Genomic DNA, 72,089 nt, shown 5'->3' with positions numbered 1-72,089 from the left:
CTGCCCCTTGGTGACATTATCTGAAAACACAGTGTTAGTTATCACATGTATGCTGATAACACCCAGCTCCACTTCACCATCAGCTCTCACAACCCCTCCACTGTCATTAAATGATCAGACATCTTATCTGACATCCAGTACTGGATAAGCAGAAAATTCCCCCAACTAAATATTCAGAAGACCAAAGACCACACTACAAATTCCATTCCCGGTCACTGACTCTATCCGTCTCCCTGGTCACTGTCTGAGACTGAAACAAACTCTCATAAACTCGGCACCTCACTTCACCCTGAAATGAGCTTCTGACCACATACCAGTTCCTTCACCAAGATCACCTATTTCCCGCCTGTAACATTGCACATTTTATTTTAATGTGAGTGTTGCTGGCTAGGCCAGCATTTATTGTCCATCCCTAATTGCCCTTGAGGCTCACATGTAGGCCAGACCAGGTAAGGACGGCAGATTTCCTTCCCTAAAGGGAATTAGTGAACCAGATGTGTTTTTACAATAATTGAAAATGGTTTCATGGTCATCATTAGACTTTTTTAAAAATTGAATTCAATATCCACCATCTGCTGTGGTGGGATTCGAACCCAGCATCCCCAGGACATTACCCTGGGTCGCTGGATTACCAATTTGGTTAATTACCAATAATTACCAACACCACTATGCCACAACCTTCCCATGTCTCCATGCCTCAACTCACCTGTACCTGAAACCTTCATCCACTGCTCAAACCCTCATCCATGCTTTTGTTACCTCTAGATTTGACCATTCAAACACACTCCCGGCCAACCTCCCATTTTTCACCCTCCAGAGAGTGAAGCTCATCCAAAACTCTGCTTCCTAGATCTGAGTTCACTCCAAATGGCGGTCACCCATCACCCCTGTGCACGTTAACCTATACCGACTCCTGGTCTCAATTATAAAATTCTCACCCTTGTTTTCAAATCCCTTCATGACCTCACCTCTCCCTATCTCTGGAATCTCCTCCAGCCCGACAATGCTCTGAGAAACCTGAGCTCCACTAATTTCAGGACATCCCTGATTTTAATCACTCCATCATTGGTGGCTGTGCCTTCAGCTCCTGGGCCCAAAGATCTGGAATTCCCTCCCGAAACCCCTCTGCCTGTATCTTGCTTTCCTCCTTCCCCTACCTGGATCCCATTCCCTCCATTTGTTTCCCCCTTCCTCTCCCCCGGGTTCCTCCTCTCTCACCCTCTGGCTTTACGCAGTCCAGTTGCTGTTTTAATTGACATCAGTGAAATGTAGTTTCTGTATTTCCCACAGCAGTGACTACGCTTTAAAAGGAATTCATTGTCTCTAAAGCTCTTTGGGATGTTCTGAGTTTGTGAAGGAAAATACATACATGCAATATTTTGCATTTTTCATAGAAACATAGAAAGGAGTCACAGAAAACACTGAAGAGGCCACTCAGCCCATTTTGTATGTGATGGCCGCACCCTCTGAAACCCGTCTACAGCCCTGCACCACTGAACGAGCCCCAACCCCCCTCCCATCAACACTGCACCCTCGTCTCCTCCTCCTGATCTCCTTCCCCACCCACTGAAACTCTTCCCCACCAGGTAAAACCCTTTCCCCAGCCTCTGACCCACTGGGAAAGGATCATCTTTGTAATCTGAGGGCCGAGGATTCCAGTCCCTGTCTCGCTGCTGCTTCCAGCGAAACTTGGTCAATTCCCAGGAAGCCATGAAAAGTGAGCAATTCCCGCTGAATTCTCCTGCTCCCTCAATGGGAGTGAAGGAGATGCTCCTTCAATCTGCAACAATGTCCATCTTATTGAAATTTCAGCAGACAGGGTGATTTTTTTCCTGACTAACAAGGGAGTGAAATGTTATGGGGACAGGCGGAATGTGGAGTTGAGGCCGTGATCAGATCGATCATCATCTTATCAAATGGCAGAGCAGGCTCGAGGGCCTGATTGACCGACTCCTGCTCCGAATTCCTATCTTCATATGTTCGTACGTTCGAAAACATTCCTCTTCCCAACCCCTTCTCTGCCCCCTTAGCCACCAATCCTCCCTTTGAAACCCTTCCCCGTCCCATGAACCAATTCCCGACCCACTTTCCTCGTCCCCTTAAACCCCTTCCATAGCCTTCACTCCTTCTCCCACCTCTGATATTTGTGAGGTAGCTTGCTCTGTGGATGGTCAGAGTGCTGACACCCTAAGACCCCTATCTTCTCTCAGTCCCTTCTTTATTGGGTTATTCTGAACTTTCAGAGATTCTCTGCAGTGATCCCCACTTCCCATTCCTTGCAATTCCCACATCTTCTCCCAGCCTCATTCATCCCTAAACACCTTGTCCTGGGACACACTGATCCTAAAGAGAAACAAGACATGGATATGAAGCTGTGATCAAAGCAGTAAGTTTTATTTCAGAGCACAGCCCATTATTCAGACAGCAGTAACACAGGGTCAGGGCTCACTGGACTGAAACAATCAAACAGCCTGTTTCCCAGGAACGAAGATTTCATGCAGTAAGAACTTGGAGAGCTCGGGCTGCTTGGAATCCATCACCAGATCTTTCACTGTATTCGAACACAACATATTGACTGGTCAGGTTCTCTAAAGAGAAACTCCCCAGTTTCCTCACAGGCCTTTTGACGAGTTTCTCCTCCATTCACAAAGTAAGCCTGCCTGTACACTAAAATCCAAAATGAAGAATGAATTGAGTGATTGTTCTGTACACAGAGGGAGGGAGATCAATGTGAAAACATGAAGCTGACTCTATCAGTGTTACTGGAATGACTCTGGATCACACATCAACCTCACCTCTTTTATTTTCAATTAAAACCCACACATCCCTCCCTCCCCTCGACCTGTACAAGACTCACTCTCTGTCCTGAAGGGCAGTCCAAGGGATTTTTCTCAGATTGGACCCCACCAGATCCACAATCTCAGACCAGAGAGAGTGAAATGAAAGATCGGACATTTATATCAAACCTTTCCTGTCATGAGAAGAGTCCAAAGAGTTTCACAGACTGGCGATTGCTTTCGAAGTATTGACACTGTTTTATAGGAAACATTGCAGCCAATCAGCTTTCAGCAAATTCTCACAAAGAGTGAATGAGATTTGACGGGGTGAGGAGTTTCTGGTCATGTTGGTTGAGAGAGTAGTGATGTTCCAAGACACAGGGAGAACTGCCAGCTCTTCAAATAATGTACCAGATATAACCTTTGGCATTAACAAGTAGACAGGGTCTCAGTTTAACTTTTCATCCAAAACATGACACCTCCAACAGTGCAGCACTCCCCCAGTGCTGGTCTGGATCTACTGGAGTGGGACATCAACCCACAATTTGTTCACTCAACTCCCAACTGAGGCAGAGTGACAATGGATAAATTAACCACTTCTCTTATCGACACAATCTGTGTTCTCACACCCCAATCTGTGTGAAAGCTGCAGTATTAATCAATTTAAATAAACCTGTCTTAAACCCTCTTACTCTCACTCCTTGCCCTCATTATGAAAAGCTGACTCATGCCTGGGGATTGATCCCACAGACACCTCCAGTATCGCTCCGAATTCCTCATTCTTCACCTGTTAGACTGGACAGTGTGTGTGGAGGAAAGGGACTGAGGGAACTGCCGACTCTGTCCTCACACACAATCTGCACTCTCACACTGCAGCAGGTAGCAGCGATGGGGAGCAGCAACTGGGAGTTACTCCTCTGTGGTTCCTGGGTACTGAGGCCAATTACAGAGTCTCCCAACCGAGTAACTCATCCGGCTGTGATCCACCAACTCGGCACTGCCCTTTTCTTGCCGGTCTGTTTGGATCAGCCCTCAACACCCACCATCCCCTCCAGCCGCTCAGATAGTGACTAATCATTCAGGGAATTTACCTGTGCAACTGGTTTACATTAAATTCTTCAGTCTTTCATAAATAACAATTCAACCAATTATATTGTGATGTTCAAACAATTAAACTGTGAAATTCAAAGAGAATAATGTAGTTTGAAAAGAATCCTCTCTGAACACTGGCTGTGAAGGGATTGGGGAAATGTGCCGGTGTTTACTATCAGGATGGAGAAACCCATTCCCTGCAGTCGGACTTGGCTGAGTCAGGAGCAGAAATTGAATCAGCAGGAAGAGAGTTTTCATTATCTTCCATGGAGTTCCTCACAGTCAGTATCAGGATGCTGGAGTAGAAATGTTCTGTATCTAATCTCGGAGAGTTTGCTGTTTGTATAATCACACACACACACACACACACACACACTCACAGAGTGAGTCACTCACTGAATTTATGGGGAAAAGGTGTTGCCCTTCTTCCTCTATATTCATTTTCATGAGTGTAGCTTCAGGCAAGAGCTCACTGTGAGGTTAGCTTGCTGAATACCTGAAAGGGATGGAAAAGCAGTTTTGCATGGCTACTGTTCCAGCGAGCCTGCCCCTCTTAAAGGGGAACTGCACTAATTGTAAGGAAGCTGCTGCCAATTTGCAAAAATTGCCTGTAAAACAAAGCACTCGAAATGGAACGACACGGAAGAGAAAGGGATCCCTGGTTCTTGGATGCAGCTCTAAAGGCAACAGTCCAGGGTTTGGATGGAAGAGAGAGCCCACTTCTCTGCAGTGTATGGGGAAGTGTGGGGTGGGGGTGTTCTGTGCCAGAGGCCCTAAAGCAACACCATCAGACGGCAATTATGGTGGTCAGTTCCCAGAGTCTAGCCCCAATGAGCTGACAGCAGGGTCACCTGAAGCTCAATTCCCTCACTTTGGTCAGGAATGCTGATGTCATAGAGCACAGAAGAGTCCAAGCCAGCTCTGTGTAGGGCAATCCAGCCAGTCCCATTGACCTGCTCGATGACCATATCCCTGCATGTTTAATTCCCCCAAGTGTTCAAACAAGTTCCTTTTGAAACCATTGTTTATCTCTGCTTTTACTAACCTCGAAGGCAGTGACTTCCAGGTCATCACCACTTGCTGAGTCAAAAATAAAATGTGCTTCATTTCTCCCTCCCCCAAACTCTGCAACCCACCCCCCCTCCCCACCCCCGTCCTCAATGTCTCTTGACATAATCTGTAAATCTGTGTACCTGAGTTCTTGCATGATTTGCGGATGGGAACAGGTTTTCTTGTCTACCTTATCTGACACTGTCATAATCTTGTCCACTTCTATCAAACCTACTCTCGATCTCCCTTTCAGCAAGGAGAACAACCCCAGCTCCAACCTCCAGCTTTTCCAACCTAACCTTCCAGCTGAAATCCCTTATCCCTCGAACCATTCCGGGAAATCTCCTCTGAACCCTCTCGGGGACCCTCACTTCATTCCTAAAGCATGGTGACCAAAACTGGAAGCAATAGTCTAATTGTGGCCTAACCAGGGCTTTATAAATGTTCATCATAACTTCCCTGTTTTTGTACTCAATACCTCTATTTATGAAGCCCAAAATTCCAAATGTTTTGCTAATTATTCTCAAAATCTCCTGCCACCTTCAAAGACCCATGTACATAAACCCCCACATCCCTATGACCTTGCATACTATTTTGCACTGATTTCCTCCTCCATTCCTTCTTCCAAACTGCATCACCTCAAACTTCTCTGTATTAAATTCCATCTCCCACTTGCCTGCCCATTCTACTAGTCTATCTCTGTCCTGTTGTAGTCAATTGGTATCATCCTGACTGTTTGCCACATCTTCATGTGACATTCCCTACACACCACAGCAGCCACCTCTCACACTGCTTCATACACCACATTCCCATCACTCACCCATTTGCAATCCCGGGCATTCAGGACTTGGGTCTAACATTCAGATGCTCCGCCTCAAATACTCAGAAATGCTGCCAACCTCGCACACAGCTCTCACAGACTTCACACAACTCCACCTCCTCCAACTGTGATACCCACATCACTCAAACACAAATCACTCAAACACTCAGCACACTCACTGACATTCTCTATTTGGTCTTTCACAGGACAATGTGATCCATAATCACAGGGAGCGGAGCAGAATCAGAGGAGGACATGCACGCCTGCATCACCTGAGCCCTCTGGAGGAGGCAGTGATCTGTATCATGGAAACAGCTGTTACAGATGCCGCTGAATTGAATTACAGACAGCTGGTCTGGGTGCTCTGATGTATCCGAAGGGAAACTAGGTTTGAAATGCTAAGTACATAAATATGTCTGAAGTTTTAGAATGTGAGGTGTGAAGAACATTTGCATTTTTAGAGAAACCAAAGTCGTGAATTTCAAAGAGATTGTAAGATGCTACACTGAGCCAACAGAGGTTAAGCCAAACAGTGTGTTCATATTTCCCAAAGACTACTGATAATGGGAGTACTATGGAAGATTTATATTATGGAAAAAGTTGCAAAGACATATTGGAAAAATGGAATTTACGTTAAAATGCGAGAAACCTGTATAAAAGAGATGAGGTTATATGTAAGAAGAAGGCTTCTAAGGTCTAACAAGTGTGAAAAGCCTCCAGCCTCTATGCACCAAGGTGCTGTCTCCAGGAACTGAAGCTAAGAGAATCCATTTTAAATATTGCTGTCCAGGGTATTGTCTGCTTTGCCTGGGTCTGTTGAAATCTATGTTGTTTTACTGTTGCCTTACCGGAGGTGTAACTGTGAGCTAGATTAATTAGGGATTTGAGGAGTTATTATAGTCGTAATTTTTAGTCCTATGTATGTGCTTAAAATTGTTTATTTTATTAATAAATGTTTAAGTTAGGTTGGTAAAAACCCTCTAAGACTCAGTTGTCTTATTACTACTGAATTCAAGGCCCGCATCTCGAAATAAAAATACAAATTGCAAGAACAGCTGTGGCAGGGTTTCAAGTTTCTGAGATTTGAGCAGCTCAGCATTTACCATCACTGGGCCATAATACATGTAAAAATGCAGCAGCCACAGCAACTAGTACTCCATGGGAGCTCAGTTGGCTGGAAAGCTGGTGTGAAACAGATTGTTGTCAACAACACAGGATTCAATCCCCGCTCCAGCTGGGGTGGATTCAGGACCTGCCTCTTTACCTTTCCCATAATGGAGATTATGATGTTGTGGGTCAGTCTGCCTGTGGGCAGAGAGCTCAAGAAGAAGCATTGGCTGCACTGTATCTTTTTCATGCAATTTATTTCTCCTGAAGTCCACTGATCTCCATTTGAAATAATTCCCACTGCTGTTCTATCTCTTTGTCCAGTAATATTCTTTCCAGTTTATCTTTCCAAGTTGTATTCCCATCTGCTAATATTAAGCTTTTTCTATATATTACATTTCTGCCTTTCCTTACTAGAATCTTCTTCAATTATTGTATAAATTTTATTTGGCTGTGAGTATTATTGCCTCGATTTTCACTGAAACTTTAATGTTCTTATCTGTTCTGCTTCATGTTAAACTCCTAGATGCAGCAGTGATTCATCTCTTGTTGAGCTTCCGAGGTTCTGGGGAAGAAATGCAGCCTGAACGCAGGGTAACTACCCAATTCCAGTTTTCAACTTTCCCGACATCTTCCTGACAAAACACTTGCTTTGAAATCTCCCATGATTTTTATGCTCTGAATTTTACTCATTCCATAGCTTTGTTTAAATATTTCCCTCCAATGCCTTTCCAATATTATCTATCCTGTAGAATGGTATTTTTTGTGCTATTGAACCTGGATGGTCTTCACTCTTCCTTGTGCTTCACCCTGTGTACTGTATGGAGATAAGCTCCACAGATCAGGATCAACTCCCTGCCAGCTAGTCAAATGTTTCAGATGAGTTTGTAAACTGAATGAACTAATTCAGTTATAGAGATAGCCAGACAAAAATAAAGGGAAAAAAAAAACAAGGTTAATCAGACATACCAAGCAGAACACATCACAGGCATGTGGACATGAAGAAAACATCAGAAATCAGAGCAGGAGTAGGCTACTCCAGAGTTGGTGCTGCCACTCAGTATGATAATGGCCAACATTTTACCTTATCTCCACCTACCTGACCTACCCCCATATCCCTTTATCACCTTGGTATCCAAACATCTGTCAAATTATCTCTTGAATATACTCAATTCCTGGGATATGAAATGTCAAAGATTCACAACCTTTTCAGTGAAGAAATTTATCTTAATCTTAGTCCATAATGGCTGACCAACAATATAAGACTGTGTCCTGCGGTTTTACATTCCCCAGGCAGCACATGTACATCAGCTGGTGGCTATATCGCCTAGTGATGATGTCATGAATTCAACCTAGGAGATGGGGAGGCAGAAGGTGCAGCAAACATTGGAATCAAAAGCAAATGTTCCTCTGGATTTTAGCAAAATGTTGCAGTTCTTGAAGCCACTGACGGAGCCTGGAACATCCAGGCCAACTCATTAAAAACAGGGAATGGAGAAGCTGAGCTCATCACATATAATGTGCTTGGAGCACAGGGTGGGTTCATGTGGAAACTGACCAGATGCATGAGCAATTTTGACAATTTATAAGGTAGATATGGGAAGAGAGAGAGAGTGACAGAGAGAGGGGGTGGGGGAAGGAACAGAGTGAAATAAAACATGACAGAGCGAAGACAGAGGATTACAGAGTGTGAAGGAGAAAATAAATGTAACTGAGAGAGAGGAAGATAGATTCTTAGCAAGAGAAGATAGAATGAGACACAGTGAATGAGGTATGGAAAGACAGGAGGGAGAAAGGAGATAGTGGCAGAGAAGGCATAAGATGGAGAACGTGGAAGAGAGGAGAAAATGATAATCGAAGCAGAGAGAAGGGGGAGAGACCGAGGAAGTGAGATGGCTATAGAGAAAGGGGAGAGCGAGAGGTGCAGAAATAGTGATAGAATAAATTGGGACTGAAACAATCAGAAAGGGAGATACAGCAGCAGTAGAGATGAGGGGCCTCGCTCTAATGTTTGGGGAATACAGTCTTCAGGATTCACCCACCTGAAGAATTAGTTTCTCTCTATCCTATTTAATCCTATAATCAGCTCAAACATTTCCAAATATCATCTCTTAATCTGTTCTAGTTAAAGTGAGTACAAGACTAATCTACACAATCAATTCTCATTGTTTAATCCTTTGAGCTTCAGTATTAGTCTGGAGAAAGTGTGTCCTGCACCCCATCCTAAGCACCTTGAGGTGTGGGGTCCAGATCTGAATGCATCACTCCCGGGGGATCTTCCTTCTGTGTTTTAGCATACATGGATGTAATTCATCCAGTTCCAACGATTTACCATTTCCATGTTTCACTGCTCTCCCCTCCTTTCTTTGTTAGATGTCTTGAAATCTACTTGGAATGACATTAATCCACGTGGTCAGTTTACCTGGTTAAAAACTGAGGCCAAGTAGCAATCCAATATTTCTCCCTAAACTCTGTCATTACCTGAGCTTTTTTCTTGTGCATCCTTCTGAGACTCTTTCCATATTCTCATTTGCCCTTCGTTGTTTCTGTGTCCATCGGATATTTTCCTATTTGCTTTTATATTCCTTCATAACTTAATCCTGGAACATCTCTTTGACCAGCTGTCTAGCCTCTTGATTTGTCCATTTATCATCCTCTCCTTTATTCTCAACGTCCTTCAGCACAGGCCTTTTACTTTAATTTCAGTTTTGCCCTGATCCCTTTATTTATCCAGGGAATTTCACTGGGTTCCTGTTCTAGCAGAATGTATTTCTCCTGTTGTTGTTTGATCACTGCTGTTCTATCTCTTTGTTCATCAATATTCTGTTCAGGTTTATCTTCATAAGTTATATTCCCAACCCTCCGGAACTATTTTATTGTAATTTACTATTTTTGGCTTTTCTTCTTTACATTTTTCTCAATCGTTTACTCAAACCTGGTTGTTCTGTTCGATGATTGATTTGAACTGAGCTGAATTCTCATATCTGCTCTGGTTTATTCCTCAATGACCAGACCCATCACCACTGCCTTGCTGGACTTCCTATCTACTGGGTAAGTCCTGAACACACTGTAAATATTCCATTCCCTTTTCCCCTTTCCTCCCAGATTATTTTCTGTAGTTTCAATCTCACATGATTAATCACCTATAAATTTTATTCATTTCATAACTTTGTTTAGCTATTTTCCTCTAATGCCCTTCCATTAATTTGCTAAATGGCCTTTTTCATGTTCTTTAACAAGGCTGTGATTAGGCCTCCCCTGAGTGGTTTGTGAGCTATATGGAAATACACCCAGCACATCAGCAGCAATGGCTTGCCAATTATTCAAATATTTAAGGTCAATTTGCAAGTTGACCAAACAGCTTCAGTTACAGAGACGGTTGTCAAAGAAAAGGAAAACAAGTTTTCGAAATGCCCAGAACAAAGCACATTGCAGAGAGATGAGCATAAAAACATTGGAAATCGGAGCAGCGGTCAGCCACTCAGCCCTTCCCTGCTGTTCCCCCATTGAATACAGTACAGTGGATCCATTACCTTAACTCAATGAAGTGCACCTCCCCACTCTATCTCCAGGTCTCTTATTATCGAAACATCTTATTGATTTCAGTTTGAACACAGACAGTAGCTGAGCACCCCTAGCTCTCTGGGGTAGACAATTCCAAAGATCCAAAATACTTGGAGTGAAAAAAATGTCCAAAGTGTCTGAAACTTATTGTGTGAGTGTGTGTCCTAGTTTTGGACTCACCAGCCAGCTTTAGCGGGCAGATATATCACACGAAGTTGGATAGGAAATGTGTCGATAAAACGTTCGAGCAGAAGGACAGGATGGGGCTAATGGCTCAAACAAACATTCTTTATACAAACGCACAGAGTCTGAGGAACAAACTGAATGAATTGCAGACACAGATACAACTTGAAGGATATGATGTGGTTGCCTCTATAGAGACCAGGTTCCATGACCATCAGGACTGGGAACTAAATATGCCAGATAATTAGGTCTACAGGGAGATAGGGAAAATGGTAGAGGGAAAAGAGTAACCTTAACTGTTACGGATGAAATTAGTTCCACCATAAGAGAGGATATGTGCTGAGATCAGCAAGGAGTGGAAGCTTTATGGATTGAATTAAGAAATGGAACATTTTTAACACTTCAGTTGAAGTTGTGTATATGTCTCCTGGTAGTAGCCTGGAAGTGGCAGTTTGTATACATGCTGAGATTAGACAAGCATGTAGCAAAGGAAGAATGGTTTCATTGGGGGATTTTAACTTCCATGTATATTGGGATAAGAATAACAACACTTGTCAGAAATGTAGGGAGTTCCTGTAGTGTGTCTGGGATAGATTCCTGTCAGAGAAACAGCAAGAGTGGGTGATTATATTAGATCTAACAATGATGAATGGACCAGACTTAGGCAACAGCCTAAAGGGCTTCTTCGATACCCACATTCATAGGATGTGGGTATCGCCGGCTAGACCATCATTTGTTGTCCCTATCTAATTGCCCTTGAGAAGGTGATGGTGTGCTACCTTCATGAACTGCTGCAGCCTATATGGTGTAGGTACACGCACAGTGCTCCTAGGAAGGGAGTATATGGATTTTGACCCAGCGACGGTGAAGGAACAGTGATATAATTCCAAGTGAAGATGGTGTGTGGTTTGGAGGGGAACTTGCAGGTTGTGGTGTTACCATGAACTTGCTGCTCCTGTCCTTCTCGGTGGTAGAGTTGGTGGGTTTTTAAGTTGCTGGTGAAAGAGCCTTTTGGGTGTTTCTGCGGAGAATCTTGTAGATGGTACACTGCTGCCACTGGGGATGGTGGCGGAGAAAGTGAATGTTGAAAGCGGTGGATGGAGTGCCAATCAAGTGGGCTTTGTTTTGGATTATGTCGAGCTTTTTGAATGTTGATGCAGCTGCACTCATCCAGGAAAGTGGAGAGTATTTCATCACACAGCTGACTTGTGCCTTGTCGATGGTGGACAGGCTTTGGGGAGTCAGGAGGTGAGTTACCCGCCACAGAATTCCAAGTCTTTGACTTGCACTTGTCACCATATTATTTATGTGGCTCGTCCAATTCAGTTTCTAGTCAATGATAACCCCCCCAGGATGTTGATAGTCAGCAATTCAGCAAGCGTAATGTCATTGACTGTCATGGGGAGATGGTTAGATTCTCTCTTGTTGGAGATGGCCATTGTCTGGCACTTGTGTGGTGTGAATGTCACTTGCCACTTGTCAGCCCAAGCCTGAATCTTGCCCAAGCCTTGCTGCGTGTGGACATGGACTGTTTAGGTGTCTGAGGAGTCAGGAATGGTGCTGAACATTGTGAAATCAGCAGCGAATATCCCACTTCTGACCTTATCATAGAGGGAAGGTCATTTGTCGTTGATGAAGCAGCTGAAGATGGTTGGGCCTAGAACACTATCCTGTGGAACTGCAGCAACAATGTCCTGGGGATGAGATGTTCTCCGACAACCACAACCATCTTCTTTTATGCTGGGTATGGGATCAAACAGTGGACAGTTTTTTTACCTTGATTCCCATTGGCATCAGTTGTGATAGGGCTCCTTGATGTCACATTCGATCAACTGTAGCCTTGGTGTCAAGTGCAGTCACTGTCACCTCACCCCTGGCGTTCAGCTCTTTGTCCATGTTTGGACCAATGTTGTAATGAGGTCAGGAGCTGAGACACCCTAGCAGAACCCAAACTGAACAGATTAATGCCGTGCAAGTGCCACTTGATAGCACTGCCCATGACCCCTTCCATCTCTTTACTGATGATCGAGAATAGACTGAGGGGGTGATAATTGGCCGGATTGGATTTTTCCTGCTTTTTCTGGACCAGGACATAACCTGGGCAATTTTCTACACAGCTGGGTAGATGCCAGTGATGTAGTTGGAAGTGTCTTGTGTTTAGCATGTTCTTTGTAGGTGCCCAAGTCCCAGATGATATTTTCCAAGGAGACCTTGACAACCCTGTGAGTTTTCTCATATATGAGGCTGGAGATGTGTTCAACACCTTCACATTGAGTGAGGTGATGAATGGTGGGTTTAGTGATTCCCTGGATATTATCTCGGAGGACTTTCCAGTGCCTTTTAGCACCACCTTTGCCAAGACCTTTACCGCTTTTGCCTCGACCGGACATCACACTGGGAGACAAAGCCTTGTTATTACTGGAACAGTTTGGCTAAGGGTGCAGCCAATTCTGGAGCACAAGCCTTCAGTGCTATTGCCGGTGTGTTGTCAGGGCCAATAGACTTTGCAGTATCTAGTGCCTTCAGCTGTTTATTGATATCACCTGGAGTGAATCAGATTGGCTGAAGATTGGCTTCTGCGATGCTGAGGATCATAGGAGGAGGCTGAGATAAATCATCCACCAGGAACTTCTGGCTGTTGCAAATGCTTCAGCTTTATTTTCGCACTCGTGCTGGGTTCCCCCATCATTGGCGATGGGGATATTTGTGGAACCGGCTCCTCCTGAGAGTTTTTTATTTGCCAGCCAGCATTCATGCATCGACGTGTCAGGACTGCAGAGCTTACAGCTGATCCATTGGTTGTGGGATCGCTTAGCTCTCTCACTTGCTGCTAATGCTGCTGGGCATGCAAGTAGTCCTGTATTACAGCTTCACCAGATTAACACGTCATTTTTAGGTATGCCTGACGCTGCTCTGGGCATGGCCCCCCTGCACTCTTCATTGTTCCAGCATTGATCCCCTAACTTGATGATAATGGTATGGTGGAGGCTGTGCCAAGCCATGAGGTGATGGTTTGTGGTTGAGTACAATACTGCTGCTACTAATCGCCCACTACCCCTCAGCCCAGTTTTGAGGTGCTATATCTGTTCAAAATCTAGCCCATTTAGCACAGTTGCATTCTTCCTCCAAATGGTGTTCAACATGGAGGAGTACTGAGTCATCAGCTGAGGGGATGGGGTTGTTGTGGAGTGGTGGTGAGGGTGCCAGGTTCCACAAGTGGTAACCATCAGATGGTTTGCTTGCCCATGTTTTGCCTGATGCCAAGAGACTTCATGGGCTCCCGAGTCAAAGTTAAGGACTCCCAGGGCAACTCCCTACCACCTGTATAGCACAGAGGCACCACCACTGGTGACAGGACATACCCAGGGATGGTGATGACGGTGTCTGGGACATTGTCTGTAATGTATAATTCCATGAGCATGACAATATCAGGCTGTGCCTTGACTAGTCTGTGGGACATCTCTCCCAACTTTGGCACAAGCCCCCAGACGTTAGTAAGGAGGCCTTTGGAGGGTTTAGGCTGGGTATAATTTCCGGTACTTAGGTTCGATGCCGGGTGGTCCATCCAGTTTCATTCCTTTTTCTGCTTTTTAACAGTTTGATCAACTGAGTGGCTTGCTGGGAGTCAACAACATCGCTGTTGGTCTGCAGTCAGGTGTAGGCCAGGCCAGGCCCGGCAAATTTCCTTCCCTAATGGGTATGAGTGAACCAGATGGGTTTTTACAACAATCGATTCATGGTCACTCTACTTATTAAAAATCCCGATTTAATTAAATGAATTTAAATTCCACCAGCTGCCATGGGGGATATGAACCCATGCCCCCAGGGAATTAGACTGGGTCTCTGGATTACTAGCCCAGTGACATTACCACTATTCCACCACCTCACCATGAGAGTGCATGAGCACTTAGCCAGTGGTGATAATATGATTGAGTTCAACTCAATGCTTGAAAGGAAGAAGCATGAAACAGCTAGAAAGTTTCTCATTTTCAGTGAGGCTGAATTCAATGGGAATGAGACAGAGATTGTCCACAGTAAACTGGGCAAATTTGTTCATGAGGAAAAAGACAAATGGTGAGGAGGAACTGTTCTCAAATAGTTTAACATGGTGCAGAGCCAGCTTCTACCATTAACCTTTGAGAGATCTATTTGCCTAATGGACAAGGAAGGAGGCAAGAAACAACATGAAACTCTGCATACCTAACTACAAAGAAAGGAGAGATCCTGGTGAATTGGAAAGATACAAAGAGCAGGAAATGGGAACAAAGCAGATAACAAACTCCTAAAACGCAGTACAATAAAAATGTAATAGATTTCAAAATCAACACAAACTTTTACAATTATATTAGGAGAAGGAGAATGATCAGAGCATGTGGGCCAATTGAAAACTGTTAGCGGTGCTGTTGTCAATGAAAATAAGGAAGTTTCAGACATTGTTTCAGTATTTGCAATAGAGGAAGAGGTCAGCATTTCAGGTATTCCAAGGAATCTATTACTGAATCAGGAAGAAGGACTCAACAAAGTTCACATAAGCAAGATAATAGTAAAGAAGAAACTAATGGCACTAACGAGTGACAAAACTCCAAGAGGAGATTGTTTCATTGCAGGGAATTAAAGGAAGGAGTTGAGAACAGAAGTGTTCAAACTTCTCTCCACTTGGGGACCATTCCCTCAGATTGGAAAATATTGCCTGTCATTCCATCATTTAAGAAAGGTGTCAGAGGGAAACCAGGGAATTGTCGGCCAGTTCGACTAAGCCCTGTTGTCAGGAAATTCCGAGAAGTCACTATGAAGAATAGGGAGTCTGAACGCCTCGAAGTTTTTCAGCTGTTCAGAGAAAGCCAACATGGATTTGTAAAGGGGAGGTCATTCCTGATGAATAGGATTGATTTTTGGGAGAGGTTACTAAAGTAGTTGACAGTGGAATGTCTATGGATTTTATTAATAATGTCACGGATGCTTTAAAGGTGTTTCCCTGAAGTTGCCCATGAACAATATATTTGTATGTTGTGTATATTTCCTTACCCATGGAGTGAGAAATTCAACTGTAAATAAGCCAGCGAAAAAGCCTTTTTCCTTAAAAAAATAAATGATTAGTTTATTTTACTCTATTGCTCTGGAATTTACTGAAGAATAGATAAAGTTGCTAACACATACACATGTGGATGAGATACAAATGAAGATAGAACAGTACTTATAAAATTGGATCATTTTAGTCCATACTCAGTGCAGGCCTGATATATTTTGAAGTCAAGATGTTGTGCTGTCTGAAATGAAGGTTTTTAAGTTATAGAATTGTCTTGGCAGCTGCAATGGCTTCCACAGTGGAATTGCCGGAGGTTACATAAACATGTGAGCTTAGTAGCTGGAATCAGGTTTACAGGGATCAGAGAAGGTTCTTCTGTTCTGAAGGCACAGCACTTTTAAATGCCTGGTTATTTTACAGCAGACCTGTCCTGTTTTTAGATGCCTTTCTCTGTCTCTCCCTGGAGTTAAGCTGGAGGCAGAGCCATTGAACATTTTAAGGCAAAGTTAGATAGATTCTTGATTGAAAAAGGAGTTAAAGGGTATAGGAGGCAGGGAGGAAAGTGGGAGTTGAGGCCAGAAGAACATCTGCCATGATCTTATTGAATGGGGGAAGCAGGCTGGAGGGGCCGAATGGCCGATTCCTGCTCCTAATTTATAAGCTGCTATGTTTGTAATGCCTCCAGTCATTTCCAATCTGGGTCCGTGAAGCTGATGGCAATTAAGAACAACATTAATCAGAGTGGAAGGAAATCAGACTCAACCTGGTGTGAGTCAGGTGCTGACTTCAAGCTCCTCTGATCTCTTTTTGTGATATCACCATCACCTTATTCCAAGTGTTCGGAAAACGCTGAATCGTTTGCAACAGAAATACTGATTGATCCAGACATCTAAGGATTGCCACAAAATAAATCCCAAATCAATATTAAACATGAAATGATTGAAATAAATTGCTACAGATTTATAATGGCAGTAGCTTGAATTAAATTGAATTAAATTAAATTGAAACCAGGTTTATAGGTGTGATGCTTTATTCACACATCGAAGGTGAGAGAGATGCAGTAGGACACACACTATGTCCAGTAGCTGAAAGTGATTAACAGACTGGATTTTGTGTTTAGTGCTCCCGGGAATGTTACTGATACCTTTCCTGAATACCAAGGCTAGGACAGGCACTCTGGAAGGTACGGGGAGCTGAGACTTGTCCCTGAGAGTAATTGAAAGGATGATAACTGAAATAATCAAGTTGTAAAGGGGAAAAGACCCAAATATAGAACAGTCATTAACGGGACATCAATTAGTCTCCATGAACTTGGAGAAATTAAGGACTCAACATAATGTATTTAAAACTAGATTAATTATTGAATCAATCTCAAAATATCTGACTGTCAGAATGAACATGGTTCAGTTATGGATGTGATTAACAGCAGCATTGACAGCAGAATCCAACCCCTGCAGTCACATGTGAACTCGCTGATGTTGCAGCAGATTGGATGACCGAGTGAATCCCTTCCCACACACAGAGCAGGGGAACGGCCTCTGCCCAGAGTGAGTGCGTTGGTGCTTCCGCAGATCATTGCTGCTTTTAAAGCTCTTCTCACAGTCCGGACATTGAAAAGGTCTCTGCTCAGTGTGAACTAGTTGATGTTCAGTGAGGTTCGATGGCCGAGTGAATCCTTTCCCACACACAGAGCAGATGAATGGCCTCTCCCCAGTGTGAATTCGCTGGTGTGTCAATAGGTTGGATGAACAATTAAATGTCTTCTCACACACAGAGCAGGTGAACGGCCTCTCACCTGAGTGAGTGCGTTGGTGCTTCCGCAGATTATTGCTGCTTTTAAAGCTCTTCTAACAGTCAGGGAATTGAAAAGGCCTCTGCTCAGTGTGAACTACTTGGTGTTGCTGCAGATGGAATAACCGAGGAAATGCTTTCCCACACACGGAGCAGGGGAATGGCCTCTCCCCACTGTGAGTGTGTTGGTGTTCCAGCAGCTGCTTTGTGCTTTTAAAGCTCTTCTCACACACAGGGCACTGAAACGGTCTCTGGTCAGTGTGGACAAGTTGATGTTTAGTGAGCTGGGATGACTGAGTGAATCCCTTCCCACACCTGGAGCATGTGAACGGCCTCTCCCCAGTGTGAACTCGCTGGTGTGTCAATAGGTTGGATGTAGTTTTGAAACCTTTCTGACACACTGAGCAGGTGAACGGCCTCTCCCCAGTGTGAACTCGCTGGTGTGCGGACAGATTGGATGTCGTTGTGAATCCTTTCTGACACAGGAAACAGGTGTAAGGCCGTTCCAGAGTGTGACTTCGCTGGTGTTTCAGCAGGGCAGATGAGTGAGTGAATCCCTTCCCACACTCGGAGCAGATGAACGGTCTCTCCCCAGTGTGAATGCGTCGATGAGTTTCCAGTAGGGATGGAGATCTGAATCCCTTCCCACAGTCCCCACATTTCCACGGTTTCTCCGCAGTGCAGGAGCCCTTGTGTCTCTCCAGGTCGGACATTCAAATGAAGCCTTGTCCATGCACACGTGTGTATGGTTTCTCCCCACTGTGAATTGTGAGATCCTTTTTCAAGTTGTATAACTGGTTAAAGCTCCTTCCACAGTCAGTGCACTGGAACACTCTCACTCGGGGGGGGTGTGTGTGTCTCGGTGCTTTTCCAGTCTCACTGATGTATGAAATCTTTTCCCACAGAGAGAACAGACAAATATTTCTCATTCCACATTCAAAGACCTATCATATTCAGGTTCCGAGGAATGAGTGTTCTGTCTGCAGATGCTCCCTTTCTACCCTGTAAAAGGAGTTTAAAAATCATTAAGTACAGGATAGAAATTCAGAACAATTTAATTTCTCTGCAACATTCTTTCCTCTCTTGTTCCCCCAAAGCTGTAAAACCATGTCCCACACACACTTCCTCCTCCCAGCGCAGAAATCCAAACCCATCGCACCAACTCCAGCTATTTTCCTTTTCATCGACTTTTCTCTCCTCCCCTGAAGGTGCTGACTCTGGCTGGGTTCAGTTCTACACTCACTGGTTCCACTATCCTCTCCTGAAGGTATTGACTCCATAGAACAATAGAACCATAGGAAAGTTACACCACAGAAAGAAGCCACTCAGCCTTTAGTGCCTGGGCTGGGCGAAAAGAAAAAAAAGAAAAACTCGCTGCCCATTCTAATCCCACCTTCCAGCACCCGGCCTGTATCCTTGCAGGTTACAGCACTTTAGGCGCAGATCCAGGCACCTTTAAAATGAGCTGAGGGCTTCTGCCTCCACCACCAAACCAGGCAGCAAATTCCAAACATCCACCACCCTCTGGGTGAAGAAATCTTTCCTCATGTCCCCTCCAATCCTTCAACCAATCACCTTAAATCTGTGTCCCCTTGTAATTAGCCTCTCTGCTTGGGGAAACCGAGCATCCCTGTCTACTCTGTCTAGACTCCTTCACTGTCGCTGGGTCAAAATCCTGGAACTCCCTTCCTAACAGCACTGTGGGCCTACATACACCACATGGATGGCAGTGGTTCAAGAAGGCAGCTCACCACCACCTTCTCAAGGGCAAATGAGGATGGGCAACAAATGCTGGCCCAGCCAGCAAACCTCATATCCCATGAATTAATATACAAAAAACTCCTCAATCTTGTACACCTCAATCAGGTCATCCTCAGCCTCCTCAGGAAAACAACCCCAGTCTATCCAATCTTTCCTCATAGCTGCAATTCTCAAGTCCTGGCAATATTCTTGTGTCTCCTCTGTGCGCTCTCTGGAGGAATTGTATACTTCCTGTAATGTGGTGACCAGAATTGTACACAAAATGCCAGCTGTGGCCTAACCAGTATTTTATACAATTCCAGCATTACATGCCTGCTTTTATATTCAATGCCTCATCCAATAAAAGAAAGCATTCGATATGCTTCCTTTACCCACAGTCTTCCTTGTTACTTCCTCAAAAGCATTGATTAAGTTAGTAAGACACGACCTTCTCCTAACAAAAGCATGCTGACCCTCTCTGATTAATCCATTCCTTTCTAAGCGAGGGTTTATCCTGTCTCTCAGGATTGATTCTAATAATTTTCCCACCACTGAAGTCAGGCTGACTGGCCTATAATCATTTGGACTATCCCTTGCGCCCTTTTTAAATAACAGTGCAATGTTCACAGACCTCCAATCCTCTGGTACCTCGAATATATCTTGGGAGAAATGGAAAACTGTCCTCAGAGCATTCGCTATTTCCGTCCTGGCTTCCTTTAACAGCCTGGGATACAACCCATCTGGCCCTGGTTATTTATCGAACTTCAAGGATGTCAAACCCTCCAGAACATCCCTCTCCTTAGTGAGGACAGAGACAAAGTACTCATTAAGAATCCAGCCTACATCTTCAGCATCAACGCACAAGTTACCGTATACATCTCTGATAGGCCCTACCCTTTCCTTAGTTATTCTCTTGCTCATTAAGATCTGTAACTAGTCCACACTCTCCAGAACACCTCTCAGCTTCATAAAATGTGTCTTTCCCCAATTTAGAACTTTTACTCCTGTGCTATCTTCATCCTTTTCCATAATTATGCTAAATCTAACTGTAATATGGTCACTATGGCCAAAATGGTCAATCACTGCGACTTCATCCACTTGCCGAGCTTCATTTCCTCTGGCTAAATCTAGAATTTCACTCCCTTTCACTGGTCTTGTTACATGCCGACTAAAAATGTTCTATTCAATGCAGTTGAAGAATTTTATGTCCTCTGTGCCTATTACACTGTTTGTATCCTAATTGATATTCGGGTAGTTGAAGTCCCCAACTATTATTACCTTCCTGTTTTTGCACTCAGAAATTTTCCTACATATTTGCTCTTCTAGCTCCATCTCACTATTTGGGGATCTATAGTACATTCCCCGTAGTGTGGCTGCCCCCTTTCATATTTCTGAGCTTAATACATATAGCATGATTTCACAGAATCACACAGTGCAGAAGAGGCCCTTCATCCAATCGAGTCTGCACCGACATGTGAGAAACACCTGACCTACCTACCTAATCCCATTTACCAGCACCTGCCCCATAGCCTTGAATGTTATGATGTGCCAACTGCTCATCCAGGTACTTTTTAAAGGATGAGAGGCAACCCGCCTCCACCACCCTCCCAGTCAATGCATTCCAAACCGTCACCACCCTCTGGGTAAAAAAGTTAATCCTCACATCGCCCCTAAACTCCTGCCCCTCACCTTGAACTTGTGTCCCCTCATGACTGATCCCTCAACAAAGGGGAGCAGCTGCTCCCGATCCACCCTGTCCATGCCCCTCATAAACTTGCACACCTCGATCAGGTCGCCCCTCAGTCTTCTCTGCTCCAACGAAAACAACCCAACTCTATCCTACCTCTCTTCATAACTTAAATGTTTCATCCCAGGCAACATCCTGGTGAATTTCCTCTGCTCCCCCTCCAATGCAATCACATCCTTCCTATAATGTGGTGACCAGAACTGCACACAGTATTCCAGCTGTGGCCTCACCAAGGTTGTATACAACTCCAACATGACCTCCCTACTTTTGTAATCTATGCCTCGATTGATAAAGGCAAGTGTCCCAAATGCCTTTTTCACCACCCCATTAACATACCCCTCCGCCTTCAGAGATCTATGGACACACACGCCATGGTCCCTTTGTTCCTCAGAACATCCTCGTGTCATGCCATTCATTGAATGCTTCCTTGTCAAATTACTCCTTCCAAAGTGTATCACCTCACACTTTTCAGGGTGAAATTCCATCTGCCACTTATCTGCCTATTTGACCATCCCGTCCATATCTTCCTCTAGCCCAAGACACTCAACCTCACTGTTAACCATCCGGCCAATCTTTGTGTCATCCACAAACTTACTAATCCTATCCCCCACATTGTCATCTATATCGTTTATATAAATGATGAATAATAGGGGACCCAGCACAGATCACTGTGGTACGCCACTGAACACTGGCTTCCAGTCACTAAAGCAGCCTTCTGTCATCACCCTCTGCCTCCTACAACTAAGCCAATTTTGAACCCACCTCATCAAATTACCCTGTATCCCATGTGCATTTGCCTTCTTTATAAGTCTCCCATGTGGGACCTTGTCAAAGGCTTTGCTGAAATCCATATAAACTACATCACCTGCACTACCCTCATCTACACACCTGGTCACCTCCTCAAAAAATTCAATCAAATTTGTTAGGCATGACCTCCCTCTGACAAAGCCATGCTGACTATCCCTGATCAAACCTTGCCTCTCCAAGTGGAGATAGATTCTCTCCTTCAGAATTTTGTCCAATATTTTCCCTACTACTGACGTGAGACTCACTGGCCTGCAGTTCCCTGGCTTATCTCTACAACCCTTCTTAAGTAGCGGAACCAGATTAGCTGTTCTCCAGTCCTCTGGCACCTCCCCTGTGGCCAGAGTGGAATTGAAAATTTGGGTCAGAGTCCCTGCGATCTCCTCCCTTGCCTCCCTCAGCAGTTTGGGACACAAATCATCCAGACCTGGAAATTTGTCCACTTTTAAGCCTGCCGACACCTCCAATACCTTGTCACTCCCTATATCAACTTGCTCAAGAACCTCGCAGTCCCTCTCCCTGAGTTCCATACCTTCATCCTCATTCTCTTGGGTGAAGACGGATGTCAAGAATTCGTTCAACACTCTACCGATCTTCTCTGGCTCCATCCATAGATTTCCCCCTTGGTCCCTAATAGGCCCTACTCTTTCCCTGGTTATCCTCTTCCCATTGATATACTTATAGAATATCTTGGGATTTTCCCTACTTTAACTAGCCAGAGCGTTCTCATATCCCCCTTTGCTGTGCTAATTGCTTTCTTAAGCTCCACCCTGCACTTTATGTACTCCACTAATGCCTCTGCTGATTTGCTCCCCTTGTACCTGCTAAAAGCCTCTCTTTTCCTTCTCATCGTATCCTGAATATCTCTGGTCATCCATGGTTCTCTGGGCTTGTTACTCCTTCCTGTCACCCTAGAGGGAACATGTTGAGCCTGTAACCTCCCAATTTCCTTTTTCAACGCCCCCCACTGTTCCGCTGTAGATTTCCCCACAAGTTCCAGTCTACCTTGGTCAGACCCACCTTATTTTACTAAAATGCAGTCTACCCCAATCCAAAACATTTTGTTTTTGCAACTTGTCTATTTTTTTGTCCATAACAAGCTTAAATTGTACCATGTTGTGATCGTTATCACTAAAATGCTCCCCAACTACCACCTCAGCCACCTGTCCGGCTTCATTCCCCAGAATTTGGTCCAGCAATGCACCGTCCCTTGTTGGACCCTCTACAAATTGACCTAAAAAGTTCTCCTGTGCACATTTCAAGAAATCCCTCCACTTAACACTATGTCTATCCCAATTAATGTTGGGAAAGTTGAAATCACCTAATATAAATATCCTATTGTTATTGTTTTTACACATCTCTGCAAATTGTGCACATATTTGCTCCTCAATTTCCCGCTGACTATCTGGGGGTTTATAATACACACCTAACAATGTGGCTGCCCCTTTTTTATTCCTAAGCTCTGCCCATAAAGCTTCATTTGATGTCCCCTCCAAGTTATCCTCTCTCCTTACTGCATTAACTGACTCCTTAACTAATAATGCAATGCCTCCCCCTCTTTTACCCCCTCCCTGTCTTGCCTGAAGATTCGATATCCCGAAATGTTGAGCTGCAAATCCTGCCCCTCTCTCAACCACGTCTCCGTGATGGCTGTTATATCACCATTCCATGTGTCAATCCTCACCCTTAACTCATCCGTTTCACATATAACACTCCTGGCATTAAAGTATAGGCCATCCAGCCTTGCCTTACTCCACTGAAACTTAATGCAGCTGTATTCCCTCTGACTTGATTGTTTTACTGTATTATGATGTGTCCCTATTCTGCTAACGTTCTGTGTCCCCTCCCCCTGCCGAATTAGTTCAAGCTCCTCCCAACAGCACTAGCAAACCCGCCCACAAGGATGTTAGTCCTGCTCAGGTTCAGATGTAGACTATCCCACTTGTACAGGTCCCACCTTCCCCAGAAACAGTCCCAATGATCCAGGATTCTAAAACCCTCCCTCCTGCACTAACTCTTAAGCCACATATTCATCTGCGTTATTCTCCTATTTCTGTGCTTGCTAGCACGTGGCACTGGAAGTAATCCAGAGATTACAACCCGAAAGGTCCTGCTTTTCAGTCTACTGCCTAACTCTCTGAATTCTTGATGTAAGCCCTCATATCCCTCGTTCTATCTATGTCACTGGTACCAACATGTACCATGACCTCTGCCTTATCACCCTCCCCCTTCAGGACACCCTGCAGCCATTCAGTGACATCCCGGATCCTGGCACCAGGGAGGCAACACACCATCCTGGAGTCACGTTGACGGCCACGGTAGTGCCTATCTGTTCCCTTGACAATAGTATCCCCTGTTACTTTTGTTCTTCCTCCCCTCCTCTACAGGCAGGCTGCTTGTGGTGCCAGAAACTTAGCTCTGTCTGCACTCCCTGGAGGAACCAGTGCCCTCATCAGCTTCCAACCAATTTGCAATCGAGACCCCAGGGGACTCCTGAACTACCTGTTTCTCTTGGACTGTCTGGTGGTCAACCATTTCCTTCCTTCCTCAAGTCCCTTCAGCTGCGGTGTGACCCCCTCTCTAAACGTGCTATCCACGATGCTCTCAGACTCGCAGATGCTCCACAGTGTCCCCAACCACCATTCCAGCTCTGAAACCCGAGCTTCCAGGAGCTGCAGTTGGATGCACTTCCTGCACACATGCTGGTCCCGGGTACTAGAAACGTTCCCGGCTTCCCACAGGGAGCACGAGGAGCACACCATGACTTTGAGATCTCCTGCCATCCCTTTAAATTAAGCCTTTTAAATCAATTACTCTAGGGCCCTTCTTTCCTGATCCTCGTTACTACAGAATATACAAACTATAATCCACAAAAAGACCTTAAACTATAAGCGATAAAAGTAGTAAATACTTACCCGACCTTACCCACTACTTACCAGTCATTTCTCTCCCTTGTAGCCTCTACTGCTGCAGCAGAGCAAGACCACTCTCTGAAGATTTAAGAAGTTGGATAGCAAAGAAAAAATGCAAGAACACCTCTTCCCCTCTGCACCGAATTCCCACTGTGCACCAAATTGCCAATACCCACACTCACTCTGGCTGTGCCTCACTCAGGATGAGGTCTCTCCCCTGCTCGTGTGCAAGCACGATTTGATAAATCATTTTATATTTCATCCCTCCACACAGAAGTAATTGATTATTTAATCAGTAATGCTACCCCACCACATTCTTTTAGGCCCCTCTCTACCCTGCCTGAAAACTCTATGTCCAGGGATGTTGAGCTGACATTTTTGGCCCTCTTTAAGTCAAGTCTCCATTATAGCAATGATATCATGCTGCCACGTGACTATCTTTTCCCTCAGCTCATTTGCTTTTTTGCTAAATTCCTTGCATTTAAATAAATACCTTTTAACTTTGCCAAATCCGTTGCATTTAACCTTTGCTTCTTCTGTCTTTCAGAGTCACTCGCTAATTTGCTGTCTCCCGCTTTCTGCTCTGAATTTGTCCGACCTGAATCTGCCTTCAGGTTCCCATCCTTCCGCCAACCTAGTTAAAACCCTCCCCAACAACACTAGCAAATCTCCCTTAAAGGACACTCGTCCTAGTCCTATTCAGGTGTAGACTGTCTGGTTTGTACAGATCCCACCTTCCCCAGAACCTGTACCAATGCCCCAGGAATCCAAAGCCCTCCCTCCGGCACCATCTCTCCACTCTCTCTTCTGAAGGTGTTGACTCTGACTGGGTTCAGCTCTGTGCTCATCAAAAAGCAGAATACGGAAGAGGTGATGGAAATCTTAAATTAAAACAGAAAATGTTGGAAAAGAAAACTCAGCAGATTAGGCAGCATCTGTGTCCTGAGAAAAACAGAGTTAGTGTTTCAGCTGTGACCTTTCACCAGGACTGGGAAAAGTGAGAGATGGAATAGGTTCGAAACCAGGGGTGTGTGGGACAAGGACACAAGGAAGGTTTGTGACCGGGTGGAAGACAGGAGAGGTTGAGTGACAGAAAAGTTAGTCTCCAGGGCCAAAGGGAATGGAGATGGGGCAAGAAAAGAAGCAAAGAAACAAAACCTGTGCCTGGAGCAGCTGAGCTGCGAACTGAAAAAATAAAACGAAACAAGCAAAGGAAACAAAATGAAGAACGGAGTTTACGGTCTGAAATTGTTGAGCTCAATGTTTCATCTCACTGACCTTCAGTCTGCAACAACCATCGGCTTCATGGTCCCGCCGCCAGCCCAGGTCCCTCGCCGCACGTCTGCCGATCCTGGCGGCTCCTATTCGGGCTCTGAGAGCCGCTGACCCTCGGTCACCCCCGGCTCAGCTTCCAGGAGCCACACTGCGCATGCTCTACGCAAACAGAAACCTCCGGGGGCGGAATTTCCTGCGCCTGCGCTGTGTGGCCTTTCTGGTGGCGAGAGGCCGCTTTCCGAGCCGCTGAGCATTCTGGTTATTTCTGTCCGCCATTTCATTCAACAACAACTCACCCAGAGGTCACTCGACTCAGAGTGTGGGCCCTGTCCCATTCCTCTGATCGTTTCAGATCCAACTGAAAATATTGTCATTTCTGTATTCCAATTCCCTTTTAAATGTACCATTGAATCACCAACTCGCTTGTCATTTAAACTTTCCTGCCCTCTACACTACTTTCAAAACAACAAGACAGCAGGTTATACCAGATATTGTAATGAATAACGACCCAAAATCTATTAATAATATGACAATGAATGAACATCTAGCAATAAGTGACCACAAAGTTTTAGTGGCCGACATTCAGTTCTAGGCTATCAGACAGCGCATTCTGAATCATCACAACTCACTGTCTTAAAAAAAATTGCCCAGCTACTACTAAACACTCGTGGGATGTACGCTGGAGCCCTTATCTCGCAGAATGGTGCAGCTGAGTCGTGATCGGCCTATAGCCCAGAGATCACTAGATCAAAACCATTCTCCACTATTTGTATTCCCATTAACACCAAAGGTAGCATTTTATGCAACACTCAATCACTTTTATTTACAGAATATTTGTATCAGTTTATTACACCCGGTCAACACTTCAATCTGCAATCTCAAATTGTTTTTATTTACGCAAGGACACAAACTGTAAATGCTGCAAACACACACCAGCTCAGGCTTTCAACTTTCTCTCAACCGTTTTCTTCAAAAGACCTGACATAGGCAGCTGCCCTTCTTTTGTTCTCCTGCACTCGAGGATTATCTGAAAAGCAAAAGTTATTCCCTTAGATGGAAACAGTATAGTGCAGTTTATACATATTTGTCAGATAATGTTAGATCTATACGATCTGACAGTAAGTCACCATGTTTATTTGAACAGCAGCATCCACCCTATGACAAGTACCATTCAGAAATACAAGAACGTCAGCAAAACGGGACAACATTTTCACAAAGACGCAGTTAATAATTATTTGGACAGACATCACCATGATTTCTTAATCCCTGGTTAAAAACATGGAATCCCTTCCCCAAAAATCACCATGAACTATTAAAGTGAAGGTTCATTTGTATTCGTTTGTTTCGGGCTTGTATTAGCTACATATTGCACTAAATACTTCTTTGAGAGCCTTCAATTATTCCCTGTCTTGTTTAGCAAGCTGATTGTGATTTAACGTGTTCAGTTTTCCACTCATTCCGTCCTTATCGGCCTTACTTAAGGTGAAAACTGTGATATGTGTGTGACCTTTAGACTCGAACTGAATGTCTACCACTAACATTTTGTGGTCACTTATTGCTAGCTGTTCATTCATTGTCATATTATTAATTTATTGTGGGTCGTCATTCATTACAATAACCGGTAAAACCTGCTGTCTTATCCTTTCTAAAGTAGCGGGGAGGGCAGGAAAGTTTAAATTATAAGTGAGTTGCTGGTGCAAGGCTAAAGGGAGTGGTAAAGAGACAAGTAAAGAAATGAAAGATTTGTCTGATGATGGTGTGAATGGCAGATGGATGAACAGCTGCCATCCGAAAGTAATGTATGAATTGTTTCATCGGAAACCATTGGCCTGATGCTGCATTATTATCTGACTTGATATCCCCATTTTATACTTGTTCTTCCTTCGTTTCTCTTACCATGTCCAGTGGCGTCTGAGGAAGACAAAACAAGTGCTTACATCTGTTTCTATGGCTAGCTTGTTTTCCCCCTGAAACAGGGCGCTCGTGGCAAGAACCTGAGGTGCACAACTCTGCACCAAGCCTTGCCAACCAGGAGACTCTCCTTCTCTTCCTGCCAGCCATAGGTGTATTGGAATGATTTACAGATTGATGATTAACCTGTTTGGCCATCAAGTCCTAGAGTGGGACTCGAACCCAGAGAAGCAGTGACACTCCTGTGCTGCACCACGGGACACTTATTCCTCACATTATACATTCTACTGTAAGTATTCTGGGGAGAACAAGTTACAGGCATGGGAAGGACAATCCATGAATCTCTGTAGCTGAGAATCCCTGTTGGCGATGAGTGTGGTATCATCAGATAGAGGAGTTCTCTGATCAAGACCTGCTGTATCTTTGCCTTTACTTTCAACTGTGACAATTTAACCGTTTGCTATCTGACCTGTTATGCAGGAAATCTGCAGGGAAGGCAAAGGGCAGGATCATGAGAAAATTAAATACTAAACAAAGTGGGGCAAGGAAACAACACATTCTTCATTTCACTCCATTCTTAACCCTGAAGGTTTTGGAAGTGGTGCGGTCAAACCATACAGTACAGTGCATGTTGTAATGAAAGGACGGAGGAGCTTTGATGGACAGTCAATTTTATCCAGAATTTGGTAAAATCCTGCGCTGCTGATGGTGGTGAATGTTTTAGTGCCTTCTCCGAAAACAAGGTAAAGATATTCACATATTTTGACGCCCATGTCTGCAACTGGTTCTCCCTTACTAGACACTGCAAAAAACAAAACTGTGGCCGAGGGATCGGTGTCACATCTCCGCCCTTGATGCCATTGAACAACACTCCACAGAAAAAGTTAGCAAATTCTTTTGTCACACAGGAATACATCGAACTTCAGATCAGAAAGCTGTGGGTCTGAATCACATCCCAGCCCAAGCTACTGTTATCACAGATCTGTGTCTGAATAAATGGAAGCCCCATGCAATAAACACTGTCACATTTGAATGTTTATGAGTGAGTTTCATTGAGGGTCCTTAAACTGCCCAGCAAATAAAGTGTCACCTTTCAGCAGAAAATGTGGCCAGAAAATACTAGGAAACTCGACATTGTATAATTTATCTGTCAGAGCACAGGCATTAACTCCAGGTGACAGATCCGGGCTTTCAGACCTCCTGGGTAGAGAATTTCAAAGATTCACCTCCCTCTGAGTGAAGAAATTGCGCCTCACCTCAGTCTAAAATTGCCTGGCCTTTATTCTGACACTGTTCCCTCTGGTTCTGGACCCACCAGCCAGGGGAATCAACCTACAACCCATTTATTAGAGTTACTTTAAGGGGCAACGTGTTGAGTGGATAAATGGGGGCCTGTAGATATACTATACTTGTATTGTGAGTGTCAACATGAATGCCCTTTAGGACTCGGCCAGCTCGCCCTGTGCTGGTCGTTCCGAGCCAATTTTGGTGATGGACATTGACACTGTGCCGCCACCTCCGCGACATGATCTGTCAGGCATCATTCCATGAGTATGACTATATCTGACTTCGGTGTTGATTAAGGTCTCAGAAGATTGCAGGCTTGAGTCTTTTGTGATCCTTTTAAACGGAAATCTGGTGGAACTCCCTGAAAACCACGTTCTTACTTGGCAGCTGAAGGTTCTGATTGTTCTTCCAAACATTAAAGGGCTCTTAGGAATTAACACATGAAATGACATAAAAAGCATATTTTAATAAAGAGCGTTGCAATTCCCAGAATGGAATGTGGAATAAGAATTAAAGCCACCCTGTATTAAAGCGGAATTGAATGAATTTTGGAATAAATAAGTTTGTTTCATCTCTCGATGTGTTTGCTAAACAATGTTACATCTAACTCTGTTCTGGTGAAGATCAGAAGGAGTGATATCAGTTTGCGCCACTCGCCAGCTGGGCCTGTGGTTGCGCCTCGCCAATCACGTGGGTAATGCAATTCTGCCAGTCCCTGAGGTCAGCTGACATTTTCGGAGAAATTCCAAGTCATCGTGATTTCATCAGGGACCTCATGTTTAAGGTGTGAGTGATGTAAATCATGACCTGATCAAATGTGTGTATCTTTCGCTATTTCCGCGATGAATTTTCATGCTGACGAGAATCATATGGGACATGGTCTGGAAATATTTCACTCGGAAAATATCTTTCACATCTTTCTGAACTAATGGAATGGCTGGCCAGAAATTTCAAACAATTCCGCGCTTCCTGAGCCTCGCGGCGGGCCGGCACTGGGGCCGCGGTCATTTCCCTGACTCTCCCACTTTCTCTCCCCCGCCAGAAATTACTTTCGACATTTCATCCTTTGATATATTTTTTAAAAAGGCGCCACCATGTCATTTTAATTGGGTGGTGGGGTGAGAATGGGGGAACAGAGTGGGTCCCATTTGCTCTTTCTAGCCCTGTCTGTGAGGTTTGTGCTGAGCTGCGGATGGAGTGGTTGTGAAAAGCGTGAATTTTGTAATCCAGGGTCAGCGATGACTGCGCATGCGCCTTTTTGCATATTGCCCCCAATAAAGATGGCGGACGCGCATCCATGCGCGTGCGCGGCGTTGGCCGCAAACGCCGCCGTCACTCAGTGACACCCGAGTTCAGGGTTTCTGACACAAGCTCAGTGCAGCAGCAGTGTGAGCGTCGGTATTGGTTTGTGGATTCAGCGATTAAATTCAAGGTTGCTGTTTCGAGGTCACTCGGAGTTGGCGGAGTTCTGCATTTGTCCTTAATATATTCCGGGACATTTTGTATCAAACAGAAGTTAGAAGCGAAAAGTATAAGTAATGTCTGGGAAATACTTAAACAGCAGACAGCCTAGAAAACAGTTTAAATTAATCACTGACCTGACAGAACGGAGGGAAAATGGGGATTAAGCAAAATTCCAATCCCCGGAGTATAATCAAGGTGTAAAGAAGCGAATCTAGGAGCAGTACGATACCATGTTCAACAGATGGGCTTGTGGCGCAACGGTAGCGCGTCTGACTCCAGATCAGAAAGTTGCGTGTTCAAATCACGTCAGGCTCAAAAAGATTTACTGCTCAAGTGGCAAAATGATTACAGATATAAAAGCGGGCTTGTATATCAGTAATCATTTTGCGGGGATCTTGGCGAACAGGTTAATTTCAAAAGCAATTTCGATAGATGGCTGTGCCAGTATCAGCTGTGACTCATTTGGTAGCACTCTTGCCTCTGAATTCCGAGGTTGTAGGTTCAAGTCCCACTCTTGGACTTCAGCACAAGAATCAAGGCTGAAACTCCAGTGAGCAAACACTACCTTTTTAAGCACTTGCTGAAAGTGGCTCAGTGGGTAACTCTCCTACCTCTAAGCTGTAGGTCCTAGGTTCAAATCCCACTCCAGGACTTGTTAATCATGAAATAACCTAGCTACAGAGTATAATGGTGTCAGTCTCCAGCCCAGATAAATGAGGAGAACGAGCAACAGGAAGGGCATTTGGCTGTAAAAAAAAACATCCAGGCAGCGCCTTATTTCGTTGAAACTGATGTGCGATTACGCACTTCCGTCATAACAGGGCGAAATCTATCTTTGTTCTAGAATTGTAGCTTAAAATAGTCTTTCCCTGAACAGCTGCAAAGATTTTAACACAAAAACAGAGTTTTGTTTCTGCGACTGAGGAAGACATTTGGGGGAAGAGGCCACTCACACTGAGAGACTCTTGATACCGGAAGAGATGGGCGCAATTCTATTTCACAATTGAACACTGACATCGAGATTTTGGAAGACCAAGTGAAAAAATCACTGGGTCAGTGATAGAATTCAAACATCATCCCGGGGAATAAGAGGAAGAGAGATTAAATCAGGTGACTGTATGAACGCTAGAAAAAACAATTACTAAATCCTATTTTCCGGGAACTCCTCAAGTTTGGATCCGTGATTAAAGTATTTATGAATTAAGCTTGGCTCTGTGGCTTAGTTGGTTAAAGCGCCTGTCTAGTAAACAGGAGATTATGGGTTCAAATCCCAGCAGAGCCTTATTCCAATTTCAAAGTTTTTTAGCTGATCTGTGCAAAATATGGCTTGGTTCGGGTGTGTACATCCGAATTGCTGGTTCAAATTGTCCATCCTTGTGCAATAGATTATCTTTTATTCTTTCAATGCAAGGAGAGTTTCGTTTCTTTGACTAAAGAAGAGATTTGTGGAAATTGGCCACTCACACTGAGAAACTCCCTCGGGCGTTTCTACTGGAAGAGATGGGCGCTTTTCTATTTAATAGTTTTAGCTCAGAAACTGACATCGAGATTTTGGAAGAACAAGACAACAGAATAAGAACAAAAATCACTGGGTCAGCGAGAGGATTCAAACTTCATAAGAGGAAGACATAAAAACAGGTGACTGCATGAACGCTGCAACAATCAGTTGCTAAATCCTGTTTTCCAAGAACTCACTGAAGATGTGTGTTTAAACTGTTTCCCACTCCGTTTAAAATGCTGAATAATCTGGGCTAACATTTGGTTTAACTTCATTCGTGAATAAAAGTGTCAATTGTTTACATGTTGTTAACGTGACAGCACGTAAACGTTTCAAGGAATTCTCCTCACAACCTGCTTCACCGAAAGAGATTATCATTTATCTTAAATAGCCTTTCACAATGAGGGATGTTAGGTATCATTCCACGAAAATCCCAAGGGGTTTGTGACGGATTCATTACAAATAATCAGGAATTTCAAAGTGCCTCAATCAGCCAAAAGAAACCGTTCGCGACATTCATCTCACTGAAGCAGAGTGTGAACGTGTTGTATCTGTCAGTGTGGAGGGGACGAGTCTGGGTTGGGTAGCCATCTTCAGTGTTTGTGAGAGTGGGGTCTGGGTGAGCAGCTGGTGAGTGCGACAGGGCCAGTGCTGGATGCAGGAAGCTCCCATCAGTGTGGGTGAGTCTGATGGGGCTGAGTAATTGACAACTGGCGGTTGTTGGTGTTTCCATAAATGAAGGAAATTCCCTCCAACAGCTTATTTTTTCTTCATTTAACTATAAACAACTTGAACAAAAATGAAACAGTGTAGGAACATTTTTGCTCTGTATAAAAGGGGGGTGATTTCAGCTGCCATTGTCCAGTGATTAAAGCTTTCATCTAAAAATCCATGGGATTTTTCCACTTTGACTTGAGTCCTGCTCCCTGAGAATCTGTTCAGTATTTTTAATTCTGTTTTATCTTGAATCCTCTATTTCCACAGAATGCCTACACTGAAATTGCTTATACTTCGCACCATTGTTATCTATGAAGCAGGTACAGTCTGCATGGTCTAATGGAGATATGCTTAGAGGGCTGTGCCAGAGGGCTTCTTTCAGGTTTTAGGCCTTTTGGTCCATTAGCAGCAACCGGATGTCTGCAGAGGAACTCGGAATGCCGAGCATCTCTTCTCAGGATGGGCTTAATCAAGGGACAGAATGTTGGCTGAAGGGAGGATAATGGTCTGGGGATTTGGGCTGCCATTCCAGAACATTTGGGGAATAGCACAAGGCGGTGTTGCAATGTGACAATGGCAGTATGCAACCTTGGGATATTATCCTTTCTTTATTCATTATTGGGATGTGGGTGTCGCTAGCTAAGGCAGCATTTATTGTCTATCCTTAATTGCTCTTGAGAAGGTGGTGGTGATCTGCCTTCTTGAACCACTGCAGTCCCTCTGGTGTAGGTACACCCAAAGTGCTGTTAGGGAGTGAGTTTCAGGATTTTGACCTAGCGACATTGAAGGAACAGCGATATATTTTCAAGTCAGGATGGTGAGAGGCCTGGAGGGGAACATCCAGTTGATGGCGTCCCATGCACCTACTGCCCTTGTCCTTCTAGATGTTAGTGGTTATGGGTTGAAAGGTGCTGCCTAAGGAGCCTTGGTGAATTTCTGCAGTGCACCTTGTAGATGGTACATACTGCTGCCACTGTTCATCAGTGGTGGAGGGAATGAATGTTTGTGGAATGAGTGCCAATCAAGCGGGCTGCTTTATACTGGATGGTGCCAAGTTTCTTGAGAGTTGTTGGAGCTGCACTCATCCAGGCAAGTGCAGAATATTCCTTCACACTCCTGACTTGTGCCTTGTAGATGGCTTTGGGGAGTTTGACACAAAAATTGGCCCTGTAGTTGATAGTGAAAAGGAAAGCTTTTGTCTCCAGAATTATATCAATGGTTTGGTTGAGTGGACGGAAAAATGGCAGATGGAATTCAATCCAGAGAAGTGTGAAGTAATGCATTTGGGGAAGGCAAACAAAGCTAGGGAACTACACAATAAATAGGTTATTGGGAGGGGTAGAGGAAGTTAGATACCTTGTGCATATCCACAGGTTCCTGAAGGTGGCAGGACAGGTGGATGAGGTGGTAAAGAAAGCATATGGAATGCTTTCCTTTATTGGACAAGGTTTAGAACACAAAAACAGGGATGTAATGATGGAACTGTATAAAACACTGTTTCAGCCACAGCTGGAATTTTGTGCACAGGTCTCGTCACCACATTACAGGGAGGACATTATTGCGCTGGGAAGAGTACAGAGGAGATTTACAAGAATATTGCCAGGACTTGAAAATTGCATCTATGGGGTAAGATAGGATAGCCTGGGGTTGTTTTTCTTAGAACTGAGGAGGCTGATGGTGACCCGATTGAAGTGTACAAGACTATGAGGGGCCGAGATAGAGTAGGCAGGGATGTCCTTTTCCCCTGAGCACAGTGGTCAATTACCAGAGGGCACAGGTTTAAGGTGATTGGTAGAAGTGGACATGAGGCAAAACATCTTTACCCACAGGGTGGTGGGTGTTTGGAAGTCGATGCCTCGTTTGGTGGTGGAGGCAGAAACTCTCAACTCATTTTAAAGGCACCTGGATCTGCACCTAAAGCACTGTAACCTGCAAGGATATGGACCGGGTGCTGGAAGGTGGGATTTTAATGAGCAGGTTTTTAATTTTCTTTTCTTTTTTTGGTCAGCACAGACACATTGGGCTGAATGGCCTCTTTCTATGCTGTACCTTTCCTGTGGTTCTTTTCAGTTCTGATATTCTGTTAACCAATCTGTGCTGGTTTTAATTTATCAACTCATGTTCTACCAAGTGACAATGAATCTTATCCCAGATTATTGCCTCTCAACATTTCCCCACCTCGACCATTAGATTAACTGGTCTATAGTTACTGGGTTTATCCCTATACATTATAAACACAGATGTAACATTAGCAACCTGCAGTTCACTGGCTTCACTCCCATGTCCAAGGTGAATTAAAAGATTGTGGATCAAGACACAGTTTGTCCTGTCAATCTGCAGATGTGAACATTTTATCAGCGAGAGTGCGTTAAAGGGGCGGGCGGGTTAGACTAATGTCACTGTGTTTGTGTGTCCGGCCTCAGCGCCAGGTTTCCGAGTCATATTTGTATAAAATCACAAGATATCCCTGTAATTGGATCGCGCTGCTCCCCTGCTCAGCCCTGAAGAGAGAATTTAAGGGAAATATTTCGTTAATTTCAAGATTTCAGTGGAAACACAGAGAAGAAGTCAGCGCTCGGCTGAGAGGGGGCGATCAAAGCAGCAAAGAAACGGGTTTAAATCGAAATTGCTGCCTTTAATTCGGATGGAACTTTCTCGAAAACAAGCATTCGGATTTTGTTAACAGAAGGAAGCGAGTGTGGGAATCTGAAATGTCCAATTTGAAGTGGAATTGGGGAGTTTATGAGGAGAGAGAAACACAGAGAGGCTGGAGGAGCCGGGAGCTGACAGCAGGTTGTCTCTGCCCCGTCCGCTCTCTGTCTTTAAGTTGCTCTGAGCCGCCACCACTGCTTTCATTTCTGATCCAGTTCTGACTGTCAGAGAGATTTTCCACACAGTCTAGAATATGACTGATACTGCAGCCGCCGAAACGGCTCCTCCAGCCGCTGCCGCTCAAGTCAAACCTCCCAAGAAGAAGAAGGCGGCTTCCCGATCGAAGGCAGCCGGTCCCAAGTTAGGCGAACAGATCCTCAAGATTGTGGCGGGTTGCAGCGATCGCAAGGGGATGTCCCTGGCCGCGATAAAGAAAGCTTTGTCTGGCAACGGTGTCGATGTGGGGAAGCTCGGCTCCCAGATCAGGCTCAGTATCAGGAGGAAGGTGGAGAGCGGCTCCCTGGTGCAGGTAAAGGGACAGGGCGCCTCCGGCTCCTTCAAAATCCCTAAGAAGGAATCCCAGGGGAAAGTGGGAAAGAAGGAGAAGAAACCAACAGCCAAGAAATCTTTAGTGAAGAAACCAGCGGCCAAGAAGGTGAAAACAAAGAAACCAGCAGCTAAGAAATCTCCAGCCAGGAAAGTAGCAGCCAAGAAATCCCCAGCGAAGAAAGCAACAGTCAAGAAAACAAGCAGCAAGAAGGCGGCAACTCCAAAAAAGGCGGTGAAGAAAGCAGCGCTGAAGAAAAAATCTCCCGCCAAGAAGGTCACGGGCGGAAAGGCTTTAAAAAAAGTGGATAAATCGAAGGCCAAGCCCAAAGTGAAAGAAAGCAGCGCCAGGAAAGAAATGAAACCAGCCGAGCAAATTGTAAACCTCTGAACCCAAAGGCTCTTCTCAGAGCCGCCCATGTCTCTCAGGAAAGAGCTGATCCCCGAATCAAATGTCCCTGTCCCGGCTCTGGGAGCAGGTTTCACACTGAAATGATTTATGTTAAGTTGAAAATTCCCGGTATCTCACTGACATGCACTATACCCAGCCTCTCCCCCACTCTGCAATAAAACAGAGCGGTGTCCGTGCCCCATTGTAACTGGGGATTTGTTCAGCTGCTCTGTCAGTTTCTGCTCGTTTCCTTTTCACAGATTCAGGGTGAGAGTGTGTAAGACAGTAACCCGGGCGGAGAAACCCCGCGTTACAACTCAAAGCCCAACACATGAGTTTGTCTAATTCAGCTGGAGTGAGGTGTCGGTAAACTGCTCAACCCGCCGGGAGGGGAGGTGTGTGGGGATAGAACAGAAGCTGGGAGTGAAGCGGAAACAGGCGGATTTTACAGGGTATGTGCTTGAGCTGGAATATTACTAAATTTTCTTTGTAAAGCTCTGTATTTAAAAGCTGCGGGTCTCTAGAACCGTTGAACATGAAGTCCCAATCTATAAGTTTTGTGCCGAGCGCTGTGTTAACTTCCATTGTCGATAATTTTAATAAAATGTCGTTTCGAGCAGGCAGGGGGCGGAGCTGGATTATCAAAGACACTCCTCTGTTCTGTCTGTCACTCAGTCTACTCCCCGTCCCGCCTCTCACTCTCTGCTCCTTTCTCAGTCAGGTCGGGGCGGGCTATATAAAAGAGGAACGGAAACAGCTCGTCCCTCATATTCTGCAGCGATCTGAGTGAAGAATCATCATGTCTGGCAGAGGGAAAGGAGGCAAAGGACTGGGTAAAGGCGGAGCAAAGCGGCACCGCAAAGTGCTTCGTGATAATATCCAGGGCATCACCAAACCAGCAATCCGCCGCCTGGCTCGCCGTGGCGGTGTCAAGCGGATCTCGGGTTTGATCTATGAGGAGACTCGCGGGGTGCTGAAGGTTTTCCTGGAGAATGTGATCAGGGATGCGGTCACCTACACTGAACACGCCAAGCGCAAGACGGTCACTGCCATGGATGTGGTGTACGCTCTGAAACGCCAGGGCCGCACTCTCTATGGATTCGGCGGCTAAACAATTCGACCCTTTCGACCGAACACACAACAAAGGCTCTTTTCAGAGCCACCCACCGCCTCACAGAGAGAGCAGAGACCTGGGAACGGGAGCTGGGATGGGCTGTGATCGGGAATGTTAGTGCCTGGTTTGTTCTGACGGGGAATGTACTGAGAACCTCAGTTTGCTCGTTGTTAATTTACCCGGATGGCACATTCTGCACTGACACTGAAAAGTCTCTCCACTGCTTCATATTGTCGAAAGGTTTTGTTCTAGATGAATAATGAGTCGGATAGTAATGACAGGATCCGGCGGTTCCTCTGATATCAGCCGTTTAATCCGTCAGTGGAGTTGAGGTTACAATCAGATCAGCCATGATCTCACTGATTGGCGGAACAGGCTCAATGGGCTGAGTGGCCTCCTCCTGCTCCTAATCCCAATATTCGCACGGATGTCCGTCAAGACTCAGACCGGGAACAGGGGGAGCTTCGAGCCGCTCCCGTTCCCGCTCTTTATCGGAATGAACAGCCCAGAATGAGGGCAATGGGACGGGGTCTGATGCCCCCAGCACCGTTTCTATTTTATTACCCATTCCAGCCCTCTAAGCGAGCGGCGATTTTAAAGGTTGGTTGTGCTGTATGGAGCAATACTCAATTATTATTATATTAACAATTCAGTTATTGCCTGGGAAATTCAGCACTGACTTTACACAGTTCAAACAACAGACTGGTGTTTCTGTCCAAAAATGAGCAGATTCACCAGGATGATGCCGGGTTTACAAATTGCAGGAACAGGTTACATGAACTGGAATTTCATTGGGGTTAGGAAATAGTGAGCGAGAGTGAAAAATGGTATTTATAATTTTCAAAAAAAGGCAAGAACGAAGTCTATTGTCGAGAAGGGAAACGGCTGCAAAAAAAGGCGGAATTTTTAAATGGACAATTAAAAACAACTCGACCAATGGGGACCTGAGTTGCCAGGGATTAATTCATTGGTTCGATTTTGAACGCAACTGCCTGGACGTAAGGCTGCAGCCAATTACTATTCGGGGCGGTTCCTCACAGTTTAAAAAGGCGGACTGTCGAGCAGATTGTATTAATAGTCCTTGTAACTCTGACTGGTGAATCTGTTCAGAAAATGGTCAGGAGAAACTCTCCTTCCTCAAATTTCGCCGCTTGTTGCCGCCCTTTGCTAACGGCTTCTTTAAGGCTTTCTTGGCTCCCTTCTTGGGAGCTGGTTTCTTCTCATCCACCATCTTCAGTTTCAGACACAGAAATATAGCAAACCCCTTCCGAGCGCCGATTAAATGGACAGTCTCCCAGATCTATGCTAATGAAGGATTGGGAAAAGATGACTCTGAATGGACAGTTTAAAGGCTAAACCAGCCTCTAAATATATAATTTCAGGATTGGATATGGAACCAGGCCAATCAGATTATGATTTCTCGCCCCCACTCCTCCTCCCACCCCATCATCAGCCCATTTACTTTAGTCAGGAAATACATTTTACAAAGAGTCTCTCCAGCCCCAGTTCCTCAGTGTTTTACTATACATCGGGGGATGTCGCCTGATTGTTTTGCGAGGGTCCGTTCTCCACAGAGAGAGACTATACGGGAAAGGGGGATTCCATCTGTAACAGAGAGCCCCTGATAATGTGTGCGAGTGTGGGATTTACTCACTCTGATACTGTGAATGAGTTTGGGATTCATTCACTGTTTGTAAGGCCGTGCTACAGTGAGAGAGTCTGGGATTTATTCTGTGCTTGTCAGGCTCTGGGACTGAAAGTGATTGTTGATGTTGTTCTGTGTCTGACTGTGATAGTGTTTGAGACTCATTGTGCATCTGTCAGTTAGCGGTGCATGTGAGTGAGTGGGAGTTTCATTCTCTCCCTCCGACGGACGCCAAGTCCGGAGAGGAGAGGCGGACCCTCAGGGCCTCCAGTCGGTGGAGTTCAAAGTAACATCACGATTCAAAATATGACGCAGTAAGTAGGTCAGGTAAGTACTTCTACTTATTCTATTAATTAAACTGCTGCAGTCCATTAGTTTAAACAAAATAATGTGAGGACTTTGTAGTAGGAGTGGAATAAGGACCCTAGTGTATTTAGTATTCTTTAAAAGGGAGTAACTAACAAGCTTAATTTAAAGGGAACTCATGGCAGCAGAGCTCACACCCGCGATATGCTCCTCCTGTGCTATGTGGGAATTCATGGACACTTCCAGTGACCCTGGTGAGCATGTGTGCAGGAAGTGTGTCCAGCTGCAGCTACTGGCTAACTGCATTTCGGAGCTGGAGTTGCGGGTGGATTCACCTTGGAGCATCTGTGATGCTGAGATTATCGGGGACAGCACATTCAGTGAGGCGGTCACACTGCAGGTAAAGACTGAACAGGCAGAAAGGGAATGGGTGACCACCAGGCAGAGTAGAGGGAGGCAAGTAGTACAGGAGTTCCCTGTGGCCGTCCCCCTCTCTAACATATATACCGTTTTCGATACTGCTGGGGGAGGCAACATCTCAGGGGAAAGCAGCAGAAGTCCATGGCATCACGGGTGGCTCTGCTGCAAAAGAGGGGAGGAAGGAGAGTGGCCGGGCTATAGTGATAGGGGATTCAATAGTAAGGGGAACAGACAGGCGTTGCTGTGGCCCACAAAATAGACTCCAGGATGGTCTGTTGCATCCCTGGTGCCAGGATCAAGGATGTCCCAGAGAGCGGCAGGGAATTCTGAAGGGGGGTGGGGGGGGCGGTGTGAACAGCCAGTGGTCATGGTGCATATTGGTACCAACAACATAGGTAAAAAATAAAACAATGAGCTGCTACAAGCTGAATATAGGGAGTTAGGATGTGAACTAAAAAGTAGGACATCAAAGGTAGTAATCTCAGGATTATTACCAGTGTCACGTGCTAGCGAGAGTAGAAACATCAGATAGATACATGGCTGAAGAAATAGTGTTGGAGGGAGGGATTCAGATTCCTGGGACATTGGGACCACTTTTGGGGAAAGTGGGACCAGTACAAACAGGACAGGTTGTATCTGGGCAGAACTGAAGCCAATGTCCTCAGGGGTGGAGAGGTTGGGGGTGGGGGGGGTGGGATTGGAGGGGTTGGAGGTGGGGGGGTGATGGGAGTGGAGGGGTTGGGGGTGGTGGTGGTGGTGGAGGAATGTGTTTGCTAGTGCGGTTGGGGAGGGTTTAAACTAGAATGGCAGGGGAATGGGAACCAGAGTAGGGAGACAGAGGAGGGGGAAACGAGGATAGAAAAAAAATGCAGAAAAGTAAGAATCAAAAGTGAAAGGCAGAAAAAAAAGTGTGAAAAACAAATAGGGTCAGAGTGCAAAATAAAGTGAAGGTGGTTACAAAGTTAAAGAAAAGTTGAAAGGCATCATATCTTAATGTGTGGAACATTTGCAATAAGGTAGATGAATTAACGGTGCAAATAGTTATAAACGGTTATGATATATTTGCAATTATGAAGACATGGCTACAGGGTGATCAAGGATGCAAACTGAACATCCAGGGGTATTCAATATTTAGGAAGGGCAGACCAATAGGGAAAGGAGGTGGGGTGGCATTGTTAGTAATGGAGGAAATCAATGCAATAGTGAGGAAGGATATTGGCTTAGAAAATCATAATGAGGAATCTGTTTGGCTGGAGATAAGAAACACCAAGGGGCAGAAAACGTTGGTGGGGGTTGTCTATAGGACTCTAAACAGTAATGGAGATGTCAGGGAAGGCATTAAGCAGGAAATTAGAGATGCATGCAATAAGGATACAACTGTAATTTTAATCTACATACAGATTGGACAAAACACACAGCAATAATGCTGTGGAGGAGGATTTCCTGGAGTGTGTATGTGATGGTTTTATGGACCAAGATATTGAGAAACCAACTAGAGAGCAGGCTATCATAGACTGGGTGCCATGCAATGAGCAAGAATTAACTCCCTTGGGGAACAGCGACCATAAAATGATGGAATTGTTCATTAGGATGGATAGTGAAGAAGTTGAATTCAAAACGAAGGTCCTGAACCTAAATAAAAGGAGCTACGAGGGTCTGAGGCACGAGTTGGCAATGATGGACTGGGGAACCGTACTTAAAAGGTTGACCAGTGGATAGGCAATGGCTAATATTTAAGGAACGTATGCATGAATTACAACAATTATTCATTCCTGTCTGGCACAAAAATAAAATAGGAAAGGTGGCAAAACCATGGCTTACAAAAGAAATTAGGGATAGAATTAGATCCAAAGAGGAGACATATTAAATTGCCAGAAAAGAGAGCAAGCCTGAAGATTTGGAGCAGTTTAGGATTCAGCAAAAGTGGACAAAAAGATTCGTCAAGGAGGGGAAAATGGAGTATGAGATTAAACTCACAAGGGACATAAAAACTGACTGTAAAGGCTTCTATAAATATGTGAAGAGAAAAAGATTAGCAAAGACAAATGTAGGTCCCTTATAGTCAGAACTGGGGGAAGTTATAATGGGAAACAAAGAAATGGCAGGAGAATTGAACACATATTTTAGTTCTGTCTTCACAAAAGAGGACACTAATAATTTTCCAGAAATGTTAGGGAACCAAGGGTCTAGCAAGAGGGAGGAATTGAAGAAAACTAGTATTAGTTTAAAAATTGTGGTCAAGAAATTAATGGGGTTAAAGGCTGAAAAACCCCCAGGATTTGATGATCTACATCCCAGACTACTAAAGGAAGTGCCCCAGGAAATATTGGATGCATTGGTGGTCATCATTGAAAATCTCTCGACTCGGGGGCAATTCCTACAGATTGGAGGGTGGCAATTGTAACCCCGCTATTTAAACAAGGAGGGAGAGAAAAAACAGAACTACAGGCCAGTTAGCCTAACATCAGTAGTGGGGAAAATTCTAGAGTCTATTATAAAAGACATGGTAACTGAACACTTGGAAAGCATTAATAGGATTAGACAAAGTCAGTATGGGTTTATGGAAGGGAAATCATGCTTAACTAATCTACTGAAGTTTTTGGAGGGTGTAACTAGTAGAAAAGATAAGGGAGAACCAGTGGACTGTATTGAATATTGATGTACAGTCTATCACCAGAAAATGAGACAGAGAGCTCAAGGAAGGGAAGTGTCAGAGTTGGACCATGAAGGTGATAAGGGATGGAAATTGGAAGCCAAATTGATCATTTTTTCCAGGTCCAGGTGAGAGCATGAAGCAGCACCGAAATGGTCATCGGTGTTCCGAAGAAAGAGTTGCGGGAGGGGGCCTGAGAAGGACTGGAACAAGGAATGTTCCACATACCCCATAAAGATGTTTCAGTGCGGCTTCATGGTCTCGTTTTCACTGAGAGGGTGGTCAGCCTGTGGAATTCTCTACCACAGAAGGCTGGGGAGGCCGGGTCACAGAGTATATTCAAGAAAGAAATTGGTACATTTTTGGATACTTGGGGCATCAAGGGGTATGGAGAGAAAGAGGGAATATGGCGTTGAGATAGAGGACCAGCCATGATCATATTGAATGGTGGAGCAGGCTCAAAGGGCCGAATGGCCTACTCTTGATCATTGTTTCTATGATATACCAGTTTGGGATAAATGCTGTATCTGTCATTCTGACCACAATATGAGAGTGTTGGATTGATTCCATACCTGCTAGTCCCTGTAAATGTCTGTAAATGAAATTCATCCTGCGTTTGTCAGTCTCTGGCACTGTAAGTCAATGTGGTATCGATTCTAGATCGTTCAGTCTATGGTACTATCTAATTGTGCACTTCTCATTCACTGTCGGAGCCTGGTTCTGTGTCTGAAGGTGGGATTAATTTTGGACATTCCAACATCTGCTGCTCAATGTGAGTGTGGAATTCAGTCTGGATCTGTCAGTGTCAAGTGTTGAACAGGAATGTGGGAGTCATTCTCAATATCTGGGAATCTTTGAAACACATTGTGCATCTGTTAGTCTGTGGTGCTGTATGGGAAAGTGGGATTTATTTTGTCTGTCAGGCTCTGGTAATCTGTGCGAGTTTTCGATACATTTTGTAACACTCAATCCCTGATGCTGTGCACAACTTTGTCCATCCCTAATTGCCCTTGTTCAGAGGGTATTTAAGAGACAACCACGTTACTACGGGTCAGGGGTCTGGAGTTACCAGTAGGATCATGTAAAAGAGGCAGGTTTTGCATGGTTTTTGACGATAATCGACAATCAGAGTTTTGATTTCAAATTTCACAATCTGCCATGGTGGGATTCGAAACTGGGTCCCCTGGGTCTCTAGAATACTTGTCCAGTGACAATAACACTGTGGCACTCCCTCCTCATCTAGCAGAGTGGCTCAGCAGAAGCGTGCTGGACCCATAACCCAGAGCTCGATGGATTGAAACCATCTTCTGCTATTTTCATTCTCATTAATGACTGTGGGATTCATTCTGTCTCTATCAGACTTTGATTCTGAACGTGTGCTTATGATTCCTCTGTGTCTCAGTGTTTGGCACTGGGTGAAAGTCTGATTCATTCTCAACTTCTGAATGTCAAACAGTCTCAGATGTATTCTGTATCTACTGGTCAGCTGTACTGTGTGAGATGTGGGATCCATTCTGCATTTGTCTGTCTCTGTTACTGTAGTGAGTGGGTGATTTATTCTGTACTGGTCAGTCGTTGGTGCTGTGAGTAATGGGCTTCATTCTGTATCTGTCAGACTCTGGTGGAGTGTGTGCATTGTGCAGTTTGTCAGTGCCTGGTAACATGTTGGGTTTGTTCAGTAGTTCACCCTGTCTGATTTTCTGTGTGAATGTGAGGTTTATTTTATCATTCTCAATCTTTGATGTGGGTTATGATTCTAGGGTTAACTCTGGATCTGTGCTCAATAGTTATTGGAGGGAACTGAAACGAGGTGCAGCCCTGTCGAAATTTGTTGATGCCATTATTCTCTCAATATTGAAAATCTCCAGTTCAGAACTAGAATCCTACACACAGCGCAGCTCCCAGTAAATGTTGCAGTATCCTATCCAAGCTGCATTTCCCAGATTTTACCAGCTGTGAATCCTTTGATCAGTATTTGGGTATTTCAATGGAGGAACATCTGCCTGTTGACCCAATTCCATGGTGTTTTTGGGAGTAGTAGCCATAGGAGTGGAATTGAAATCCAGCTGTTTCCCTCTCTCTAATATTATTTCAATGAAATCGGTACTTAATACAGAAAGCATTAGTCCATCACACACTCTGATTAATTAAACCCTCTATCCATTATTACTAAGGCATTGGTTGTGATTTTGAGTCCCACCTGAGTTGAGTTTTCAGTCAAATTTCATGTTTTATTTGTGCAAAACTTAAACTCATCCAGGGAAAAGGAACAGACATTATCTGTCAGAAAGAGGCAGCTAATTTGCACATAGGAAACCTCCAAAAGTGCCAATGTGACCATGTTTTGGGCTGTTGATTGAGACGTAAATATCAGCGACTGTGTGGGCGGGGGGGGAAGAGAATAATGCCACTGCTCATGTCTTCGGCAGAGCACCATGGAATCACTTACAACAAAATGAGAGGCTGGAGGGAGCTTCGTTTTAATGCATCTTCTGAAGGATAGCACCTCGAATAGTGGAGCCCTCCCTCAGTGCTGTACTAGAGTATCAATCTTCTTTGTTACACACAAATTCCTATGTGGGATTTGAAAAAAAACACCTTTGTGTTCCAAAGGCGACTGCGACCAGGTCAGTCCCAGTGAAAATGTTTAAGAAATCGACCAATCAACAGCTACATGACTGGGGCAATTATGAGGTCTTCCCCTGGCAGGTCACATGACAGCTGGAGCCACAAGGCATCACAACCAGATTTGTGACTGGATTCAAACCCAAAATCCTGTCAATGATTTTTCAAGTTAAGCTGTCAGCTGCTTGAAAATGCAACAGTTAAACTTCCTGTCTGATCATGAGGAGAGCTAGGGAGCTAGAGCTAATTACAAAACTAAATCCTTTAATAAAACAGTTCAAAAACCATCAAGATTGAAATCCTGTGAGGAAAAATCAAATTATTATTGAGAACTCTGCTGGGAGAACTTCATTGGACAGCAGAGAAATCAGGTGAAGAATCCAAGTAAATCGACACCAGCGAACAAGTTAAAATCAAAAGCGGAGTAACTCCTGTCAAAAGCTGAGAGTTCTGTGCATCATCAGTTCATCGGGTCGAGATATTATCTGGATTAAGCTTTCTGTTTAGAACAGGGTTTAATGAACCAAGTGGAATAGACACGTCATTGCAGAACAAGTAAGTCATCTCTAGATTTTCTTGAGTTCCAATTTATTGAAACATTGAATTCTGATTAACTAGAATTACAGTGCAAATGAATTGATAATTCAAAAACAAACTGTTTTCGAATAAATAAAGTAGAACAATTATTTTACAAAAAGTCCCAGAGTGACCTGCAAGCTCAAACACAGAGAGAGTGAATTGCAGAGTGAAGAGTTTAAAATGTGGATTTTGTGGAGAGTGGGGATTAGGTGCAGACGGGGAAGGAGCTGATGTGTAATTGAAACCGAGACAACAGCAAAAGTAGAAGAGAGAAAGAGAGGAACATTCGAAATAACATGAACTTTAATTAAATGGCTCATTTCAGTGAAGTGTTGGGACAGCTGAGAGCTGTTGCCTACACATCCTGTGCTCTGTGGGAACTGCAAAGAAACATGATGATAAGTGTCAGATTCATAATACATTAGAGAACCAAGCAGAATATAGAAAGCACAGAGGAGAGCTGAAAAAGGAAATTAGGTCAGCCAAGAGAGTGTATGAGAAAAGACTAGAAAGTAACCCAACCAAAAACAGAAGACTTTTACCAATGTATAGACAGTTACTGAAAAGGTCATCTGATTAGAAGATCCTGTGGTGGCAGAGGGCCGAGGTACTAAATGAGAACAGTTCATCTGTCATCACGAAACAAGCGGATGCTGCTAATCTCACAGTAAAGGAGGAGCTGGTGGAGAAATTGGATAGAATGAAAATAGATAAAGAGGAGGCCATCACAAGGTTGGCAGCGTTCACTGTAGAAACGCCACATAACCTGGATGGGATACATCCTGGATTCCTGAGGGAAGGAAGGGGGAAAATAGAGGAAGCTCGAGTCACAATCTTTCAAACCTCCTTGGATATGGGAGTGAAGCCAGAGAACTGCAGGTTGTTAATGTTACATCCATGTTTATAATGGAGACGGATAAAGCTAGGAACAACAGACCAGTTAGTCTAATGCTGGTGGTGGGGAAACATTGAGACACAATAATCCAGGACAAAATTCATTGTCACTTGGTAGAACCTGGGTTGATAAATGACAACCAGCACAGATTGGTTAACAGAAAACCATGGCAAATACTTAATGAAGTTCTTTGATGAAGTTTCAAAGAACATTGCCCAGGCTAGTGAGGTTGACAGTGTTTGTCAGGATTTCCAAAGGGGTTTGAAAAAGACTTGTTAGTAAAATTCAAGCAGATGGGACTAAAGGGGCAGGGGCAACATTGATGCAAAATTGAATAAGGGACAGAAAGGAGAAAGTAGTGGTGAATGGCTGTTTTTCAGCGTGGAGAGATTTATACTGAACTGATTCTCTGTCATGTCAGCTGGCTGTTGTGTTTGCATTCCCAGAGCTCTTACATTTCAAATACTTCCAGCCTATATCCAAGTTTGCTGATGGCACTAGGTTAGGTGACATGGTTAGTAGTGTAGGCAGGAGCAGCAAGTTTCAAAGGCTCATTGACAGATTCAGTGAGTGAACAAAACTGTGGCCGATGGTGGTCAACATGGGGAAGTGTGAGGTCACCCATCTTGGGGCAAAGAAAGATCAGAGAATTTCCTAAACAGTCAGAAACTTGGGACTGTGGAGGAGCTGAGAGTGAGAGTGAGAGCTGAATGAGACTGGAGGGCGGATAAAGAGCAGCGGCAGAGCAGCCCGAGAGCAGCAGTGAGAGAGAGAAGGAGAGAAGAGAGAGAGCGGTGGGGGGGATAAAGAGCTGTGAGGGAGGGGTTGGAGCAAACCGGCCATGTTTATAATAAATAGTCAAAGCATGATATCAGGGGAAAGAAGGGAGCTGGTTGGTTTGTGCAGATTTCTCTAAATGAGGCATTGATTAAACGAGGAGCTGGAAAATTAAACATTTCAATCAGGGCAATTATAAGAGTATTAGTGCAGAACAGGTCTTGAGGTATTTAATATAAATAACAATTTAAACAAGGTGCAAACTGGATTCTAAAAGAGGGAATAGAGGTTTGTTTTCGATCATGGATGGGCAGCTGAGAACCTGTTGTTTGCAGTTCCTGCCCCATGTGGGAACCTCAGGACACTTCATGTGACTTGGGGGCCACATGTGCAGGAAGTGTCTCCAGCTGCTTGAGCTCGAGCTCAGGATTTCCGAGCTTGAGGGGCAGCTGGAGTCACTGTGGAGCATCAGGGTGGATGACAGATTCCTGGATCGTACATTCCAGGAGCTGAACACCTCAAAGGGAGAGAGAGAGAGGTCAGGATAGTAGATGAGTGGCAATCCGGAAGAGTAGGAAAAGGCAGGAAATACAGGAGTGTTCGGGTTGTGTGCCACTGTCAAACCGGTACTCAGCATTGGAGACTGCTGGGAATGGTGACACCCTGAAGGAGTGCAGTCCAGACCATGGCATCAATGGGCAAGAAACTGCACAGGAGGGAACAGCAAAGAGTAGAAATGCAGTCATTAGTGGAGATTTCATAGTCAGGGGGACAGACAGGCATTTCTGTCACCGTCATTGAGAGTCCCACATGGTGTGATTTCCCTGCAGATGTGCTCCTCTATCTCCCTCTCTCTCAGCTTTTTGGAGGCCAATTGAATATCCCCGTGAGTGTGATCATCCTCTTATTATTCCTCAGCTCCAATAAATGAATTCTGCCCTTGTCCTTTTGAGGATATTGTCTCTTACCAAGATTACAGTGACTTCCTTAATTAGTACCGCCAACCCATCTCCCTTTTCCCTTCTCTATCTTTTCTGAACACTTTGCATCAGTGAAAATTAAGCACCCAGTCCTCACCATTTTTAAACCACGTTTTCGTCATTGCCACGACATCATATTCCCACACGGCTATTTGTGCTTCTAGCTCATCAACATTATTCACCACACTTTATGCCATAATACACATGTCCTTGTATCTCTCTTAGATTCCTTCTTCATCTACTCCTATCTTGTATGTTCCCACTTCTTCCACAATTATTCCTCAGTTCTGCTTCTATATACTGATGCCCACCCCGTGCCTATTTAGTTCAAACTCTCCTGAATCACACAAGTGACCCTCCCCATGAGGAAATTGGTCCCAGCCCTATTAAGGTACAACCTGTTCCTTTTGAATAGGTGTTTCCTGCCCCAGAACTGGTCCCAATGTTCCAAGAATCTGAATCCCTCCCTCCTGCACCAGCCTCAAGCCACATATCGATTCTCCCCATCTTCACATTTCTACTCTCACTAGCACGTGGCACTGGCAGTAATCCCGAGATTACTCCCTTTGAGGGCCCACTTTTTAACTACCTCCCTAGCTGCTGGAATTCTGACTGAGGGACCTCAATACCTGTCCTCCCCGTGTCAATGATACTGACGTGTACGACAACCTCTGGCTCATTCCCTTCCCCCTGCTGGGTTCTCAGCTATTTACAATTTATATTAATGACTCGGATGAAAGGACAGACTAGACAAAGTTGCTGACAATACATAGATAGGTGGGAAAGGAAGTTGTGAGGAGGACACAGAATCTACAAAACAATATAGATATGTTAAGTCAGTGGGAAAAATGTGGCACGTGGACTATACTGTCAGAAAATGTGAGGATTTCCACTTTGGTGGGACAAATAGAAAAGCAGATCATTATGTAAATGTGAAGAGATTGCAAAATACTGTGGTTCAGACAGATCCTGGACATGAATCACAAAAAGTTAACATGTAGTTCGAGCAAGTAATTAGGAATGCAAATGGATGTTGGTCTTTATTGCAAAGACAATGGAGAATGAAAGCAGAGATGCCTTGCTGCAACTGTACATTGGTGAGACTACAGCTCGAACACTGTGTACAGCTTTGGTCATTTTGTCGAAGGAGCAACATATGCCCAACATCGCCATCATTCTGATGGCCAGCTTTGTGTGTGGCTGCATCAAACTGTGCGTAGACCCCCGGTTCACAAACACCAAGTGTCACTACGTGCTGAGGTTCTACCTGTCCCGGGTGTTGCGAAGGATGGGTCTGGCCACGCTGCCGCGGAACGCTCCAAGTAGTTGGACCGTGCGGTACCACCTGTCCCTTGTGGAAGAATTTATGCAGAGAAATACTTTTGACCACAAGTCCTTCAGACAGTAGTCGGCACATAATGTCTTAGAGGCCCTGCGGGAAAAGGAGAGGGTGGATCCTGCCGGGTGGTTCCTCGAGCAGACTGTCAAAGTCATTTGGCAGAATGCCTCATCACCAGAACATTCCAACAAGCACCAAGATGTAGCTTGGCTGGTGGTGAGAAAGGCCCTCCCTATCAGATCCTTCCTGCACACCAGGAGTCTCACCCCCTCCGCACGCTGCCCTTGAGGTGGCTGTAGTGGGGAAGAGACCATTGTTCACCTCCTTGTGAAATGTGCCTTTGTGGAAAGTCTGGGGAGAGATGCAGCGGTTCTTGTCGAGGTTCATCCCAAGCAGTTCTGTGACACAGGACTCTGTGCTCTATGGGCTGTTCCCAGGGACACACACCGAGACAAACATCAACTGCAGCTGGAGGATCATCAACTTGGTAAAAGATGCCCTTTGGTCTGCCCGAAAGTTGTTGATCTTCCAGTGCAAAGAGTTGCCCCCGACTGAATGTTGCAGACTGGCACATTCCAAGGTCCAAGAATACGTGCTGAGGGATGCACTAAAGCATGGGGCAGCCGCCACAAAGGCGCAATGAGGAAAGGTCACTGTCTATGACCTTTCTGCCATAGTGCACCGAGGGGCTGGGAATTGTATAGACCCCTCGGCTGTATGACTCACAAGGAATGTACATAGTGAAAGCTACATGTGTCTCAATTATATTGAAGCACTTCAGAGTGCAACATGTTGTATATCGATAACTCCAATACCATTGCACTGTCTGATTGTCTGTGATGACCATATTGAAAATACTGTAATGTTCATTGCTGGTATTAATTGCTCCTCGTGATCCATGAGGAAAAGTTGAATTTGATTGCACTTTTTGTGATGGCCATTTGGAAATGTTTTGTAATGTTCTTTCAGATATTTTATGAATAAAGTATATTTTTTCAAAAAAAAAAGTAGTTCAGAGAAGGTTCACTCGGTTTATTCCTGGGATGAGGGGTTGTCCCTTGAGGAAACATTAAGCAGTTTGGGCCAATAGTCATTTAAGTTTAGAAGAATGAGAGGTAATCTTATTAGATCTTAAAATGTTCTGAGGGGGAAAGATGCTGAGAGGATGTTTCCCCTCATGGGGGAATCTAGAACGAGGGGGGGGGGGGCACAGTTTCAAAATGATGGGTCTCCTTCTTAAGACAAAGATGAGGAGAAATTTCTTCTCTCAATGGATCTTAAATCTTTGAAATTCTCTACCTCAGACAGCAGTGGATGCAGGGTCATTGAATATATTCAAAGCTGAATTAGACAGATTTTTGAATGACAAAAGCCTTGTTACTGTTAGTTAAACAGGTGACGGGCATTGATTATCCCACCTAAACAGAATAAAAAGATACAGCTGAAACACTTTGTGGTGAAGCTACTTGGAAGTCTGTAGCACTGAGGAGCTGTCTTGAAAATAAACCAGCTTGAACAAAAAGACCAGCCTGGATTAATTCTTCCACCACAACCTCTTATTGTGAATAACAAAGGCCACAATCAGATCATCCATGATCTTATTGAATGGCATCGAAGGCTAGGGTGGACAAATGGCTAACTCTTGCTCCTACTTCTTATGTTCTTATGTAGTGTGATGGAGGCAGGTTCAAACAATGTCTTCAAAAGAGATTTGGATTAACTGAAAAGGAAAAATGTGCAGAGCTACAGGAAAAGGTGGTGAAGTGGCACAAGATGAATATAACCAGCACAGACATGACAGGCTGAATGGCCACCTCCTGGACTGTGACCATTCTATGATTCTATGAATGAACTACCTGTCAATCTCTCTTACAGTATATGACTCTGAGTGGAATTAACTCAGTCTGTCACTCTCTGTCACCAAATCAGAGTATGGAATTTACTTTGTCAGTCTCTTTCAGTACAGGAAACAGCTAATGATTTTTGCTTGTGTCCTTTTATCAGAAATAGATAGGCTCTACTGGTCTCAAAAGTACTCAAGGTGAAACACATCAACTACTCCTCCATCTACGCTCCAGTTGAATGTCAGCCAACAAGAACATACCTTCACAGAAAGCGAGAGACCGACTTCCATGCCCAACATCCACCCTGATGCATAAGGACGCCTCATTTGTCAGTTTGTGTTTCTGGCCTTGTTTTTGTGAGCAACACCTGCAATAATTCACTGTCAAAATCATGTGGCTGCTGGGAGTCTTAAATAAAGACAGAAAATTCTGCAAATATGCAGCAGGTGGGCAGCATCTGTGGAGAGAGAAACAGAGTTCACATTTCAGGACAATCAGCCTGTTATAAAACACTTACTGACATCTGCTCATGGTGGCTGCAACTCCCACAATTCTGTGCCCGAGAAACCGCTGTATCCAATGCATTAACTTTCCCAGGCACAGAGTGTGCATATTCCCCAGGGTCGGCCCCAAGGCATTCTGATCCCAAACTTATACCACTGCCACTTGTCTACCCACTCCACCAATCTGCCTATATCCTGTCTATATCTTTAGCTCTGAAGAAGGGTCATACAGAATTGAAAAGTTAACTCTGTTTCTCACTCCACAGATTATGATGTCAGAACTGAGTTTTTCCAGCATTTTCTGTTTTTACGCTGATATCCAGTTGAAGTTTAACACTATCTTCCTCACTGTTCATAATACCTCCAACTTTCATGAACTCTGCAAATTTTGAAATGATGCTCTGTACACCAAGGTCTAGGACATTCATTTATATCAGGAAGAGCAGGGGTCCTCACACCGACCCCTGCGGAACTCCGCTTTAAACCTTCCTCCAGTCTGAAAAACAACCATTCACCTCTACCCTCTGTTTCCTGTCACTCAGCCAGTCCCATATCCATGTTGCTCTGTCCCTTTTATTCCATGAGCTGTAACTTTGTTGACAAGTCTGTTGTGTGAGACTTTATCAAATGCCTTTTGGAAATCCATGTAAAACACATGAACAGCATCACCCTCCCCAACCCTCTCTGTTACCGCATCAAAGACTCGGTGCAAACGGGAGAATCTGGGAAGCGGCGGTGAGGATGGGGGAGGCGCTGCACCATCGGCTTCACGGCGCCGACCCGCTCCCCGTCCCCGCGGCGGCGGCCTGAGAGTTGGTGTTAATGAGGCGACGATCACCCACATTCAGCTTCCTGGTGCCGCACTGCGCATGCTCCGCGCAGCAGGCGTTTTCCGCTGGCGGGGCCTTCCCGCAGCTGCGCAGTGAGACCCTTCTGATGGAGATAGGGCGTATTCCCAGACGCTTGTAATTCTGGGTTATATTGTTCACCATTTCAAAAATAATATTAGCGAAGTCGGTGATATTTGGACTCATAGCATCTGTGCCACCTCTTTCAGACCGAATCAGTCCAACTCCTCTGCTTGCACTGAAAATATCTTCATTTCTGCATTTGTCCAATTCCCTTTTAAAATTTACTTTTGAATCTGATTGAACCAGTCTTTCAGGCAACACATTCCGGATCACAGCAATTTGCTGCTGAGAGAAAAAAAATACGTTCACACACAGCATCTTTACTTTTTTATATATCATGATTCTCACACTTTCCAGCACTTGGTCCATAGTCTTGTAGGTTATGGCACTTGAGGAGCATATGCAGGCACCTTTTCAATCAGTTGAGAGTTTCTGCCCCTGATACAAGTTCAGACAGTGAGTTCCAGACCCTGGTTAACCTCTGAGTGAAAATGACATCCACAGCTGCTCTCCAATCTTTCTACGAATCACTTTAAATCTGTACACCCTGGTCTCTGACCTCTTTGAGAAGGTAAATAGGCCCTGCCCATTTGCTCTATTCAGGCCCCTCACAATTATGTACATCTCAATCAAATCTCCTTTCAGCCTCCTCTGTTCCAAGGAGAACTACTGCAGCCTACCTGACATATCCTCATTGCTGCATTTTTCCAGTGCTGGCAACATCCCAATAAATCTCCTCTGTATTCTCTCCAGAGCAATTACATCCTTTTTGTAATAAGATGACCAGAAGGCACACGGTACTCAAGTTGTGGCCTAATGATTTATACAGTTCCAGCATTACCCGCCCTCCCCCCACTCTTTTATTCTATAGTCAGCGAATAAGGGAAATGATTCCATATGCCCTCTGAACCACCTTATCGACCTCTGCTGGTATCTTCAAGGAGCTGTGGACATTCACTTTAACACCATCACTTCCTCTACAACTCTGAGCATTCTCCCATTAACAGTATAGTTTATTTTTCTTTGCCTTGTTTGACTTCCCTAAGTGAATCACCTCACACTTAACCAGGTAGAATTCCAGTTGGCACATTTTTGCGCACCTGACCAGTCCATTGCTATGGGAGACTGTGCAACACAGAATGATTCATACTTTCCACACAATCCCACTCACTGAAAAGGAATTAATTCCAAACTCCCACAAAGTATGGGAAACTGAGTGCTGAATAATGCTGCCAAAGCTCACATAGAATACCAGAGACATTCAGATACAGAATTTATCCCATTTTCCCTAACAGTGATGAGAATTTATAAATACAGAATGATTCCCACATTGACGTTCTGTACCACTGACTGATACAGACTTAAGCCCACCCTCACATACAGTACCAAACATTGACCCATAAAGAAGGAATTCCACTCTCACAAACTGTCCAAAAACAACAAAAATGGAATGACGCAGTAGGCTAGACAGCATCTGTGGAGAGAAAGACAGTTAACATTATGAGTCAGTCTGACTCTTCTTCAGCTCTGAAGAACAGTCATACGGACACAAAACGTTAACCCTGTCTTTCTCTCCGCAAATGCTGTCAGGCCAGCATCTTTTGTTTTCGTTTCAGATTTTTAGCATCCGCAGTATTTTGCCTTTATCTCACAAACTGTTCCACCGACTGAGATACAGAATGAATCCTACACTCAGAGGCACTACCTGTGACTGACAGATACAGGACAAATCTCGCTCACATACAGTAACAGAGTTTGATGGATATGATATGTATCCCACAATCACAATCACGACCAGAGGCTAATTGATGCAATTTAGATTTGACAATTGTCCAGTTGTGGCATATCACGATTTTCACATAGGAAATGGGAAATTCTAAACATAACACGAGGCATCTTAACACGACTGGGGGACATTATGAGACCAGGAAGAAAATATTTACCCACAGAAAACGTCTTCAAAGATCAACAGGTAATATCTTCGGACAACAGGGAACACCTGATCAGGTCACATTTTACAGAATGGAGAAGAAAAAAAGTACAAGTGGCATCGTAGTTATACAGCCTGGAACAGATTTGCACGGCAGGAAAGTATTTTACACAACAGAGAATATGTCTCAACAGTTCCACAGCAGACAGCACAGTTCCACATCAGACAGGACAGAACTGCAGCAGAGAGCACAGTTCTATAGCAGAGTGCAGAGTTCTTTTCTTCTATTTGTCCATGGAACGTGGACATCGCTGGCTCGGCCAGCATTTATTGCCCAACCTTAATTGCCCTTGTTCCAAAGGCATTTAAGAGTCAAACACATTGCTGTGGGTCTGGAGTCAAATGTAGGCCAGATAAGTTAAGGGCGGCAGATTTCCTTCCCTACAGAACATTAATGAACCAGATGGATACTTACGACAATCGACAATGGTTTCATGGTCATCATTAGAATTTTAATTCCAGATGTTTTATTGAATTCAAGTTCCACCATCTGCCGTGGTGGGATTCGAACTCAGCAGTGAACACAGTTCCAAGCAGACAGCAAAGTTGCACAGCAGGGAAGATATTTAATAAAAAACGGGAAAGCACTTTAAACAGCGCAACACCTTTCAACAAGAGTACACATGCACAGGGAGCTAATTTAGGCAACAGAAAATTCCTTACGAATGTGGGGCATATTTATGCAAGAGAGAATGCGTGGTGATTCATAAATGGTGAGTCACTCCATGCTCCTTTGCCTTCCTATCGTCGTGTGTGCGGACAGTCTCTGACTGCTCTTCTATGTCGTCCTCTGTCTGTCTGTTACATTCTTGGGAGTGTTGCAAAGTGGAATTGTGTCGCCAGGGGGAGCCGCCGAATTCGTGAGCTCTTGTTCAACCACAAAACAGGAATGAATGTTGCGCAAACGCAACAAGACGTAGCAGGAAATCATCAGCAAGTAGCAGAGTGGCGCAGCGGAAGCGTGCTGGGCCCATAACCCAGAGGTCGATGGATCGAAACCATTCTCTGCTATTTATGTTTTCATTAAAAGCAGAAAAAATATTTGGCCTCTCCCCACAAATATATCTGATATTTCTTTACCGTACACAGGAATTTTAATCGGCTGCTCGCTTCCAGTAACCACTTCAGTCTGCAACAAACCTCTGTCATGTTTTTTATTCACACAAGAACACAAACCGCAAATGCGGCAAACATAAACAAGCCTAGATTTCCTCTCATCCCATTTCTCCCAAAGAGCTGACACAGGCATGATGGTCCGAGTGGCCTTCTCTTGTTCTCTAACACGCTATAATTGCCTGAAGAGCAAAAGCTATTCCCTTAAATGGAAAAACTGTATATAATGAAGTTTATACGTATAAGCTGCAGTATGTCCGATCTACCGGACACCCTGCAGTAATTCACCATGCTAAGTTGGACAACAGTGTCCTCCCTTCGACATGTCCCATCGAGAGTATCAGCATAGCAGAGACAGCATCGCGTGAAAGACACAGTTAATCAATATTTGGACAGGTTCCTTCTTAATCGCTAACTCAAAACAAGGAATTCTGACCCCCAAATCATCATGAACCAAGAACGTGAAGTTTCATTCCCTCGGGCTTGCATTCTACATATTGTACTAAATAATTCTTTGAGTGTCTGATTGTTTCCAGTCTTGTTTTATCTGTTAATCGCCGATCGAATTTTAACGAGTTCAGTTTATCGCTCATTCCCTCCTTATCGGACTTGCTTAAGGTGAAAACTGTAGCATGTGTGTGACCATTCTCCTCGAACTGAATGCCTGCCTCTAACATATTGTGAGGTTTTTAGATGTTCATTTACTGTCCGATTATTAATTAATTCTCCTTCGCTACTCGTTAGTGAATTTAGTAAACACCTTTTGTCTTGTGGTTCAGTCTGCAGGGTAGAGGGCAGGAGAGATTCAATGGCAAAAGAATTGGTGCTGCAAGGCTACAGGGAATGGTAAAGGAACAAGTAACAAAAACCAGAGATGAGTCTAAAGGAGTGTGAATGGAGGAATGATGAACAGCTGCCATCCGAAAGCATAAACAAGAGAAAAATGAGATTAAACCCAAACGTGCAAAGAAAAAGGAACCAGAATGGGGAAGAGCTTACAGGCATAAGAATATTAGAGATAGGAGCAAGAGGATCCTTTCAGCCCCTCGAGTCTACTCTGTCATAAATAAGACCATGGCTGATCTGATTATGGCCTCAACTCCACTTTCCTGCCTGTCTCCCTCATTCGTTGATTTCCTCGTAAAATCTGTCTATTTCACTCTGGAATATATTCAATGATCCAGCCTCCGCTGCTCTCTGGGAATGGGAATTCCAAGGACTAACAATCATCTGAGTGAAGAAATGCCTCCTCATCTCCATCTTGAATGGGAGATCCCTTATTTTTAAAACTCTGCCCTTCTAGTTCACACTGCAAGTGTAATTCTCAGCTCAATCAGGATTGCTTAGTAAGGATCATTCTCTGCCATTTCTGCTGACTCCAGCATGATGCCACAACCAAACACATCTTCCCCTCATCCCAGAATTCTGTGGGGACCTTTCCCTCCGGGACAACCTGGTCCATTCCTCCATCACTCCAAACACCTCAGCCTCCTCCCATGGAACCTTCCCATGCGAGCGCAGAAGGTGCAACACCTGCCCCTTTACCTCCGCCCTCCTCACCATCCAAAGGCCCAAACAATCCTTTCAGATGAAGGAGCGCTTCACTTGCACTTCCTTCAATTTGGGCAACTGCGATCGCTGCTTCCATTACAGTCTCCTTTACATTGGAGAGACCAAACGTAGGCTGGGTGACCGCTTTGTGGAGCACCTTCAGTCTGTCCACAAGCATGACCCAGACCTTCCTGTTGCTTGCCATTTTAACATCCCATCCTGCTCTCATGCCCACATGTCCATCCTTGGCCTGCTGCAATGTTCCAGTGAAACCCAACACAAAGTGAAGGAGCAGCACCTCATCTTCCAAGTAGGCACTTTACAGCCTTCCAGACTTAACATTGAGTTCAGCAACTTCAGACCATGAACTCTCTCCTGCAAGGGATTTGTTCTATCAGTCACTTTCTGGGATTGTAAGTGAATTTGCGACTCTTTCTGAATCTCTTAAAGGTGATGTGTGTGAACATACGAATTGGGAGCATGAAGAGACCACTCAGTCCCTCAAACCTGCTCGATATTCATGAAGATAATGGCTTATCTGGTTTTAGCCTCAACTCCAAATTCCATTCTACCCCCAATAACCTTTCACCCCTTTGCTTATCAAGCATCTATCTACCTTTGCCTTAAAACTATTTAACTACTGCATGTTACTTTGAGTGTGTGTTTGACTCTTTATCAGACAGTGCTATTGCATGTGAATGTGGAAATCATTCTGAAACTGAAATCTCTGGTATTGCATGGGAATGCAGCAATCAGTCTGCATCTATTATTCTCTGGAGCTGTGTATGAGTTTGGCAGGCATTCGGATCTATCACTAGGATATATATATATATAAAGCTCTCGTACTGTGAGTGAATTGATATTCACTCTAGTTCAGTCAATTGCATTCTATGTCTGTGATGCTATGTCAGTGTGGGAATCATATGTGTCTTTCAGTTCCTCGTGCTTTTTGTAAGTATGGGATTAATTCTCTATCTGTCAATGGGATTACTTCTGTATCTATAATTACCTGGTACTGTATGGAATTGTGGGATTCATTTATTGCTTTTCAGTCACGTGTGTGTGTGTCTGTGTGTGTGGTCTTCCATTTGTATCAGTCAGCACCAGATAGCATATGTGAGTCTTGGACTCTCTCTAAATCTATCAGTGGTACAATTGGCGTGTCATCAGCAGTGGTGGCTTGGTATTGCTGCTGATCGAGAGTAATATTCCGGGGTTTTGAATCTCACCACAATAAATGGCGAAACCTGCTCTGGTACCTAAACTTCATTGTGTTGTATGGCACTTACACTGTGCTAAATGGGATATATTTCAAACAGGCCATTAACAATGTGCACGATTTTAAAATGGCAGCATGCCACTCAGTTCTATGAAACGAATAAAACCGAATAAACCACTTAGCATCAACTGGAATCCCTGTCAATCCTTAATAACGTTTTGGCACTAGTCAAGCAACAGCCTCACATAGTCATACTCATGGGAACATTACTGATAATCTCCCAGATACCACCACCACTGAAAGGACAGATCACCAGCAGATATAACAGTTGCCCTGGGAGTCCTCAAAATCGATTCCAGTCTCACCGCATCTGGTCAACCATGGTCAAGGAAACCCCTTGCAGATTAAACATAGTGACGCCCACTATCCACTCTTCAGCTCATGAAGCAATACTCGTCCACGTTGAACACCACTTGGAGGACGCACTGAGGATGGCAAGGGCACAGAACGCAAGCTGGGTGGGTCCATCACCAAAAATATCCTTGTAGCACCACCGCAGACCGTGTCTGCAGCAGATGGTGAGGAGAAAAACATTGTTGAACTCATCCTCAACGACCTGCCTGTGGCAGGTGTATCTGTCCATGGCAGGAGCGGTAGGAGTAAACACCGCACAGTCCCGATGGAGATGAAGACACATCTTTACATCGAGGATACACTCCATTTTGTTGCGTGGTACTACCACCCTGCTAAATGGCATATATTTCAAACAGATCTAACACCTCTAGTCTTGGCATCCATGAGGTGCTGTGGGTCATCAGCTGCAGAATTGTACTTAGCCACAATCTGTAACCACATGGCCCGGCATATTCTCCACTCTACCCTTACCATCAAGTCAAGGGATCAACCCTGGTTTAATGAAGAGGGCAGGAGGGCATTCCAAGAACAGCACCAGACATAACTACAACTGAGGTGTCAACCTGCTGAAGCCACAAAACAAGACTAATTTCGTGCCAAACAACATATGCAGCAAGTGGTAGTCCGAGTTGAGCAATTCCACAACCAACGGGTCAGATCTAACTGTGCAGTCCTGCCACATTCAGTCATGAATGGAGGCTTCACAAATAGCCCCATTGTCAAACTTTGAGGAGCCCGGCACATCAGTGCAAAAGATAAGGCTGAAGCATTCGCAACAACCTTCATGCAGATGTGCTGAGTGGCTGATCCATGTCGGCATCGTTCGGAGGTCCCCAGCATCACAGATGCCAATCTTCAGTTAATTTGATTCACTCCACATGATACGAAGAAACGTCTGAAGGCACTGGGCACTGCAAAGGCTATGAGCCCTGACAATATTCCAGCAATAGCACTGTAGGCATGTGATCCAGAACTTGCTGCGCCCCTGGCCAAACTGTTCCAGTATGGCTACACTAGTATCTATCCAGCGATGTTGATAGTTGCCCAGGCCTGTCCTCTATAAAAAAAGCAAGACAGATCCAACCTGGCCAATTACTGCCCCATCAGTCTACTCTCGATCATTACTAAGATGATAGAATGGGTCATCAACAGTGCTAACAAGTGGCACTGGCGCTCAATTTGGATTCCACCGGGGCCACTCAACTCCTGACCTTATTGCAACCTTGGTTCAAACATGAACAGAAGAACTGAACTCCAAAGGGGAGGCGAGATGGATTGCCCTTGACATCAAGGCAGCATTTGACAGAGTGTGGCATCAAGGAGCCTTAGCAACACTGGAGTCAATGGGAATCAGGGGGAAAGCTCTCCGCTGGCTGGAGTCATTTCTAGCACAAAGGAATGTGGTTGTGATCGTTGGAGATCAATCATCTGAGTCCCAGGATATCAGTTATCCAGGGGAATATCCAAGGCCCAATAAACTTCATCTGCTTTAACAATGACTTTTGTCCATCAACTGTGGGAAATGGGCATATTTGCTGATGATTGCACAATAGTCTGCACCATTCGCAACTCCTCAGCTACTGAAGCAGTCCATGTCCAAATACAGCAAGACCTGGACATTAACCAAATTTGGCCTGACAAGTGGAAATTATCATTCGCACCAATGAAGATCCAGGCAACGACCATCTCCAACAAGAAAGAAACTAATCATCGCTCTTTGACATTCAATGGCATTGCCATTGCTGAATTCCCAACTATCAACATCCTGGTGGTTACCATTGACCCGAAACTGAACTGGACTAGGCATATAGATACAGTGGCTACAAGCACAGGTCAGAGGCTAGGAATCCTGCGGCAAGTAACAAACCTCCTTGCTCTCCAAAGCCTACCCACCATCTGTAAGGCACATGTCAAGAGTGTGATGGAATTCTCTCCACTTGCCAGGATGAGTGCAGCTCCAATCGCACTCAAGCAGCTAGACATCACCCAAAACAAAGCAGCCCACTTGATTGGCAACCCATTCAAAAACATTCACTCCATCCACCTCCGATGCACAGTCGCAGCAGTGTGTACCATCTGCAAGATGCACTTCAGAAACTCACCATTCCTCCTGAAACAGCACCGTCCAAACCCACGACAACCAGTTTTTAGAAGGACGCAGCAGGCATATAGGAACCTGGAAATTTCCCTCGAAGCCACTCACCACCCTGACTTGGAAATATACCGCCATTCCTTCACAGTTTCTGGGTCAAAAACCTGAAATTCCTTCCCTTAACAGCACTGTGGGTGTACCTACACCACATGGACTGCAGCGGTTCAAGAAAGCAGCTCACCACCATCTACTCAAGGGAAACTAGGAATGGCTAATAAATGCTGGCCTAGCCAGCGATGCCCACATCCCATGAATGAATATCGGGAAAAAAAAAACAGCTGCCTCTTTCAGCATCTGGCACTGAACGTGTGTTGAGAATTATTGTCTATCTGTCAGTCACTGTCACTCAGTGTATGTGGCTGCGTATGGGATTCATTGTATAACGTTCAGTCTCTGGGATTGTTTACGTTTTGATTCATTCGATGCAAATTTTCAGCTCAGTTACAGACCACTGATGTGGTAGCTATTAAGCAAACAATATTTGTAAGTTATGGCCCAGTGTTAAATGGCTGTCACTGTGAACACATTTGTGAAAGATAATGTATCTTTCAACCTGCTACTCACTTGGGATGCGGGTGTAACTCAGGTTATACTGAACGATTTGATCTGTAACACTGAGTCTGATTCAGAGTGAGAATTTTGATATGGATGTAAAATGGAGATCAGTCTGGAACTGGCACAGTATTCTCAATCTGACATTGAAGATTTAGGATTAGTATGAAAGTTACAGCTCAGTTCATACTCATCGAACTGATATTGTATCTTTTAGTGTCATAAAACTGGAATCAACGTTACAATAACTCCATCTCCTGACAGTGAGCAGCCCTTTCAATGATCCTGTGAGTGGCTCTGAAAAGAGCCTTTGGGTTATTAGGTTAAAGAATGGCCGCTTCACTTGGTCTTCGAGCCCGCAGCGGCGCTGGTTTTCTTGGGCAGCAGCACGGCCTGGATATTAGGCAGCACACCGCCCTGAGCGATGGTCACCCCTCCCAGCAGCTTGTTGAGCTCCTCGTCGTTGCGGACGGCCAGCTGCAGGTGTCTGGGGATGATGCGGGTCTTCTTGTTGTCCCGGGCCGCGTTACCGGCCAGCTCGAGGATTTCAGCCGTCAGATACTCGAGCACAGCAGCCAGATAGACCGGGGCTCCGGCACCCACACGCTCAGCATAGTTGCCCTTTCTCAGGTGCCTGTGAACACGGCCCACCGGGAACTGCAGTCCAGCCCGGGAGGAGCGAGATCTGGCCTTGGAGCGAGCTTTACCGCCGGTCTTTCCTCTTCCAGACATTTCACAATCTCACAAATACTTTCACAGAGAATGAGGAAATCCTCTCACATTCGCTTCTCTTATAGCTTCGGGAGGAATGGTGCTGCGGGCATTGCTGATTGGTCACTTTGTGCTGCGTCTCATAATGTTGTTCATATCACCAATCAGATATCTACTGAACTCACCAATCCGGAGACTCCACGGGCTGAGGGCGGAAAAAAACGGCGCCAAATTTTGATATTTCAACCGATCTCTTTTCAAATTTTAAAAGCCCGCCAAATTTTTAAAAAGAAATGAAAAAGAACAGACTTCTTAGAACATAGTACGAATTGGAAGTTTTAAAAATACGCGTCCCTGATGGGACTATTTCACATTTTATCCAATGTTCCAAATCGCTTTTAGAATCCGTGATCCGGGGATCAATTTCGATCCTTTATGAAACCCTGTCAGCAGCCGCAGAAAGTCCCATTTACATCGTTCTGCAAACGGACGGTATATTGTAGATATTTATGACAGACAAAATTGAACATTTTTGCCAGTGTCGAGACTGAAGATTGCAGCACAACCGGGGCTGATAGGAAATGAACTGATCGATTATTCACGCATTTGCGTTCTCTACACTCTCTCGAAAACCATGGAAAGGGGTCGAATATTAACGCGTCTTAAAACAAATCGCCGAGGGTAATCGGCAAGTCATTAATTGATGAGGCATTATTAACCTGACTCAATAATTGAACGAGGGTTAAATCTACATTACCGAGAATTGCTGTGATTGAAACAAAAAGAAAATAACAATTAGATAATTCAAAATTCTTCACAGTAAAAATCATAACTTTAGAAGTGGAGCAATCGTATAGCTTTTTCAGAGAGATTGTGGGTGGCTCTTAAAAGAGCCGTTGTGTTTCGGGTGTTTTTCAGTCGATTGCGGGGTTTTACTTGGAGCTGGTGTACTTGGTCACCGCCTTTGTCCCTTCCGACACGGCGTGCTTGGCCAGTTCCCCGGGCAGCAGCAGGCGCACGGCGGTCTGGATCTCCCGGGAGCTGATGGTGCTGCGCTTGTTGTAATGGGCCAGGCGGGAAGCCTCACCCGCGATGCGCTCAAAAATATCGTTCACGAACGAGTTCATGATGCTCATGGCCTTGGAGGAGATGCCGGTGTCGGGGTGAACCTGCTTCATCACTTTGTAGATGTAGATGGCATAACTCTCCTTCCTCGACTTTCGCCGCTTCTTGCCGCCCTTTCCCACCGGTTTACTCACCACTTTCTTGGCGCCCTTCTTAGCAACTGGTTTCTTCTTCTCTTCAACCATCTTCAATCTCAATTTCACACAGAAATAAACCAAATCCCTTCCGTCCGCTCATTATATAGACAGTATGACAGATATATGCTAATGAGGAATGGGAGAACAATGATTCTGATTGGACATATTTAAAACAAAATACGTATTCTATTTTTGTGATTTTGTGAATGGATAGATCAATGGACCAATCATATTTAGCTTTCTCCACCAATCATAAGCCTCCTTACTACAATCAGGAAATACATTTTACAAAGCCCCTCTCCAGCCGGAGTTTCTCAGTGTGTAAAGATCCACCAGGAAATGTCGCCTGGCTGTCGGTGCGAGGGACTGTATAGGAATGTGGGGTTCCTTCAGGAATTTTGAGGCTCTGGTAATGTGCGTGATTTACTCACTGTCTGATGCTGTGTGTGAGTGTGGGGTTCCTTCACTGTTTGGAAGGCCGTGGTACAGTGTGCGAGGGCTGGATTTATTCTGTATCTGTGACTTGATGGGACCATGTCTCAATGTTGGATTAATTTGATATCCTGAGGCTCATTGTGCATCTGTCCGTTATTGATGCATGTAAATGAAATAATTCGATTCTTGGGACTACACGCCAGTGCGAAATTAAATCAGTATGTGTTTCTCTCCGCCACGAAAATTATTGGATTTATTCTGTACCTGTCAGTCTCTGTAACTGTATGTTAATGATTTTTTTTATTTGTCAGTATCTGGCATTGTAGGTCAGAGTTGTATTGATTCGATGTCTTTCAGTCTGTGGTACTATCTCTGAGTCTGAACTTCTCATTCACTGTCAATGTCTGATAATGTGTGTGAATGTGAGATAAACTCTGTAGCTGTCAACATCCGTTGCTGAATGGGAGTGTGAAATTCAGTCTGTATCTGTCAGTCTCTGGTACTGATTCATAGTGTGTGATTCATTCGCAACAGGCCCATCTGTTGCAATTTTTGACAGAAGTAATCCCACTGTCACATAGAGCACCAAAGACTGTTAAATGTATAATTTGCCTCAATGGATAGTATTGGATATGAGTGAGATCAATTCTCTCTCAATCAGTGGCACTGTATGGGAGCTTGCAATTCATTTTGTTTCTGTTGGACTCTGGTACCCTGTGTAAGCGTTGATGCCATTTTGTAACTCAGTGCCGGATGTCTTCAGAAATCAAGGATTCATTTTGTCTCTATTAGTCCTTGGCTCTGAGATTCCTCTGTGTTTCTTAGGTTGTGGTACAGTGTGAATGTCAGATTCATTCTGTATCTCTACATCTCTGGGACAATTTGAGAATCACCCTGTATCTATCAGTGAGTGTGCTTTGTGTGATGTGGGATTCATTCTGTATCTCTCACTCTCTGGCACTGTGGTGAATGTGGGATTTTTTTTATGTATGTCTTTCAATCTCCAGTACATTGTGACTGTGGAATTCATTCTGTATCTGATAGTCTCTGGCACAGTGTGCATGCTGGGATTCATTCTGTGTTAGTCTCTTTTTTACTGTGCATGTATTGGTCTTCATACTGTATGTCTCAGTGTCTGGTGTTGTGTAAGATTTGCTGAGTAGTCTCTGGTGCTGTATTTTTTTAATTCATGAGATCTGGGCTACGGTGGCTTGACCAGCATTTATTGCCCATCCCTTGTTGCCCTTGAGAAGGTGGTGGTGAGCTGCCTTCTTGAACCATTGCAGTCCATGTGTTGTGGGTGCACCCACAGTGCAGTTAGGAAGGGAGTTCCAGGATTCTGACCCAGCGACAGTGAAGGAAGAGCGATATAATTCCAATTCAGGATGGTGAGTGACTTGACTGTATGTGAGAGAAACAGTTATTGTTTAGTTGTCAGTCTTTAATGCTGCATGTGACTCTGGGATTGATTGTGTATCTGTATCTAATATTTATCTCAGGAATAGTGTTCAAAATGCTAAGTTTAACACATTCAAATATTTAGGAAAGTAGATTTATCATCCCCATCCTTACCTGGTCTGGCTTATATTGGATCCTAGGACCAAGCACAGCAATGAAGTTGACTCTGAACTTCCATCTACAATTGCTGTGTAAACCACGCAGTTGTATTCAAAAAGGCAGCTCACCACTACCTACCCCACGGCAATTAGGAATGGGCCCCTTTCGCATGAATGAATAAAAAAGCTCACATCTCCTACAGTAACCAATTATCACTAACACTCTAGATGATTGTCAGAATTGGGCCTACCTGAAAATATCTCCACTTCAGAGTTAAGTTCACATTTTCATATCAGGCTGACTATCTTTATTTTTAACCGAGCAGTCTTATCAAGTGCCCTTTATATGCATAAATGTTAAAAAGTGTCAGAATTATCAACTGCTCTTTAGACCTGTAATTATATGACCTTGTGTTGTGAGTGAGGAGATTCCCCACTGGGTCGTGCAAAACAGGAATCTGGATGGAAATTAATTCCAATGGAAATCAGGTAGAATACAAGTCTGAATTTCTGATTTACATCCTCAGTAGATCAGGCTTCTCGCTGGGAGTATGAATTTGCAAAGTGGTGTTTAAAACCGTACAAACCACGGTACATCCCTCCTCATTTGCTAAGGTAAATCCAATGAAAGCAGTCATACTTCAGTCAGAGAATTGAGATGGGTACCAGACACAGCTCAGGGCAACTAAACCTGCTATCAGAGAGTGTAAAGGGTAATGGAGAAGAGGATGGCAGATAAGTAAATCCCAATATGGAGTTATTCATATTGCAGTTGAAACCTCATCAGTAATAAGCGTTGCCTTAGAATAGCTGTGTCTATTAACCTTGGGAAAGGATGGATGTTGAGTGGATATGATCGATGTCTATAAAGAGAAGCAATTGTGTCCATGTGAATAGATAATTTGAGCTCATTGGACAAGAGGGAAATTGAAAAAGAACAGAAGGAAAATTAAACAGGCCTGTGGGGAAGAATATGTCAGTGGGAGCAGCTCAGCTGCTCTCGAATAGAGCTGGCACAGATACTATGGGCCAAATGGCCTCCCTCTGCTGTATCAATTGTGAGATTCTGTTCTATGTATTATGAGTGTAAGTCTGACCTATGTTTAACATAAAATGTGTTTTAACTGGAGTTAATGGAGATGCGGGTTTTAATCAGCTATTATGTCAGAGTTTTGGATTAAAATTCCATTTCTGTGAACACAATCCTGAATGTCTGTATATCATACAATCTGATACATTGGCCAGTGTGTAAGATCTGCTTCATCTAGTTTGTTGATTCTCTGAGGTTTGGGGAGTGTTCTGCAATGCATAGTTCAATCTGCAGTCTGGGTACAATATTGGGAGTCATGCAGTATCTTCCAAGCAGCTACTGTTTGCCTGTTCTGTTTGTCATTTAATGTGTATTTAAGGTTCTCCTTTTGTTTTGGTAACACAGTGCCTTGCAATCTGAGGGGGTGTGTAATTATACTCAGCGATTTGCAAAGGTCCCACACAGGAGATTATTACACAAAATTAGAACTTGTGAATGGGGATCAAACATTAGCATGGATCAAGGATTAGTAAATGGACAGAAAACAGTGTAGGAATAAACAGGGCACTTTTGGATTGGTAGGCTCTAACTTACTCTTGATAATACATGACCATCAGTTAGTTACAATATATATTGATGACTTAGATGGGTACTGAATGGAACATATTCAAGTTTGTTGATGATACAAAATTGGGTGGAAAATTAATCTGTGAGAAGGACACAAAAAAGCTGCTAAGGCATTTAGACAGGTTGTCTGAGTTGGCAAGAACATTGCAGATAGAATACAATATGGTGGTGTGAATGTGCCCAGTTTGTAGTGAGAAAAAGAACATGTGTGAATGTGAGAGACTGGAACATGTTTGCACTCAGAGGGAGCTGGGTGTCCTTGTACATGAATTACAGAAAGTTAATCTGCAGGTACAGCAAGCAGATAGGAAGGGAAGTGTTATGTTCATGTTTGTTCCAAAGGATTGGATTATAGGAGTGAAAAATGTTCCAATTATACAGGACACTGTTGAGACTACACCTGGAGTACTGTGTGCAGTTTGGTCTCCTTACATAAGGAAGGGCATGGTTGCTCTAGAGGGAGGGCAATAATTGTTCACGAGATTGGTTCCTGTAAGAAGTGGATTTTTTTATGAGTAGATAGAGTAGACTAGCTCTATATTCCCTGGAGCTTAGAAGAATGAGCGGTGATCTAAATGAAACATTTTAAACTGTTAAGTGGATTGTCAGGGTAGATGCTGAGAAAATGGTTCTCCTGGCTCTGGAATCTAGAACATGTGGTCACCATCTCAGATCACAGCATTGGCCATTTTGTAATAATATGAGGAGAAATGTCTTCACTGAAATTGTTGGGAATCTCTGGAATTCTCCACCCCAGAGTGATTTGGAAACTCAGCCATTGAGTATGTTCCAGACAGAGGTCAATAGATTTTGGATGCTCGGGATATAAGGAGAGTGCAGCAAAGTGGAGTTGAGGTAGAACATCAGTCTTAATGAATGTTGGAGTAGGTCGAATGGCCAAATAGCCAACCCCAGCTCCTATTTCTGAAGGTTTTATGCATCAGTCCATCTATTCTGCTCAATGTGAGATTCAGGTTCATTCTGTACCAGTCAGCCTCTGGTTCTATGTGTAAAGGTGGGAGCAATTGTATGTCTGTCAGCACCTCGCACAGGATGTGAATGTGTGATTCAATCTGTATCTGTGATTCATTCCCAATTTGCCATTCTATTAGTATTCAATTTGAATATGTCATTTGTATCTGTCAGCATTCGGTACTGTACATGTGAGAGATTCATTCCATATCTCTCGGACTTTGTAATGTGTGACTGTGGAATTTACTCCATATTTACCACTCCATGATACTGTGAGTGTTTTCTCCTTATGTAACTGCCAGTCTTTGGTAATTGGTGTCTGATTATGTAACCGTGAAGCTTTGATCTGTTTGTGTGAGTGTTTGTGTTTTATGTGATTTTGTAACTATCTTTCACTGTCAGTGCTACTTTATGTCTGTGTCAGATAAATGGAATATTATTCAGACTCAGGAATTTTGAGTGTAGTATTTAATATGTATCTGCCAGTTTCTGGTACTGGATATGTCGTTGATAATCATTCTGAATCTGTCAGTCTCTGCTACTCTGACAGTGTGGGATTCATTGCATATCCTTCAGTTTCTGAGACTGTTTACAAGACTAGGTTCAGTCCATGTTGAAATTTCAGAACAGAAACAGGCCACTGATGCTGTAGGTTTCAATAAAGTAATTGTGAGTTTGACCTAGTATTAAATCCCTTTCTGCGTGAACACACTTGTGAAAGCTCAGGTATCTTTGGATCTAACACTCCATTGCTGTGTAAGTGTAATTCACTTGGTAATAATCAAATTGATACATTTTCATTCAAGCAGCCTGTGAGAATTTTGAACTTGCCTGTTGTGCTCAGTTTGCTCTGTGAGACTGAATACAGTATCTGCCATTCTGATACTCTGAGCTTTTCAGACTGGTATGTGGTCTCTATCTCAGTCTGTACGAATCAAATTGTTATTGTACCTTGAGGTTAAAAGTCTATGTGAGTTTCAAACTTGAATCTGAGTTTGCAGCTGAGGTTATACTATATTTCAATGGCATTTCAACACTCCACCCTGCTCTCATGCCCACATGTCCGTCCTTGGCCTGCTGCATTGTTCCAGTGAAGCTCAACACAAACTGGAGGAACAGCAGCTCATCTTCTGACTAGGCACTTTACAGCCTTCCGGACTGAACATGGAGTTCAACAATTTTAGATCATGAACTCTCTCCTCCATCCCCACCCCCTTTCCGATCCCCCTTTTTTCCAATAATTTTATATAGATTTTTCTTTTCCCACCTATTTCCATTATTTTTAAATGTATTTCCATCCATTGTTTTATTTCTACCTTTTAGCCTATTTCGATCCCTTCCTCCCACCCCACCCCCACCTAGGGCTATCTGTACCTTGCTCGCCCTGCTTTCTACCCTTAATGTCACCAACTAGCACATTCCTTTGATAATATCACCACCTTCAACACCTCTTTGTCCTTTTGTCTATCTCCTCCCATCACTGGCCCTCTATCCAGCTCTACTTATCCCAACCCCCCCAACCAGCTTTTATTTCACCTCTTTTCTATTTTTCCTTAGTTCATTTGAAGAGTCGTACGGACTCGAAACGTTAAGTGTGTTCTTCTCCGCAGATGCTGTCAGACCTGCTGAGCTTTTCCAGGTATTTTTATTTTTGTTTTGGATTTCCAGCATCCGCAGTTTTTTGCTTTTATTCAAGGCCTTTCTGTTGTTTGCAGGCCCTTAAGGCTGTGCAAGGTTCACCTGGTAAACTTCTACTGCCAATGTGCTTGGAGATTTTAAGTAATTCATTCCCTTTCAATAAGTTCTTAGTGTACCCCTAGATTGCCCCTAATAATTACTGTATCCCTTTATTTCCCCCTAACATCCCCGTTAGCACATTATTTAGATAATATCACTACCGTCAACACCCCTTTGTCCTTTTGTCTCTGACGTCTTTGGCAATCTCTTCTTGGCCTCCACCTATCACTGGCCCCCTATCGAGCTCTACCTGCCCCACCCCCTCAACCAGCTTATATTTCAGCTCATTTCTACATTTTTTAGTTCTGATGAAGGGTCATACGGACTCGAAATGTCAACTGTATCCCTCTCCGCAGATGCTGTCAGACCTGCTGAGTTTTTCCAGGTATTTTTGTTTTTGTTCTAGATTTCCAGCATCCGCAGTATTTTGCTTTTATCAGAAATGTTTATTGTTGCTTTGTGGAGAGAAAGCAGCAATGATTTTCAATAACAGCTTCTTGCCATTCTGTCTCCCTCCTCCCAGGAGGCTGCTGTTTGTTCCCTTCCCCCGGGAGCGGGATCTCTCCATTGGCGGCTGTTTGAAACCATCTTCTTCCAGTCCCAGGCAGAGCTGGGGGAGAGCAGCGCATCACTGCCTTTAACAAACACTTGGATCTGCACTGAGCTGCTGGGACCTACAGGACTCACGGAGCAAGAGCTGGAAAGTGACGTGAGGCTGGATCAAACTATTTGGGGGGTGGTGTCGACACGATGGGCCGAATGTCCTCGTTCTGTGCCGGATATGTTCAATATTTGTGTTTCCGGAATGTGTGCAGCATTCTGCGCATGCGCGCTGCCCTCCCCAGCACTGCCTGTGAGTGGTAGAAGATGGTTTCAAACTGCCGCTAATGCAGAGACACATTTTAAACAGCGGCTGTTTGCTTTCGCTTGAACGGTTAGTCCATGGGAGCGGCAAATAGAAATCTGACCTACACAATAGTCCCTGCTCCGTCACTCAGTCCCACTCCTGGAGCAGTGGATTGTTTCTGGATGGCAGGAAATTGTTGTAACAGGAACAAAGTCCCTGGTGTTTAGCAGCTGAGTGCTGCAGGACTGCAGTGGATTCAGACACTGACCCTGTTTGTCTTACCATTTTTTATTCATTCACGGGATGTTGGCTTCACTGGCTGGGCCAGCATTTATTGCCCATCCCGAGTTGCCCTTGGGAAGGTGGTGGTGAGCTGCCTTCTTGAACCTCTGACTTTGCGGTTGTTCGGAATGATTATTAATTTAATAATTGTTTTGGTTTCTTTGTATCTTCTACTTCACCTCTTCTTAAGTTATAATTAACAATGTTTTTCCTTCTGATATGCAAATACTTGAAAGCAGCAGAATAAATGTTGTGATTCTACAACACAAGGGGAAGTGCAGTCAGCTCCTCACACACAGTAAGTACAGTGTCACTCACAGGGAGCAGAGGTCGCCAAGAGGTTAACTTGTTGTGGTTCTGATCCATTGTACTTTGCAAGCACAGGCACCAAGTCCAATTTTAGTTTATGGTTCACTAGGCTGGTTGGTGAAGATTTAATCTAAATTGGCAGAGGTTGGTCACCATCTTACAGAAGTACCAGAAAGAACTAAGGACAGACAGGAGGGAGAGTGATGGATAATACTGGAGAAGGAAGCGATGCCATATTAGATAGAGGCAGATTAAGAAGCACTATGAGGAATGCAAAGACCAGTTTACAATGCATGTATGTAAACACACAGTGTGATAAATGAGGTTGATGAGCTTGAAGGACAAATGGCAATGTGGGAATATGATGTAGTGGCAATGAAGGAAA

At 44.3% G+C, this 72,089-nt stretch overlaps 1 protein-coding gene and 3 non-coding genes across 4 annotated transcripts in view; all 4 read left to right on the top strand.

Annotated features, from left to right (window-relative positions):
• The first annotated feature begins 30,793 nt into the window (after positions 1-30,793).
• On the top strand, positions 30,794-30,865 carry trnaw-cca (transfer RNA tryptophan (anticodon CCA)). Its single transcript has one exon. It is a non-coding gene; the product is annotated as a tRNA-Trp (tRNA).
• Positions 30,866-31,758: 893 nt separating this feature from the next.
• On the top strand, positions 31,759-31,832 carry trnat-agu (transfer RNA threonine (anticodon AGU)). Its single transcript has one exon. It is a non-coding gene; the product is annotated as a tRNA-Thr (tRNA).
• A 24,042-nt stretch (positions 31,833-55,874) lies between these two features.
• Positions 55,875-55,946, top strand: trnam-cau (transfer RNA methionine (anticodon CAU)). The gene has a single exon. It is a non-coding gene; the product is annotated as a tRNA-Met (tRNA).
• A 15,207-nt stretch (positions 55,947-71,153) lies between these two features.
• The window catches only part of LOC144670365 (histone H2B-like), a 10,742-nt gene continuing 9,806 nt past the window's right edge, over positions 71,154-72,089 (top strand). Inside the window, exons 1-2 of the mRNA XM_078532843.1 lie at positions 71,154-71,208; positions 71,625-71,693. Of these exons, the coding sequence (XP_078388969.1) occupies positions 71,154-71,208; positions 71,625-71,693 (124 nt within the window). The remainder of the gene's footprint in view (positions 71,209-71,624; positions 71,694-72,089) is intronic.

The sequence above is a fragment of the Cetorhinus maximus genome, chromosome 31 (genome assembly GCF_964194155.1).
Source record: "Cetorhinus maximus chromosome 31, sCetMax3.hap1.1, whole genome shotgun sequence".
NCBI classification, from domain to species: Eukaryota; Metazoa; Chordata; class Chondrichthyes; order Lamniformes; family Cetorhinidae; genus Cetorhinus; species Cetorhinus maximus.
This window is presented reverse-complemented; position numbering and strand designations above follow the sequence as displayed.